Source organism: Pogoniulus pusillus, chromosome 15 (assembly GCF_015220805.1).
Source record: "Pogoniulus pusillus isolate bPogPus1 chromosome 15, bPogPus1.pri, whole genome shotgun sequence".
NCBI lineage: Eukaryota > Metazoa > Chordata > Aves > Piciformes > Lybiidae > Pogoniulus > Pogoniulus pusillus.
In genome coordinates this window covers 22597045-22666602 of record NC_087278.1, presented here as the reverse complement: position 1 = coordinate 22666602, position 69558 = coordinate 22597045, and the positions used below count along the sequence as shown (strand labels likewise).

At 51.8% G+C, this 69558-nt stretch overlaps 2 protein-coding genes across 3 annotated transcripts in view; both read left to right on the top strand.

Annotated features, from left to right (window-relative positions):
- The first annotated feature begins 17629 nt into the window (after positions 1-17629).
- Positions 17630-58160, top strand: ADA2 (adenosine deaminase 2). Of its 2 annotated transcripts, none has more exons than XM_064155714.1 (10): positions 17630-17769; positions 34323-34648; positions 39096-39321; positions 45384-45594; positions 49372-49499; positions 50741-50831; positions 51585-51693; positions 53725-53882; positions 56024-56226; positions 57761-58160. In XM_064155714.1, exons 2-10 carry the CDS (start codon positions 34336-34338, stop codon positions 57867-57869), a joined length of 1548 nt encoding a protein of 515 aa, XP_064011784.1. In that variant the 5' UTR covers positions 17630-17769; positions 34323-34335; the 3' UTR covers positions 57870-58160. The 2 variants fall into 2 exon arrangements, with proteins under 2 accessions (XP_064011784.1, XP_064011783.1); XM_064155713.1 differs by lacking the exon at positions 17630-17769 and adding an exon at positions 32679-32823.
- Positions 58161-68765: 10605 nt separating this feature from the next.
- HDHD5 (haloacid dehalogenase like hydrolase domain containing 5) overlaps positions 68766-69558 on the top strand; it is an 8392-nt gene continuing 7599 nt past the window's right edge. The window contains exons 1-3 of the mRNA XM_064155716.1: positions 68766-68861; positions 69015-69215; positions 69484-69558. The exon at positions 69484-69558 is cut by the window's right edge and continues 38 nt beyond it. Coding sequence (XP_064011786.1) covers positions 68766-68861; positions 69015-69215; positions 69484-69558 — 372 coding nt within the window. The remainder of the gene's footprint in view (positions 68862-69014; positions 69216-69483) is intronic.

Below are 69558 nucleotides of genomic sequence, written 5' to 3'. Positions count from 1 at the left end.
ATACCCACCTGAACATGAGCCAGCAGTGTGCCCAGGTGGCCAAGAGAGCCAGTGGCATCCTGGCCTGCATCAGGAATGGTGTGGCCAGCAGGAGCAGGGAGGTCATTCTGCCCCTGTACTCTGCACTGGTTAGACCACACCTTGAGTGCTGTGTTCAGTTCTGGGCCCCCCAGTTTAGGAGGGACATTGAGATGCTTGAGCGTGTCCAGAGAAGGGCAACGAGGCTGGGGAGAGGCCTTGAGCACAGCCCTACGAGGAGAGGCTGAGGGAGCTGGGATTGGTTAGCCTGGAGAAGAGGAGGCTCAGGGGAGACCTTATTGCTGTCTACAACTACCTGAGGGGTGGTTGTGGCCAGGAGGAGGTTGCTCTCTTCTCTCAGGTGGCCAGCACCAGAATGAGAGGACATAGCCTCAGGCTGCACCAGGGGAGATTTAGGCTGGAGGTGAGGAGAAAGTTCTTCACTGAGAGAGTCATTGGACACTGGAATGGGCTGCCCGGGGAGGTGGTGGAGTCGCCGTCCCTGGAGCTGTTCAAGGCAGGATTGGATGTGGCACTTGGTGCCATGGTCTGGCCTTGAGCTGTGTGGTAAAGGGTTGGACTTGATGATCTGTGAGGTCTCTTCCAACCTTGGTGATACTGTGATACTGTGATACTGTGATACTGTGATACCTGGAAGAGCACAGAAAGCATGGCCAGAGTAGCAGTCCTCCCTTCACATCACCTCTGAACCAAGTGCAGCACATTGCTGGGAGCCAAGTGTGCATTTGGGAAGGGAAAGGGATTGGAGTTTCCAGAGATTCTATCTCTTAAGATGTAATGTTCTATATATGTCCTAGCCAGTCCTGGGGGTTAAAAATCCCCTGGCACATTGCAACCTAAGCAATTGCATTTTGCTGGTCTTAAAGCAATTCCAGACAGCTTCAGCTAAGGGTAAAATTAATCTTCCTCTTCCCTGGTGAAATGTGCCCTGCTGTGCATGGTCTGAGCTAGAGGCAGCTGGACTGCTGGGAGGAGGAGAAAGGACTTGTTGGTACACACTGTGGAGATGCTCCTGAACAGAACATGCTTTGTACCTTTGGTCAGCAGAGTGAACTGGGGAGTCTCTGGCAATGAGTCCTGCAAACCCCCGTGCAGAGAAGTGGCATTGATGTCCTCAGACGTGTAGATGGAGCAGATCACCTTGTCCTGGCCAACCTGGCTTCCAGCACCTGCTCTTCCCTGAAACACAGAGCTGCCAGGCTTGGAAGGGAACCCCAAGGACTATCCAGTTCTAACCCCCATGCCATGGGCAGGGACACCTCACACTAGATCAGGTTGCCCAGAGCCACATCCAGCCTGGCCTTAAAACCTTCCAGGGATGAGGCTTCCATCACCTCCCTGGGCAACCTCTTCCAGTGTCTCACCACCCTCATGCTGAAGAACTTCTTCCTAATATCCAATCTAAATCTGCCCTCCTCTACCTTGGTTCCATTCCCCCAGTCCTGTCACTAACTGACACCCTAACAAATCCCTCCCCAGCTTTCCTGTAGCCCCTTCAGATGCTGCAAGGCCACAATAAGGTCTCCTCAGAGCCTTCTCTTCTCCATACTGAACAACCCCAACTCTCTCAGCCTGTGCTCACAGCAGAGCAGCTCCAAACTTCTGCTCATCCTCGTGGCCCTCCTCTGGACACCTTCCAGCACCTCCAGATCTTTCCTGTACCAGGGGCACCAGAACTGGGCACAGTGCTCCAGGTGGGGTCTCAGCAGAGTGCAGCAGAGGGGCAGAACCCCCTCCCTCACCCTGCTGCCCACACTTCTCTTGCTGCAGCCCAGGCTCTGGATGCTCTCTGATCTGCAAGTGCACACTGCTGGGCTCATGTTGAGCTTCTCATCCACCAGCACCCCCAAGTCCTTTTCTTCAGGGCTGCTTTCAAGCCAGTACCTGCCTAGCCTATATTGGTGCTTGGGATTGCCCTCACCCAGGTGACCTTGCACTTGGTCTTGTTGAACCTCATGAAGTTGGCTTGGGCCCAGCTCTGCAGCCTGTCAAGGTAGAATATCTTAGTGCAAAGCAGATATGACAGAGAAGAGCTCTCTCTCTGCCTGTAGGTAGGTGGGCAGGATATTTATGGCACACAGTTCACACATCACAAGATCATGCCTGCCTTGCTGCTCCTGTGAGCAAGACTCTACAAAGAGCAAGGCAGCAGAAGCTACCCTTCTCTTTGCAGCGTAGCATCCACCGAGAAGCACATCCTTGCTGCCAGGCATACTTCATGTTTAAATCCACTGCTCTTTGATCTGAGGGTTACAAACAGGCAGGAGCCGGGCAGGAATTTTCTGGGTGCGTGTATGGAGCCATCCCTGGCCCAGGCAGCTCAGGCACCTCCTGCCAAATGGCTGCATGTGTTCAGAGTGAAGTGGGCTGTGGAGCATGTCTCCAAGCCAGCACATGTAGAGCAGTGGGGAAGACACAGCAGCGTAGGCTTCAGCACCAACTGGACCAGCCCACTCGAGCATGAATTTGGTTTAGCAGTGACAAGTACTCTCACTCCTCTTACTACTTGGCTGCTGGCAGCTAGTGTGGGTGTGCCTGCCCTTGACAGAGTCACTCTCATTTGACTGTGTAGGCACATCTGATGTCAGCAGCCTCCAGCTTTTGCTGACCCAAGGGCAGGAGCTGCCAGGCACTGCAGGCACCGCTGGGCTTTGTTACCTTTGCTGGGAGGGGGAATGCACTGATCCTTGCAAACACCCGAAGAGAGGAGGTTTTGGTGGGGTCTGAGTTTTTTTGTTTGGATGACAATTGTGCTAGTTTGAGCCTAGCTGGGATAGTTTGGTGAGAAGACATAGATTACAGGCTGCAAAAAGGAAACAGTGGTGATGTCTACTTCACTTCGAGGCTTGCTGAGATGTATAAAAACAAGAACACATAGATAACAGAGTTGCTCTCTGGCTCTGGCTGCCTCCCTTCTCTCTCCATTATGCTGTCTGTGTAACTAATCCCTCTGCTTCCTAACCCCCCCAGCCCACTCTCCAAACTCACCTTGCATGTGAGGCAAAGTCTGGGATAAGGTAGAGGGGCAGAAAGAAGGTGGAAGGGTGGTTGGGAACCCCTCATGGGGACTGGTTTCTGGGAGGGCTGTTGTGTTTCTGCATGACCTTTTAACTTGTATATTTCTGTCTATAGCTGTAGATATATTGTAACTATCTGCTTGTATCTTGTGCTAAGCTGTGAATATAAAGCTTCATTCTGATTTCTAGTTTAGCTGAGTCTAGTCTGGGTGACTTTCTTAAGCGTTTATGGGGGCAGGTAACACCCAAACCATTACAACAGTACACAGTCTTTTGGGTGTTGTCTAAGCTCCTAAGCAGCCACTGTATCTTGCAGGAATGAATCCTCTTCCCAGCTGATCTCCCCTGCCAACCCCAGGTCCATCAGCTGGTCCACTGCCATGGAACATTCTGCTTTAGGTTATCCTCTCCTGCCCACCCAGTGGCCACAAGTAGAGGGGTGCCCATGTGCTCTAGGCTGAGGTAACCACCTGAATGATTTCTGGTTAGAATCATAGAATCAACCAGGTTGGAAGAGACCTCCAAGATCTTCCAGTCCAACCTAGCACCCAGCCCTAACCAATCAACCAGACCATGGCACTAAGTGCCTCATCCAGGCTTTGCTTCAACACCTCCAGGGATGGTGCCTCCACCACCTCCCTGGGCAGCCCATTCCAATGCCAATCACTCTCTCTGACAACAACTTCCTAACAACATCCAGCCTAGACCTCCCCTGGCACAACTTGAGACTCTGTCCCCTTGTTCTGTTGCTGCTTGCCTGGCAGAAGAGACCAACCCCACCTGGCTACAGCCTCCCTTCAGGGAGTTGTAGCCAGCAATGAGGTCTGCCCTGAGCCTCCTCTTCTGCAGGCTGCACACCCCCAGCTCCCTCAGCCTCTCCTCATAGGATTTGTGTTCCAGGCCCCTCACCAGCTTTGTTGCCCTTCTCTGGACACCTTCCAGCACCTCAACATTTATCTTGAATTGAGGAGCCCAGAACTGGACACAGCACTCAAGGTGTGGCCTGAGCAGTGCTGAGCACAGGGGCAGAATAACCTCCCTTGTCCTGCTGCCCACACTGCTCCTGATGCAGGCCAGGATGCCATTGGCTCTCTTGGCCACCTGGGCACACTGCTGCCTCATCTTTAGCCCACTATCTGTCAGTACCCCCAGGTCCCTTTCCTCCTGGCTGCTTGGTTCTATGTGCCCAGCTGTTTAAAGCCTCAGAAAGAGGGTCCACATAAGCCCACTCTTTCCTGGGGAGTCTCTGTGATTAGAGGCAAAACTTTGCTACTTCTACTTTTCTTTCCCACCCTTCTCCTTCTCTAAATACCCATCACAACTCTACCCTCATCTATCCAAACAAAGTGCTTCTGTCACCTGATTTTTCTTTCCTGTGAGAGAGGAAGATACCATTGCTCTGAAGCAGCATCAGGAGAGTCAAGTTGAAAGCAAAACCTAGCAAAAACCATGAGTTTAGCAAAACATTTGGCTACCATTACAGCAGTGGCACTAAATATAAACCAAACTGACAGTCACAGTTCCCCTGCAGTCTTCCCAACTCCAGCTTTGACAAGAGCATTCTGGGGAAGAGTAGCAAATAGAAAGAAAAGTGAGGATTACTTGAAATAAAAAAGAAACCAGGCAAGCTGCTTCCTTTGGTCCAGCTGAGAGAATCAAGCAAACAGCCCCAACCAACCAGGCAAAAAAGAAGCTAGGAGATGAAGAACTAGAACAGACACTGCCGTTTGGGCTTGGTTTGGGATTCTTTTCTCTTTACCTTCTCTTTTCTCTTTTCTATTTCTCTTTTCTTTCCTCTTCTTTTCTTTCTTCTTCTTCTTCTCTTCTCTTCTCTTCTCTTCTCTTCTCTTCTCTTCTCTTCTCTTCTCTTCTCTTCTCTTCTCTTCTCTTCTCTTCTCTTCTTTTATTTTCTTTTTTCTTTTCTTTCCTCTTCTTTTCTTTCTTCCCTTTCCTCCTCTTCTTCTCTTCTCTTTCATTTTCTTTTTTCTTTTCTTTCCTCTTCTTTTCTTTCTTCTCTTTCCTCTTCTTCTTCTCTTCTCTTCTCTTCTCTTCTCTTCTCTTCTCTTCTCTTCTCTTCTCTTTCTTTTATTTTTTCTTTTCTTTCCTCTTCTTTTCTTTCTTCTCTTTCCTCTTCTTTTCTCCTCTCTCTTTCTTCTATTTTCTTTTTTCTTTTCCTCTTCTTTTCTTTCTTCTCTTTCCTCCTCTTCTCTCTTCTTCTTTCTTCTATTTCCTTTTTTCTTTTCCTCTTCTTTTCTTTCTTCTCTTTCCTCCTCTTCTCTCTTCTTCTTTCTTCTATTTCCTTTTTTCTTTTCTTCTTTCTTCTCTTTCTTCTTCTTTTTCTCTTCTCTTTTCTTTTTGTAATTTCTTTTTTATTCCCTTTTCTTTTCCTTTCTTCTCTTTCCTTCTTTTCTTTTCTTTTCTTTTCTTTTCTTTTCTTTTCTTTTCTTTTCTTTTCTTTTCTTTTCTTTTCTTTTCTTTTCTTTTCTTTTCTTTTCTTTTCTTTTCTTTTCTTTTCTTTTCTTTTCTTTTCTTTTCTCTTTTCTTTCTTCTTTTCCTTTCTTTTATTTTCTTTTTTATTTTCTTCTTTCTTCTCTTTCTTTTCTTTTCTTTTATTTTCTTTTCACTTATTTTCCTCTCTTTCTTCTCTCCTTCTTTTCTTTTATTTTTTTCTCTTTCCTTCTTTTCTTTTCATCTTTTTTCTATTTTTTATTTTCTTTTTCTTTTATTCTTTCTTCTCTTTCTTTTCTTTCTGTTTCTTTTTGTTTCTTTTCTTCTCTTTCTTCTCTTTCCTTCTCTTTCCCCCCTTTCTTTTCCTCTTCTCTTTCCTTTCTTTTATTTTCTTCTTTCTTCTATTTTCCCTTTTTTCTTCTCTCTTCTCTTCTCTTCTCTTCTCTTCTCTTCTCTTCTCTTCTCTTCTCTTCTCTTCTCTTCTCTTCTCTTCTCTTCTCTTCTCTTCTCTTCTCTTCTCTTCTCTTCTCTTCTCTTCTCTTCTCTTCTCTTCTCTTCTCTTCTCTTCTCTTCTCTTCTCTTCTCTTCTCTTCTCTTCTCTTCTCTTCCCTCTTCTTTTTCCCTTTCCTTCCCTTCCCTTTTCCTTCACTTTTCTTTTCACCACCGATTTCAGTATTCCAAACTGCTGTTAGTATCAGTGATCATTACACCTGAAGACAGTTGTCTGTGAAATTCAGGTGTTAACAGTTGTAGCTCTGTGCACTTTTATTAACAGACCTTTGTTAAGTGCACTCAGCTTCTCCAGATGGGAGGCTACAGAGGGAGCCAGCAGGTGCTGTAGTGAACTGCCTGAGATGTTACTGCTCACTACAAGATCTGCTCACAGACTCCACATTGCTTACAGCCATGCTTGGGCTGTATTCATAGTCTTTGTGGCTGGAACAGGCAAAAAATTCCTACAGTGTTCATCTCTGGGTTCCTCACTGCAGGAAGGATATGGGGGTCTGGAGTGTCTCCAGAGAAGGGCAAGGATGCAGGAGGAGAGCCTGGAGCACCTGGGCTATGAGGAGGGGCTGAGGGAGCTGGGGATGTTCAGGATGGAGAAGAGGAGGCTGGGGTCAGAGCTCATTGCTCTCTACAGCTCCCTGAAGGGAGGTTGGAGCAAGGAGGGAGCAGCTTCTGCTGCTTAGTGGCAAGGCATAGGGGCAGAGGAAATGATTGCAAGCGGCAGCAGGGCAGGTTCAGGCTGGATGGTAGGAAATATTTCTTCCCAGAGAGGACTGGACGTGGCACTTGGTGCCATGATCTAGCCTTGAGCTCTGTGGTAACAGGTTGGGTTTGAAGATCTATGAGGTCTCTTCCAACCTTGGTGATACTGTGATTCTCAGCCCTCAGATTGATCTGCCCAGGGCAGTGCTGGAGTCCCCATCCCCGGAGGTGTTAAAGCAGTGTGTGGAGCTGGCACTTAGTGTTTAGTGTTGATCCTTCAGTGCTGGGTTGCACTGGGTGAGCTTGGAGGTCTCTCCCAGCCAGATAGAGTCTGTGACTTGGTAATGTGAGGATGCCTGATTGTACATGAGCACATACCTCTGTGTGTGCACATGTGGCTTGTATAGACTATCCCTTTTCAAGCTTTTTGCTCAGGAAAATGCATGCAAACCTCAAAGCTGCTGGACAAGAAGCTACCCAGCAGCTCAGGCCAACTGTTTGGACCTTCATCTGAAGCAACCTGGTAGAGGACAGGGTTTAGGGAGGAATGTTTCATGTGTTGGTTAGACCCAGAGGGCTGTGAGGTAGCTTGAGCCGATGGCTATGAGCCCATTACATCTATCCCTGATATCTTCATGTCAGTCATCAATGCCTGGTGAGAAATGGGTCTCAGAAAAAGAAAAGGCTGAGCAGTAGCTGGAGGGTGACTTGAAGTCACCAGGCTGATATAGTGGCTTATTGCTCAACTATCATTTGTGTAGCCTAGCCTAGGAAAGGGGGATGCCAGGGGAGTCTCCCTAACTGTTCTGCCCTGACTGCAAAGGATGAATGAGAGGCAGGATAGCATATTTTTTGATGCACTCATATCATTCCCAATCCTGGAAGGGGTGTCTTTCATGCCAGGTTTCACCACTGCCTTTTTCCCTCCCCAGTATCCTTCTGCCTGTGTCGTGGGGGACATAGAAAAAGGCAGAACTTATCTGCAGGCCTCAGATTCAGAGTCATGAAGTATTTTAAGCACTCTCCACTCTTTCCCTGCTGATGGCTGCTGCAGCTGCTCTGCCCCATGCTGTTTCTTTGTACCAGGAGAGGAGGACAGAGGCAGATTTTCTTTTCAGCACTTACTGCTGCTCAGTGCTCTTCACCATCTCCTGTCTGCATGCAGAACAGTTGCTCCTGTTCTTCCCTTGTCTTTTCCCAGGCTTTTGGTTTAGCCCAAATCTCCTAAAACTACTAATGATCTTGACTGAAGAAGAAACCACACACTTCTTTCTGGTCTCTGACTTACTCTGCCTGCCCATTTGGGCACTGCATCCAGTGTCCAAGTGCCTTTATTTCAAGGCTACAGACAGCCTGAGGCAGGGATTGATTTGTCCCACATGTCTGGGCTATACCTGTCACCCTGGGCTCTGGACTAGGATCTGAGGCACTACTGCAACTGAAAGAAGTGCCCAGAACAAACTCTGATCTAGGAGAAGCCTTGACACAGGACAAACACTTGTATTTCACACTTGCCCCTTCTGCTCTGTAACAAAACACACATCTAAGAGTTTTACTATTGTTAAGCTATCAGCTGAGCTTGCTTAGCTCTACAAAGTTATGGCTATGAAACATCAGATCAGTGCCAAACTCAACTGTGGCTGTACCCATCATGCCACAGCCTCCTTCTAGTCCAACACAGACTCCAGGAGACGCTACCAAAGCATTTAACAGCACAAGAGCAGGTAAAACTGCAGCAACAAACCTCTCCCTCTCCCAAAGTTCCCCTCAGAATCTGCAGCTGGTAGTTCTTCAGAGAGAACTCAGACTCTAAGGAGGAACAGGAGAAGGACTGCTCAGTCTTTTCTTTTTCTGAGACCCATTTCTCACCAGGCATTGATGACTGACATGAAGATATCAGGGATAGATGTAATGGGTTCATAGCCATCGGCTCAAGCTACCTCACAGCCCTCTGGGTCTAACCAACACATGAAACATTCCTCCCTAAACCCTGTCCTCTACCAGGTTGCTTCAGATGAAGGTCCAAACAGTTGGCCTGAGCTGCTGGGTAGCTTCTTGTCCAGCAGCCTTGAGGTTTCCATGCATTTTCCTGAGCAAAAAGCTTGAAAAGGGATAGTCTATACAAGCCACATGTGCACACACAGAGGTATGTGCTCATGTACAAACAGGCATCCTCACGTTACAGTCACAGACTCTATCTGGCTGGGAGAGACCTCCAAGCTCACCCAGTGCAGCCCTCAACCCAGCACTTGCCCTTCACAAAGGACTCAGACTCTATGGAGGAGCAGGAGTAGCACTGCCAGCATGCCCAGCCTGCTCTCACTGACATCCATTCCTGAATTCATGGAATCAGCCAGGTTGGAAGAGACCTCCAAGATCATCCAGTCCCACCTAGCACCCAGCCCTGTCCACTCAACCAGACCATGGCACTAAGTGCCTCATCCAGGCTTTGCTTCAACACCTCCAGGGATGACAACTCCACCACCTCCCTGGGCAGCCCATTCCAATGCCAATCACTCTCTCTGGCAACAACTTCCTCCTCACATCCAGCCTAGACCTCCCCTGCCACAACCTGAGACTCTGTCCCCTTCTTCTGTTGCTGGGTGCCTGGGAGAAGAGACCAACCCCCACCTGGCTACAGCCTCCCTTCAAGTGGTTGTAGACAGCAATGAGGTCTGCCCTGAGCCTCCTCTTCTGCAGGCTGCACACCCCCAGCTCCCTCAGCCTCTCCTCACAGGGTTTGTGCTCCAGGCCCCTCACCAGCTTTGTTGCCCTTCTCTGGACACCTTCCAGCACCTCAACATCTCTCTTGAATTGAGGAGCCCAGAACTGGGCACAGCACTCAAGGTGTGGTCTGACCAGTGCTGAGCACAGAGGCAGAATTACCTCCCTTGTCCTGCTGGCCACACTGCTCCTGATGCAGGCCAGGATGCCATTGGCTCTCTTGGCCACCTGGGCATACTGCTGCCTTATCTTCATCCCACTGTCTCCCAGTACCCCCAGGTTGTCCCTTTCTTCCTGGCTGCTCTCTGGCATGGCACCACAGGTCTAGGCTGCCTGGGGCCCTGCTGTTGGGACAGGCAGCCACAGAAAATGAATCTGCTTCTCACCTCTTTATTCTGGAGCCATGTGAGGGTTAATGTTCCTCTTTCCCAGTTGCAGAGTGACCCAGGTGGGGCTAATGAGTGCTTCTCTTGCTTAGCTAATTAGAGGTCTGTGAGCAGCAGACTGCAATTCTAGGCTGGGGCACTTGCAAAGGGAATGTTTGGGGGGGGGGGGGGGGCTGGTTATTTCCAGCCTTTTTTTTGTTGTTGTTGTTGTTGTTTTGGTGTGTGTGAAATAAAAACCTCTGGCAGGAGTAGCACAGCACAGATGGGAGGAAGCAATGAGATGAGGCTCCATAGCTCCCTTCCTCTTCTAATCTGCATTTCTGTGGGGTTTGAGGAGGAGGCAGGAGCAAATGATTAGGAAAGCTGGGCCATTTGTTCTCCTTCAAAGACGAGAGTTTCTGATCCAAAGCAGCACCACAAGCCTTTGGAGTCCAGCATAAGTCTCTTCTCTTACACCACCCACCATCACCTCTGCATGGTCTAGCAGAGTGTGTCCTGGTGGCACCTGCATTCTGCCACCCTTGCTGAAGTCCCCACCCAGAGGTATGCAAAGCTCACACTTTGCACAGGACACTTATGGACCCCAAAGTGCTCTGCAGGGCAGTCACCCTCCAGCTCCCCCTGCCATGCAGCTTCCCCACAAGCAGGGCTGCTCGGGGAGAGCTTTCCCTCTCAGAAATAGTGGGACAAGCCTTGGTAAGGCTTCTGGGCTCAGCAGCCCTCTCCCATCTGCAGATCCCAGAGATCTTGCCGCAGAAGTGCAACACCCTGGAAAGACAGACAGACAGACAGACAGACTGTGCACTGACAGCCAGGGCAGGGGGAAAGCTGTGGGCAGGAGGTCTGTGGCACAAATGGCCTCTCTGCTTGAGCCAAAAATCTCATGGCTGAGAGGGTTTCAGTGTGAAGGAGCTTAATTAAAGGGACTGTGCTTGCCCTGCGTGGTTTGGCTTTACTCAGGGAGGAGGCCACGGGTGGAGTGGCTAACGCTGCTCCTGGCCATCCCACCTGTGGCAGCAGGCTGGCCAGCACAGGACAGCTTGGAGGGATCTGGCTTTTATTCCAACATCACCTCTACCATAACACACCCAAAAGAAGATCCTCGGCTGCCGCTGAGCCTGCCCCTCGCTCACAGCCTTGATGTCACAAAGTTGTAGTCTGAGCTATCTTTTTCCTCGCCCACCCAACCCTTTCCATTCCAATTCCTTCAGCTGCAGCTGAAGGGTGCTCATTTTCCCTCTCCCTCCTGCAAGCTGCATTTCCCTTGCCTCTTTCTAGATGTTCTTCAGTTCCCTTCATGTTGTTTCCCCCTGGCTTTCCCTTTGTTTCTTTCCTAGGGCAGCAGCACATCATTAGGGCTGGTCTTTCTCCGGAGCTCTCCCAGCCGAGGTCATTACTTAGCCTGCGAGATCCAGCCAGGTTGCTGTTTGTAAGGCTGGGAGACCTATGGAAAAGCAGCTAATCAATTCAGAAAATCATCTGGGTGGTAACCCCACTGGCAGCTTATTTTCTTCCCTTCCACTTAGACATCAAACTGGCTGAAGAGGGCTCTGGGGAATGAGGCAGGCACTGAGATCTGCTCCTCTGCAGACACATCTGTGTCTTTCATCAGCAGGGCTCAGGGAATACCACTAAGCGGAGAGGGGGAAATCTCTTTGGAGCTGAGAGGCTTGCGGGTCTCCATCCCTCTCTCTCTCTCTGAAGAGAGCCTACCCAGCGGGGAAGCGATGGTTTGAAAAGTGGCTGATGCACTAACATTGTTTGGCAGGAACTGTCACATCGCAGGCGGAGCTGGGGGAGACCGAAGACAAAACACGCAGCAAGGAGGGTGGCGTTAGGACAGCCGCACATCAGCGAGCGCAGCCCGGTGGCCAAAAGAGCCTACAATGGCTAAGTGCGAGCGGCAGTTGGCGAAAGCACTCGCAAATGGTCTGCTGGCGATGAAGTGACTAAGCGCTGCGCTTTGCTTTCACCCTCTCTGTCTCTAGATTGCGCCTTGGGGGGCTGCACCCGAACAAGTGCAAGGTCAAAGCCTTCACCACCAGCAGCTTTGGTAATTAGAAGTATAGGTTCATCGAGTCAGTCATCAGCAAATTTGCAGATGACACCAAGCTGGGGGCAGATATGGCTGGGTTGGAGGGCAGAAGGGCTCTGCAGTGGGACCTTGACCGCCTGGACAGATGGGCAGAGTCCAATGGGATGGCATTCAATAGCTCCAAGTGCTGGGTGCTGCACTTTGGCCACAACAACCCCATGCAGAGATACAGGCTGGGGTCGGAGTGGCTGGAGAGCAGCCAGACAGAGAGGGATCTGGGGGTGCTGATTGATACCTGCCTGAACATGAGCCAGCAGTGTGCCCAGGTGGCCAAGACAGCCAGTGGCATCCTGGCCTGCATCGGGAATGGTGTGGCCAGCAGGAGCAGGGAGGTCATTCTGCCCCTGTACTCTGCACTGCTTAGACCACACCTTGAGTGCTGTGTTCAGTTCTGGGCCCCCCAGTTTAGGAGGGACATTGAGATGCTTGAGCATGTCCAGAGAAGGGCAACGAGGCTGGGGAGAGGCCTTGAGCACAGCCCTACGAGGAGAGGCTGAGGGAGCTGGGATTGGTTAGCCTGGAGAAGAGGAGGTTCAGGGGAGACCTTATTGCTGTCTACAACTACCTGAGGGGTGGTTGTGGCCAGGAGGAGGTTGCTCTCTTCTCTCAGGTGGCCAGCACCAGAACGAGAGGACACAGCCTCAGGCTGTGCCAGGGGAGATTTAGGCTGGAGGTGAGGAGAAAGTTCTTCCCTGAGAGAGTCATTGGACACTGGAATGGGCTGCCCGGGGAGGTGGTGGAGTCGCCGTCCCTGGAGCTGTTCAAGGCAAGATTGGACGTGGCACTTGGTGCCATGGTCTGGCCTTGAGCTCTGTGGTAAAGGGTTGGACTTGATGATCTGTGAGGTCTCTTCCAACCTTGGTGATACTGTGGTACTGTGATACTGTGATCTTGACATGGTTGAGCCAAAGTCTTTTTAACCCTTCATTTGTGGTTGCAGCTTGGCAAAACTCCATAAAACGGTGAGCATCTCAAAAAGAGGCACCCAATTCCCTATTTCATCTCAAAAAAGATTCACTCAGCTCCCCCCTTCATTGTGTGAAATGCAGAGATATTCAACTACCACAGAAATCAAGGCAGGACAATTAAATGCAATGCCCCTCAGCTCCCTGTTTCACTGTCTGAAATGTAGAGATACTCAACTACCTCAGAAATCAAGGCAGGACAATTAAAGGCAATGCCTTTTCTCACCACTGACATCTTCCTTGTGGAATTTACTTTGCCCATGTGCAGCAGAACCCAGGGGGCTTAGCAGGACTCAGAAGAGTTCAGCAGGTCTCCTCAAACATTTATACAGGCAATATTAAAAGCTATAATGGAAGCAACAGAAGTTTCTAGTGATGGAAGCCCTGCTTACCAAAGCCAAATTCAAGCCTCTCAGTGTGGAGTTTGGGAAGTGTTTCATTGGTAGGGAACTTGCCCTGCTCCTGCCTACTGACAAGTTTTGTGTCTCTGCCTGTGGTGCTGAGCCAAGGTGAAAACAGAGGGCTAGAAGAGAGGAAGAGTTAGTGTAATGCAGCAGAATGACAGAATTAACCAGGTTGGAAAAAACCTCTAGGATCATCAAGTCCAATCTATCACCTAACCTTTTAATTAACTAACCCATGGCAGTAAGGGTCTCATCCAGTCTCCTCTTAAACATCTCTTGGGATGGTGACTCCACCACCTCCCTGGGCAGCCCATTCCAATGCCAATCACTCTCTCTGTGAAGAATATAATCTTTGTTCCTTTCCCACCCCACATTTCCCCATTTTTCCCCCAAACCTACAGCACCTGGGTGATGTTGCAGTCTCCTCCCAGCCCAGGTGTGACCACTTTGCCCTCCCTGCTCACTCCCCTTTATAATCGGCTGCAGAATAGGCAATAGTTCTAAGCTTGCCAGATGGGGAAGAGGATCCTCATCCCATCACCACTGGTGAGTCTCCCACCCTGGTGAGCACACACTGGGTGAGTGGTGGAGGGGTTCAAAGGGCAGGGGACTTGGTGGCACAAACCAGGTGCTCTCTTTCTGCTTAGCCTGCTGAACCCTGAATATACTACATGGCTACAACAACCCCATGCAGAGATGCAGGCTGGGGTCAGAGTGGCTGGAGAGCAGCCAGACAGAGAGGGATCTGGAGGTGCTGATTGATACCTGCCTGAACATGAGCCAGCAGTGTGCCCAGGTGGCCAAGAGAGCCAGTGGCATCCTGGCCTGCATCAGCAATGGTGTGGTCAGCAGGAGCAGGGAGGTCATTCTGCCCCTGTACTCTGCACTGGTTAGACCTCACCTTGAGTGCTGTGTTCAGTTCTGGGTCCCCCAGTTTAGGAGGGACATTTTGATGCTTGAGCGTGTCCAGAGAAGGGCAACGAGGCTGGGGAGAGGCCTTGAGCACAGCCCTACGAGGAGAGGCTGAGGGAGCTGGGATTGGTTAGCCTGGAGAAGAGGAGGCTCAGGGGTGACCTTATTGCTGTCTGCAACTACCTGAGGGGAGGTTGTGGCCAGGAGGAGGTTGCTCTCTTCTCTCAGGTGGCCAGCACCAGAACAAGAGGACACAGCCTCAAGCTGCGCCAGGGGAGATTTAGGCTGGAGGTGAGGAGAAAGTTCTTCCCTGAGAGAGTCATTGGGCACTGGAATGGGCTGCCCGGGGAGGTGGTGGAGTCGCCGTCCCTGGAGCTGTTCAAGGCAGGACTGGACGTGGCACTTGGTGCCATGGTCTGGCCTTGAGCTCTGTGGTAAAGGGTTGGACTTGATGATCTGTGAGGTCTCTTCCAACCCTGATGATACTGTGATACTCACTACAATCCTGACCAGTAGTGAGGGTGAGGGGGGGTTAGAGGAAAGCCTCAAGTGTCCTTACACAAGTAAGGGCTTGTGCCAGGGCCTGGTGGAAAGGTGCACACCCCCCTCTGCCTTAAGCAAACATCCTGAGGCAGTGAGTTCCACAGCTTAACTACCTGCTCAGGTGGGAAGCAAACAAAGTTTCTTTTTATCAGCTTTATTTCTTCCAGAAGCTCCTGGCCCTGCAGCAGCACTGACTTGCCTAAAGGGAAAGTTCCCAAGAGTTTTCTCTCTCTAGAAGTGGTTGTTTTTGCCCATTTTAAGGATCCCTGAAGGGTGTCTGCATCATGCCAGCACTCTGTGTGTGTGCCAGCTGCAGCTGCTGAATGGCTGCTGGCAGCCAGAGTGTGACTCCCAGAATCACTCTAGTTGGAAAAGACCTTCAAGGTCATCAAGTCCAACCATTACCTGACTCTACCAGGGCCACTACTACTTGCCCACCATATCTAGCCTGATCTGAACACATCCAGAGATGGCAGTTCAACCACTTCCCTGGGTAGCCTGTTCCAGTCTTGGATAACCCTTTTGTAATATGACTTCTTAATCACTGGCTGCTGCAAGCTGTAACAGAGAGCTTACCAGGACCCAAAAAGGGACTATCCTGGTGTCTACTTGATTGTGTGAGAAAACTGGAGTTAAACTATGGATCCAATCCACACAGTTAGTGCTGTTCACACATGGGATGGCCTGGGGCAAGCCAGTGGCTGATGAAGTACAGCAGATAAGCCATGAGAGTGAAGAGCAGCACTCTAGCCATGGCAGGACCTCATGGGGAAGACTCAGGGTCACAGCCTAAGCAAACCTGACAGCATGAGTGAGCATGCACTTAAGGGAAGGCCTTAGCAGAAGTCACAGCAACTGCTCATCACACACAGACAGTAACTAACCATGAGCACCCCCAACAGTGGGTTGAAGGCTGAGGCGTCGTGTTTGCCCCTGTGCCTTTCTCCTGCCCATTGCTGCCTGCCTTGCCCACCCTGCCTCAGCCAGGCTTATTCAGAGTTTCCTCCTAAGGGGCCTGGGTTTCCTGGCTGCTGCACACTGCTTCATCTCCCACGGCTGCCATGGGGGCACAGAGCCCTGCAGGAGGAGGGTGCAGCCAAAGGGGCACAGCACTAGGCATCCCTGGGGTGACTGCGCATGGGATTTGGAGGGGGAGCTTGGAGGTGGGGAGCAGGTGGCACAGTGCTGAGCTGCTCAGCTGTTGTGTGGCTGGAGAGAGACGGACGCAGCTGGGTGAGGGATGGAAAGAACTCAAGGTCTGGCAGTCTTCCTGCTGTACAGGTCTGTAGCCAGCACAAAAGAAGAAGAGAGCAATCCAGCTGGGATGAAGTGCCCTGGGTGCTTATGAGTCCACACGGGGCTGCGTCGTGTCGTGAAGCACCCTTGCAAGGGTGCGACGTGAACACACCGGGTCTGCGACAGCCTCACCTCCAGCCTTGTGCTGCTTTGTGTCTGGGTGACTACCCTAGCAGCAGCCCCCTGCTGCATGCCAGCAGGGGCCTTGGCAGCACTCTCTGGGGCATACATTTATATCTGCTCATGCAAATAACCTGGAGGTGTCCCCTGGAGTGGGACAGCTGGTCCCCGGCAGCGCTTTTGGGAGCATTCTTTATGTGCCCATGTAAGTACCCTGGCAATCCCTTTTGGAGCTTGCCAGCAGGGGCCCTGGCAGAGGCCAAGAGGCAGCGTCTCGGTGGCTGAAGCCATGCCAACTGAAGCTTTCTGACAGCAAAGCTTTCTTCTGGCCTGAACAAAGAGCCAATGTGGCTGGCGGTATTGATCTGCTTCGTGCCTCTCTTTGCTTTTAACACGGCAGGGAAAGACCGAGAGGAGTCTGAATGCAGCCCAGTGGCGTCAGACACAGTGAATACAACTCACTGATAGATGCCACTTTTTATTAGCACTTAATTACAATGTCATTTCAACAGGCTGGGCATGCCCTGCCTCCTCCTTGTAGCCACCGGGGGTTTGTTTCAGGTGGGCTTCCTTGAGCTTCAGTGATTCATTTCCAGGGCAGAATGAGGAGCTGACAGGCTCTCATGCTGGCTGCCTCAGCAAGTGGCCCTCGGTCTCAGCCTCCATGCTGCCAGTTAGAGCTTTATGCCAGTGCTGCAACCGACAGTGCAGGCTGGGCTGGGCCAGTGGCAGGAGGAGGCGAGCTGGCGGTGTCAGAGACATTAAGACATCCACATGCTCAATGCAGTTGTTGGATTTTCTTCCTTCATGCTAAGGGAGATGGCCTTTCCCAGCAAGCTGCAGCCTGCCTGCCTCTCCTTCTATGCTTTATTGAGCTTGGTTTTGTTTCATATTGCATTAGGGCCTCACTGAGGCAGAAGGTGGGTGCAGAGTTTACAAAGGACCTTTGAACCTGCCATACTGCTGTTCCTCCTACATCCCTACCTTGCTACATCTTCATCTTGGTTCTAGAAAAGAGTCCAGAAAGGGTGCTGGTGGCTGCTCTGCTCTTCTTCTCGAGGCTGGAGCTCCTCTCCAATGAGCACAGGCTGAGAGAGTTGGGGTTGTTCAGTCTGGAGAAGAGAAAGTTCTGTGGAGACCTTATTCTGGCCTTCCAGCACCTGAAGGGGCTACAGGAAAGCTGGGAAGGGACTTTTTAGGGTGTCAGTTAGTGACAGGATCAAGCTAGAGGAGGGCAGATTTAGATTGGATGTTAGGAAGAAGTTCTTCAGCATGAGGGTGGTGAGACACTGGAAGAGGTTGCCCAGGGAGGTGATGGAAGCCTCATCCCTGGAAGGTTTTAAGGCCAGGCTGGATGTGGCTCTGGGCAACCTGATCTAGTGTGAGGTGTCCCTGCCCATGGCATGGGCGTTAGAACTGGATGGTCCTTGGGGTTCCCTTCCAAGCCTGGCAGCTCTGTGTTTCAGGGAAGAGCAGGTGCTGGAAGCCAGGTTGGCCAGGACAAGGTGATCTGCTCCATCTACATGTCTGAGCACATCGATGCCACTTCTCTGCACGGGGGTTTGCAGGACTCATTGCCAGAGACTCCCCAGTTCACTCTGCTGACCAAAGGTACAAAGCATGTTCTGTTCAGGAGCATCTCCACAGTGTGTACCAACAAGTCTCCTCCTCCCAGCAGTCCAGCTGCCTCTAGCTCAGACCATGCACAGCAGGGCACATTTCACCAGGGAAGAGGAAGATTAATTTTACCCTTAGCTGAAGCTGTCTGGAATTGCTTTAAGACCAGCAAAATGCAATTGCTTAGGTTGCAATGTGCCAGGGGCATGGGGGTTGGAACTGGATGGTCCTTGGGGTCCCTTCCAACCCTGACAACCCTGTGATTCCATGACTGGTGAGGATAGTATGAATGGCAAATGTTCCATCTTTCCTGTTGTCCCTTGGAGGTAGGTTTTGAACACCTGAGAGAGTTGCAAGGTCTGATCAGGTCCAACTCACAATAGGGTGAATAAAGAGAAACTCCCAGAATCACTGGAGTCAGGAGTTCAGCTTGGCTTAGAGCTCTCCATCTCCAGTGGAAATGGTGAGTACTCTTTTAGCATAAGAAGGTGTGTGCATGCTTGTATTTCCCCTGAGACAGTTTCTCCCATGCATTGCACTGCTTCAAAAGCTTTGATGAAACAGGTCTCTTCATGTGGTTGGCAATTCCTATGCTTGTTCCCCATTTTCCTGTGTGTCCCAGTGAGTTCTTCGGGACCAGGGAACGGTTTCACACATGGGTACCCTCCTCTGGGTATGGTGTCAGTACTTCATTATAGCTTAAACACTAAAACCATCACGAGGAAGATATACACACAATACTTATGGCTCACCTGCTACAGCCATAGGGAGCAACTCCAGTGCTGAATAAGACATGACAAACAATCCCCAGTAGTTCTCTTGATCAAAGGGCAGACTATGCTCACCCTATCCCACTGGCCAGCAGAGCTCCTGGGATGTGTGGATAACAGAGCTGGTCAGCTGCCATCTCAGAAGGAAGGCATCCTCACTGAGAGCTGTGCCATCACTGTGTCCAGGTCTGGGCTCCTCAATTCAAGAGAGATGTTGAGGTGCTGGAAGGTGTCCAGAGAAGGGCAACAAGGCTGGTGAGGGGCCTGGAACACAAACCCTATGAGGAGAGGCTGAGAGAGCTGGGGGTGTTTAGTCTGTAGAAGAGAAGGCTCAGGGCTGATCTCATTGCTGTCTACAACTACCTCAAGGGAGGCTGTAGCCAGGTGGGGGTTGGTCTCTTCTCCCAGGCAACCGGCAATAGAGCAAGGGGACACAGTGTGAAGTTGTGGCAGGGGAGGTCTAGGCTGGATGTGAGGAGGAAGTTGTTGGCAGAGAGAGTGATTGGCATTGGAATGGGCTGCCCAGGGAGGTGGTGGAGTCATCATCCCTGGAGGTGTTGAAGGAAAGCCTGGATGAGGCACTTAGTGCCATGCTCTGGTTGACTGGCTAGGGCTGGGTGCTAGGTTGGCCTGGATGATCTTGGAGGTCTCTTCCAACCTGGTTGATTCTATGATCATGGCAGTGAAACTGGTGCCACTCCTACCCATGCTCTGGGTTTAGAAATGCTCAGAATTCTGGGATGCCCTGGGCACACATCACAGACCTCAGACCTGATGTGTGTCCAGTGCATCCCAGAATTCTGAACCAAGGAGAACCAAACTCCTCCTCTATTGTGGAACCTGTTACCTACCATCTGCTCATGTGCATACCTGCAAGCCCTGCTTCCCACGAGTCTTATCTTTAGTAACCTAGTGATTATTGGCTTGTTGCAACTTCTGATCACACACAAACCAACTCTTCCCTTTTGCACTACATCATCTTTCTACATCCTTTCCCCTGAGAGCAAGATCTTGTCCTGGTAGGGCATAAATCCTGCCAGGCAGGTTTAGCCCTGGCTCTCCTCCTCCTGTCATGCAGGGGTCTAGGAGAGAGTAGATGAGCAAACAATAAGGGATCGTAGGATGTTAGGGGTTGGAAGGGACCCAAAGAGATCATTGAGTCCAACCCCCCTGCTGGAGCAGGGGTATTGTGGATGGATTTCTTGCTAACAGAAGGACATGAATTGATAAATAACAAGCAACCTTGTGCTGCAGAGTGTCCTTGAGTCCATCCCGGAGGCAGGAACTAAGACAGTGAATTACAGCCCCCCCCCACATGCAGCTGCAGGAGGCAGGTTCTGCTGGCCACAGGAGGCTGACCCTACAAGTTGTTTATATAAGTTAACCTATCTGTACCTCACACATAACCTTAAGCCAATCTGTACCTTCCACATGTACCAATCTTAACTAAGCTAGCTATGCATGCCTCTTCCAAGTTAGCATATAAGTCACTCTAACAGGGAAAGAAACAGAGAACTGTTATCTAACCACATTGGTGTTCACAATGGTGGTGCAAGGCTGGCAGGGTTTCACCCCAGAAAAGCCTTGAGGGCTAGGAGGCTTAGCCCCTTGTGTCAGGTCTCTTGTGCTGCCCTCAACGTGCCTGTGTAGGCACAAAGCTTTAAATTCATTGGCCAGAAGAATGGTGCCAGTACCCATTGGCCAGTTTGATTTCAAAGTCAAGCCACAACAACCCCATGCAGAGATACAGGCTGGGGTCAGAGTGGCTGGAGAGCAGCCAAACAGAGAGGGATCTGGGGGTGCTGATTGATACCCGCCTGAACATGAGCCAGCAGTGTGCCCAGGTGGCCAAGAGAGCCAGTGGCATCCTGGCCTGCATCAGGAATGGTGTGGCCAGCAGGAGCAGGGAGGTCATTCTGCCCCTGTACTCTGCACTGGTTAGACCACACCTTGAGTACTGTGTTCAGTTCTGGGCCCCCCAGTTTAGGAGGGACATTGAGATGCTTGAGCGTGTCCAGAGAAGGGCAACGAGGCTGGGGAGAGGCCTTGAGCACAGCCCTACGAGGAGAGGCTGAGGGAGCTGGGATTGGTTAGCCTGGAGAAGAGGAGGCTCAGGGGAGACCTTATTGCTGTCTACAACTACCTGAGGGGTGGTTGTGGCCAGGAGGAGGTTGCTCTCTTCTCTCAGGTGGCCAGCACCAGAACGAGAGGACACAGCCTCAAGCTATGCCAGGGGAGATTTAGGCTGGAGGTGAGGAGAAAGTTCTTCCCTGAGAGAGTCATTGGACACTGGAATGGGCTGCCTGGGGAGGTGGTGGAGTCGCCGTCCCTGGAGCTGTTCAAGGCAGGATTGGACGTGGCACTTGCTGCCATGGTCTGGCCTTGAGCTCTGTGGTAAAGGGTTGGACTTGATGATCGGTGAGGTCTCTTCCAGCCCTGATGATACTGTGATAATTAGGCAAGGACAACCCAATCCTCTGCATAAACTCTGCTTTGCTTTCCTCATTAATAGGATGTCCACTACCTGTCCTTTCTGAGATGAGGTGGCCAGCAGCTGGTGGCAACCAAGGTCAGCATATATTTAGAAGCATTATATATATATATATTCAGAATTAACCAGTTTGGAAAAGACCTCTGAGACCATTGAGTCCAACCTATCATCTAACACCTCCTAATTAACTAAACCATGGCACTAAGTGCCTTATTCTGTCTCCTTTTAAACACCTTCACCATCTCTGCAGGCAGCTCATTCCAATGGCAAATCACTCTTGCTGTGAGGGATGTCTTCCTAACATCCAGCCTAAACCTGCCCTGGTGCAGTCTGAGACTGTGTCCTGTTGTTCTGTCACTGGGTGCCTGGGAGAAGAGACCAACCCCCACCTGCCTACAACCTCCTTTCAGGTAGTTGTAGGCAGCATCCACCTGTTATTATCCTTCTTCACTTTGCACTTCCACAATACCAGCAACGGAACAAGGGGACACAGTCTCAAGTTGTGCCAGGGGAGGTCTAGGCTGGATGTTAGGAGGAAGTTGTTGGCAGAGAGAGTGATTGGCATTGGAATGGGCTGCCCAGGGAGGTGGTGGAGTCACCGTCCCTGGAGGTGTTGAAGCAAAGCCTGGATGAGGCACTTAGTGCCATGGTCTGGTTGACTGGGTAGGGCTGGGTGCTAGGTTGGACTGGATGAGCTTGGAGGTCTCTTCCAACCTGGCTGATTCTATGATTCTAATAGTCATAATTCATACTTTCTGATACAGATCTTTTACAAAAGCAGGGAACCTCAACTGCTGCACAAGGCACAGGGGTGCCTGAACCACTGCTTGGTTGTGATGCTACAAACCATCCCTCCCTTCACTGCCTGTACCTTTCCACAAAGTCATGGAAGTCACAAAGGGCACCTGTCACAGAGGGGTAGGGATCTAGAGATGAAAGCTGTAGACAACTCACAGCAAGGGAAAAGAAATGGCACCCAGCTTTAAGTGGCATTTGCTGTCGGATCAGTAGCAAGAGGGTAAGAGTCAGAGGCCAGACCTGGTGAAAGCACAGTGCACAGCTACTGCTGCATGATTTGCCTCAAGGCAGGGCTTGGAGGTGTTTAAGGAAGCAGAAGTGAGGATTAAAGAGCTCTGCCAACACCAGTCCTGCCACAGACTTGTTCCAACAAGGCAGAGAGCTCGGGGTATGGGCTAGCAGTGCCTGAGAAAGGTCTTTCCCTTTTAAATGCCTGCTGTGGTTACCATGGGCATGTCCAGTGGTGTGGTGCTGAGTCTAGAGATTGGCAGCAGATTATATGAACCCCTGGCAAACTCTACCTGCCTCAAGAAGGTTTACACAATGTGGTAGCTACCTTCAGGACCGTGAGCATATCCTCTGGAGGTTTGCCTTCCTGGGATGACTTAGATAATCATGCAGGTGTCCAGTGTTGAAGACAGCTCTTTAAGGAAAGCTCTGCTAAAAGCCTTAGTGAGGTCCTGTTCTGCTCTTCACTTGTAAACTCAGGATCTTGCAGCTGTTGCCCAACTGGGCCAGCTCACAACTGCGTTGCAGCCATGCCTCTTTATGTGGACCTTAGCTGTGGACTTCAGTCACTGCCTTGACTTCAGTCACTGCCTTGACCTCAGAGCTGTCTCATCATCATGGACTGGCCCAGCAATCACAGGACTCTTTCTGAGTTGAACCTGGTTGCCTGCCACCAAACCTGGCTCTACTTTTCTTGCTTGGCTATTGTGAGACTGTGTCTTTGCCCATGTGGCCACTGCCCTCTTCCTGCCTCTCTGTTGCCCTCAGCTCCAGGCTCACCTTCCTGAGTGGAGCTGCCATCCCTTGCTGCTTCCTCACAGCTGACATACTGATGGATGCCTCCATCCCTGATGTTCCTTGTGATTTTTGCCTTGGCTGTCAGCAGTGGAGTGAGACCACAGTGGGAAATAGAGCTGTCCATCTGCAGAAGATATATCGATCAGGCAGAACATAAAGGCAGCAGCTCTCACATATTCTCATGCAAAGCAGCGATGGGCAGCATTCCTGCACGTATGGCTGCATACCAAATCTGAAGCTGTGCTACAGCCAGGAGGGCTGTCTCTCAAACTGAAGAGGGCCATGGGAACAGGGAAATTTAGGCAGATGGTGATAATGGCTCCCCGGGGCTCCTAACACATCAGTGGTGGGGGCTAAGTTAGATGTGGAGTGAGATCACAGGGTAAGCCAGAGAGGTTGATCCCTGCAGCCATGCTTGCTCCCCTAGCTGATGGTCCAGATTGCACAGCAGACCTCGATGTGTATTTACTCATAAAGGAGCTGTTTTCAGAGCTGATAGTGAAGTACAAGAACCAAGGCTTGTTCAAAAGTGACTGAAAGAAGGTAAGCTTGAGCCCTCTGCTTGAGCAGAAGGTAAACTTGAGCTACCTCCCATGGCAGGGGGTTGGAACTAGATGATCCTTGTGGTCTCTTCCAATCCTGACTGATTCTGTCTTTTCCCAGGGAGGTCTGAGAATGCCATGCCTACCATAAGTCATGGGCTGTTTGGCTTGAAGACCCTATAATGCATATCTTTGAAGCCTCTGCCTGTCTCACTTGGTGAGGTCAGTGATCATATTGCAGCTTGTTGCTGAAGTGACCCTGTGTTTCATGCCCTCCTTGGCACCCAAGCAGGGGTAGGTGGACTGAAGACATCTCTGCTTGCTGCAGGTAGAGCTGCAGCAGTGCAAGAGCATCTCTTGAGGCAATGCAGAGACTTAGGGGAAGTTAAGTTTGCACCTGCCACTACCTGCAGGAAAGGGTGGGGAGGGGCCAGGGGACAAGAGGCAAGGTGTATGGGCTGGGCTGGAATGCCTCTGAAGAACAGGATCAACAAGTCTAGGCATGCCAGAAATGCCCTGAGCTTTCTTCTGTAATGAGCTCAAAGGCTCAGCCTCTGCTGTTGAGTATGTAGCCTGGGCAGGTGGCTGTTGTCACCTTTACTTTGCTTTGAGGTCTGTTGCTCAGGTGCTGCTACAGTGGATAGCAAGGTAATAGTGTGCCCAGAGCAGGGCCAGGAGGATGCTCAGAGGGCTGCAGCAGCTCTGCTGTGAGCACAGACTGGAAGAGTTGGGGCTGTGCAGTCTGGAGAAGAGGAGGCTCCCAGGTGACCTTCTTGTGGCCTTCCAGCATCTGAAGGGGGCCTACAGAAAAGCTGGGGAGGGACTTTTTAGGCTGTCAGGGAGTGCCAGGACTGGGGGGAATGGAGCAAAGCTGGAGGTGGGGAGAGTCAGAGTGGAGGTGAGGAGGGAGTTGTTGAGCAGGAGAGTGGTGAGAGGCTGGAATGGGTTGCCCAGGGAGGAGGCTGAGGCCCTATGGCTGGAGGTGTTTAAGGCCAGGCTGGATGAGGCTGTGGGCAGCCTGCTCTAGGGTAGGGTGTCCCTGCCCATGGCAGGGGGGTTGGAACTGGCTGCTCCTTGTGGTCCCTTCCAACCCTGACTGATTCTATGATTCTATAAGCACCAGAGAGCACAGCCCTGTCTAAGAAGCTGGGCAATCCATGGGGAGAATGATGCTTTGCTGGCAGTGCTGATAGTGCTCACTGGCTTCAGGCCAGCGTCTGGATTTGTAGTGATGGTATATGGAGGGACCTGTAAGGAGAACAAGGCAGAAACCCTGTTTGGACATCTCAAGTCTTTGAACTTAGGAGTTTTGCCTGGCTGCAAGATGCTTCTGGGCAGTCAGGTTTTAATTCAAATGCTCTTCACTACCATTAATTTTGTAGTGTAAACCCACTCCAAATATCAACTTGCCTCATGCACATGAGGTAAAGAAACTCTACACAGTAGAGTTACTTCATTGCAGCTGAAGGTTGGGTGTAGCTGCTTCCTAGCCTTTGTTACCCACTCCCCCAAAGCACTTCAGGAGCTGTGCTGTATGTGACAGCCGTAGTTTTGGGATGCAGTGTAGGATATGGGTTAGGAACTGGCTGCAGGGCCGGACCCAGAGAGTGGTGGTGAATGGTGCCACATCCAGCTGGCAGCTGTCACTAGTGGTGTCCCTCAGGGATCAGTGCTGGGCCCCATCCTCTTTAACATCTTCATAGATGATCTGGATGAGGGTATGGAGTCAGTCATCAGCAAGTTTGCAGATGACACCAAGCTGGGGGCAGATGTGACTGGGTTGGAAGGCAGAAGGGCTCTGCAGCGGGACCTTGACCGCCTGGACAGATGGGCAGAGTCCAATGGGATGGGGTTCAATAGCTCCAAGTGCAGGGTGCTGCACTTTGGCCACAACAACCCCATGCAGAGATACAGGCTGGGGTCGGAGTGGCTGGAGAGCAGCCAGACAGAGAGGGATCTGGGGGTGCTGATTGATACCCACCTGAACATGAGCCAGCAGTGTGCCCAGGTGGCCAAGAGAGCCAGTGGCATCCTGGCCTGCATCAGGAATGGTGTGGCCAGCAGGAGCAGGGAGGTCATTCTGCCCCTGTACTCTGCACTGGTTAGACCACACCTTGAGGACTGTGTTCAGTTCTGGGCCCCCCAGTTTAGGAGGGACACTGAGATGCTTGAGCGTGTCCAGAGAAGGGCGACAAGGCTGGGGAGAGGCCTTGAGCACAGCCCTACGAGGAGAGGCTGAGGGAGCTGGGATTGGTTAGCCTGGAGAGGAGGAGGCTCAGGGGAGACCTTATTGCTGTCTACAACTACCTGAGGGGTGGTTGTGGCCAGGAGGAGGTTGCTCTCTTCTCTCAGGTGGCCAGCGCCAGAACGAGAGGACACAGCCTCAAGCTACACCAGGGGAGATTTAGGCTGGAGGTGAGGAGAAAGTTCTTCCCTGAGAGAGTCATTGGACACTGGAATGGGCTGCCCGGGGAGGTGGTGGAGTCGCCGTCCCTGGAGCTGTTCAAGGCAGGACTGGACGTGGCACTTGGTGCCATGGTCTGGCCTTGAGCTCTGTGGTAAAGGGTTGGACTTGATGATCTGTGAGGTCTCTTCCAACCTTAGTGATACTGTGATATGTGTCTTCTGGTGAGACTTCTGTGAGAGCCCAGGGTGAGAGAGAGAGAAACCATGGTGCTCTGCTGTTGGGAGGCCCTTGTGCTCCCTACTAACAGGGCTTGAGGCCCATGGAGCAGCCTGGGTAATGCAGACACAGAGAAATGGAGAGCCAGTGAGATGTGGCCAGCAGGACAAGGGAGGTTATTCTTCCCCTGTACTCAGCACTGGTCAGGCCACACCTTGAGTGCTGTGTCCAGTTCTGGGCCCTTCAATTCAAGGAAGATGTTGAGGTGCTGGAACATGTCCAGAGAAGGGCAACAAAGCTGGTGAGGGGCCTGGAGCACAAATCCTATGAGGAGAGGCTGAGGGAGCTGGGGTTGTTTAGCCTGGAGAAGAGGAGGCTCAGAGGTGATCTTATTACTGTCTACAACTACCTGAAGGGACATTGTAGCCAGGTGGGGGTTGGCCTCTTCTCCCAGGTAACCAGCAATAGAACAAGGGGACACAGTCTCAAGCTGTGCCAGGGTAGGTATAGGCTGGATGTTAGGAAGAAGTTCTTCACAGAGAGAGTGATTGGCATTGGAATGGGCTGCCCAGGGAGGTGGTGGAGGCACCGTCCCTGGGGGTCTTCAAGAAAAGCCTGGATGAGGCACTTAGTGCCATGGTCTGGTTGACTGGCTAGGGCTGGGTGCTAGGTTGGACTGGATGCTCTTGGAGGTCTCTTCCAACCTGTTTGATTCTATGATTCTATGATTCTATGAGGAGACACAGCATATCCTGGCAGGGGTCATAGCTGCAATGCAACCAGGATGAACTCAGACCCTCTGTATCAAGGTGTGATGGGCTCCTGGGGCAGAGGTGAAGAGACCAGGACAGAGATGTGATTTGCTTCAGGTTCTAGCTGGGGAAGTCAGGTGGGTGGAATAGGAGGTTGGGAGTAGGAGGGTGTTTAGATGGAATATAGCAGTTAGGAAGAGGAATTTCACTCTGCTTGTTGTCGTGGGGCGAATTTTCTCAAGCCCACGCTGATCTGTGGGAGTCACCACAGTCTGGTGACAGAGAAACACCGCAGGTCAGGCAGGAAACTCGATATGACTAATGCACTTCCCACAGTGGCACTGAGCTGCTTCCCTCCCTAGAGCCATTCCCTAGAGAGAGTGAGTGCAGCACTCTGGCTAATTCAGGCTGCTTCAGCCGCCTCGCTTCGTGTTCACCTCTGGTAGGTAGCAGAGGGAGAGGAGAGAATACAGTACAAACAATTCACCTGAGGATCTGCTGCTATTCTCTGGAAGCCTTTGCATAGGAACCTCAGAGACAAGTTGGAACCTGCCCTAGATGATGCTGAGCCTTTCCCCCAAGTAGCCAGGGCTCTCAGCTGCTGCCCAGCAAGCCCTGGGCAGCCTGCTCCTTGCTGCCAAAGCTACAGGGCACTGACACACACTGGCTTGCTTTGGTTTTTCCTTCTCCTTCCCAGCCTTCCACTGCAGGGTGACAGCAGCGGGGAGCGAGCCTGGCAGGGGAGGATTTTGAAGGAAATGGTTTAGTTTGACTTATTTATGTGCAAGCTCAGCTGCACAGCAGTGCAGCAGCAGCCTTGATGCGTGTGCAGGATGCTGACAGTGAGCGCTGCTGGCTCTGCTTGCTAGAGAGCGAGTGCCAGCGAAGCTGCTGGGGCTCACGGAGCTATGAACCCTGTTGTCCTGAGCAAAATGGATTTGAAGTGTTGCAGGTGTGCTGGGAATAGTCCAAAGCACCTCATTGCAGTCACTGTCAGGAATTCACAAGCTATTTGGGAGCCAGACAACGATTGCAAATCAATCACTCCACTCCCTGTGTGATTCATCCTTAGCCTGGGAGTTTAGCTCTTTCCCTGGCTCTTGTGGCATCTGGAGTGTCTTATTCATTTTAAAACATCAGATAGCCAGAGATGTAGCTGAGGAGGAGTGGAAGGGCAGATGTTGGATTAAAAACGGGCTGGACAGCCAGGCCCAAAGAGCTAAATCCAGCTGGCAGCTGGTCACAAGTGGTGCCCCCCAGGGCTTGGTATTGAGGCTGGTTCTGCTTGGGCTGGATGCTGTAAAGCACTGTGTGAGATACTGAGCTGAAAGATGAAGTGAAAACGCCCAGTGCTGTTGCTGCCTCTGTGCTCCTTCCCCCTTCCTGCACCCCACTGCTGGGGAGTGTGTCCATGCTCCCCTTTGCACCCCTGCTGCTGGGAGGACTGAAGAGTGGGAGCAGACATCCAGCTCTGACAGCAGCCGTGAAGATGCAGGAGCAAGAGGTGTGGAAATGTGCTGGGAGAGATGGCAGCCATCATCTCCCAGAAGCTCAAAAGGTTTGAAAAAAAAAAAACCCAGCAAACCAAACTGGTTTGCATATGGAACTGAAACTGAACCAAAGGGTTCAGTTCACTGAAAGCACTAAGTGGTAGCCACCAGCTATTTAAAGTTTCACATGCCATCTGATGTGCATCTGGGCACAGGGAAGGAGCAGCTTTAAAACAGGGCTTTTGAACACTGCTAGCTACAGCTGCAACAGCCAAGAGGCTCAGCATGGGCTAGAAACTGCTCAAGAAAGCAGGGGATAGGAAGGGCATTTGAGGAAGGAGCTGGGCATGGCTGGTGCCTCTATCAGCTCTGGCCAAACAACAAGAGGAACTGGAGCCAAGCAGTTTCAAAGATGCTTTCAGGAGCCAGCCAAGAGTGAGCAGGAACTGCAGTCATGGTCTTGTGGACTGACACACAGCTATTACACAACCTCTAGACAGGCTACCCACTTCTCAGTACGAGTGCAAACTGGCTGAGCGATCTGCTGCCATGGAAATGAGCCCTCTGACATTCCTTGTCAGTCCTGCATACAGAGGAAGGCTTCCTGTGCCTTACCTTGGCTCCCAGGAAGGCCTGCAACCAGAGCTGTGAGTGCCTGCAGGCACTACAGGAACCCAGGTCCTCCCACAAAGGGGGTTCCTGGCTGATGGCAACTGTACCATGGCTTGAGTTGTCTTGTTCTTCCTGCTTCCACCTCCAGACTGATCCTGGCTAAGAGCATCTGTGGTCTTATTTTACCAGTGCTGGCCCACTATGATTTTTGCTTTCAGAGCATGGATCACTATTTAATAGAGAGCAAAGCATCTCAAACACCTCATTTCCTAGCACAACCCTGGCAACTTCTGTACAGCACTCTCCTGCCCATGGCAGGAGCAGTCCCATTAAGGAAGTGCTCCAGCACTAGACTTTGGTTTTGGTTTTCAGACTCTATTTGACAGGATGAAGCAGTGCTGCATATCTCAGGGGCATTCTGGCAGGCATTTCCAAACTCTCTGCCTGGCTCTGAACTGCTATTTGAAGTCCTTTGCACAGCATCTGAACTCGTCTCAATTCCCCTCCTTGGGAACCTGAGCACTACATTGCTCACCCAAGAGAGGTTTCCTAACTGCCTAGCCTATATTTGGTTTTATGGTCCTAACATCAGGTTTTACTACTTGGAGATAATTACAACAATTCTCTTCTCTTGCTTATATTGTTCCCTTGAAGGTACCTGGAGGTGGAATGCTTGTCCCTATTGAACCCTATTGCATCGTTCCTTTTCCACTCCAAATGCTACCCTCTGTGATCCCTCCTCATACTTCCCATACCTGGGTTGCTTTTGTCAGCTGCTAGTTGCTGCAAAGCACAGATAGGTCTTCTTTTGCCTCCTCTGATCTGACTTTGGGAGTAGAATCATCTTGAGACTCCAGAAAAATCCATCCTGCCAGCAGCCATCCACTGGCTACTGGCCAGTGGTGTTCCCCAGGGATCAGTACTGGGTCCAGTTTTGTTCAATATCTTTATCAACAACCTGCATGAGGGCACTGAGTGCACCCTCAGCAAGTTCCCTGGTGATACAAAGCAACACATCCCTCAGGCTGTGCTGCCATCCAACCAAATCTGGACAGGCTGAGCACTGGATGAAGGCAAATCTCATGAAGGTCAATTAGGACAAGTGCAGGGTGCTGCAGCTGGGGAGGAATAACAACAGGCACTGGAAAGCAGCTCTGTGGAGAGAGATCTTGGAGTGCTGGTGGGCAGCAAGTTCTGCATGGGCCAGCAATGTGCCCTTGTGGCCAAGAGAGCCACAGGCATCCTGAGGTGTATCAGGAAAAGTGTGGGCAGAAGGGCCAGGGAGGTTCTTCTCCCCCTTTGCTCTGCCCTAATGAGACCATACCTGAAATACTGTGTCCAGTTTTGGGCTCCCCAGTTCAGGAGAGACAGGGACCTGCTGGAGAGAGTCCAGCAGAGAGCCACAAGGCTGACTGGGGGAGTTGAGCAGCTGCCCTGTGGAGAGAGCCCGAGAGTCCTGGGGCTGTTTAGCCTGGAGAAGGCTCACAGGGGATCTGATCAATGCCTATAAATATTTGAGGGGTGGGTGTCAAGTGGAGGGGGCCAAGCTCTTTTTGGTGGTGCACAGTAATAAGACAAGGAGCAGTGGATGCAAACTGGAACAGAGAAGGTTTCACCTCCACATGAGGAGAAACTTCTTTCCAGTGAGGGTGACAGACCCCTGGAGCAAGCTGCTCAGAGAGGTTGTGGAGTCTCCTTCTCTGGAGGATTTTGAAACCCACCTGGATGCATTCCTGCAAGTCCCTTCCAATGTTCTGTGATTCTGTGTCACACTGCTCTGTTTGGAGCTTGGAGAGCACTGGGGAACCCTGGCTAATACCTGTATAGATGCTGGCACTTGGTGACAGCGAAGGGGCCAGGAGAGGAGGAAAAGCTGGCAAGTGTCTAGCTGGGATGTTCAGAGTAGCCTGTCCACCCTGCTTCCAGTCTGTTGCAGTGGTGCCAGATAACAAACATTAACATATTATTGACTAGCTTCTGCCTTCTCTGTCTCAAAAACAACCTTTGTGACTGGATGAGGCACTCAGTGCCATGGTCTAGTTGGCTGGCTAGGGCTGGGTGCTAGGTTGGACTGGATGAGCTTGGAGGTCTTTTCCAACCTGGTTGATTCTATGATTCAGTGGTCCTTGGCTCATGAGATTCACTTTAAAAATGAAAAAAAAACCCAAACAATTGAAGTTGTGATTTAAATTGTTATTTAATTGAGCCAAATGGACTTTGTTCTCCACTGGAAGCTGTTTATGTAACACCTGTTTTATGTGAATGTAAACTTCATTCCATTCAACTATGGGAAACAAACCAGCAAAGTTGCAATATTTGTTATGATTTGGGATTTTCTCCTTTCTTTTTTGTCTTTCCCAAAAGCCCCCTCCACCTGATTTATTCCCAGAGATAAGCTTAGCCCTGCTGGCCCAACGCAGCCCTGATGCAGCAGGTCAGGCTCACAGGGTGAGCTCATCATCAGGAAGTTTGCAGATGACACCAAGCTAGGAGCAGGTGTGGAGCTGTTGGAGGCCTGAAGAGGGACCTTGCCAGGCTGGATGGGTGGGCAGAGGCCAATGGGATGAGATTGAACAATGTCAAGTGCAGGGTTCTACACTTTGGCCACAACAACCCCAAGCAGCACTACAGGCTGGGGACAGAGTGGCTGAGAGCAGCCAGGAAGAAAGGGACCTGGGGGTACTGGTAGGTAGTAGCTGAAGATGAGGCAGCAGTGCCCAGGTGGCCAAGAGAGCCAATGGCATCCTGCCCTGCATCAGGAACTGTGTGGCCAGCAGGACAAGGGAGGTTATTCTGCCACTGTACTCAGAACTGCTCAGGCCACACCTTGAGTGCTGTGTCCAGTTCTGGGCTCCTCAATTCAAGAGAGATGTTGAGGTGCTGGAAGGTGTCCAGAGAAGGGCAGCAAGGTTGGTGAGGGGCCTGGAGCAGAGCCCTGTGAGGAGAGGCTGAGGGAGCTGGGGGTGTGCAGCCTGCAGAAGAGGAGGCTCAGGGCAGAGCTGTCTACAACTACCTGAAGGGAGGCTGTAGCCAGGTGGGGTTGGTCTCTTCTGCCAGGCAACCAGCAACAGAACAAGGGGACACAGTCTCAGGTTGTGACAGGGGAGGTCTAGGCTGGATGTTAGGAGGAAGTTGTTGGCAGAGAGAGTGATTGGCATTGGAATGGGCTGCCCAGGGAGGTGGTGGAGTCTCCATCCCTTGAGGTGTTCAAGAACAGCCTGGATGAGGCACTTAGTGCCATGGTCTGGTTGACTGGCTAGGGCTGGGTGCTAGGTTGGCCTGGATGATGTTGGAGGTCTCTTCCAACCTGGTTGATTCTATCTGCCTGGTTTGCACAGCTGGCAGAGTCTGGGCTAAATCATTTAGAACAGTCTTTACATGGAATTTTCTCGAACCAAAAAAAAACCCCAAGCCTCTAAGCAGAGCTTGCACCGTTGATGCATCAAATGCACAGTACTCTAAATCAGATTCCTCACCCTGGGAATGCTTCTGGGACATTGAAAAGCCACATATGCATATCAGAGCACACGGGAGGACTGCAGAGATAAGCTCCTGGTCACCTCCCTGGCAGTCCCATAGCAGTTAAAGAGTTCAACTCCATTGTGTGCAGAGGTTCCCCCAGGGTCCCCCCAATGCTTTGACTCCTCACTTCCCAGCCCAGTCCCCTTCAGCCGTGCTGCCTGTGGCTTGCTTTTTCATAACCTCCCCTGCCCCCTCCTCCTCCTTATATATTCATGAAGCAGCAGGGCCGGGGATAAATAAAAGCTGAGCAAAGCAGGAGGGCAGCACAGGAAGAGGAACCGGCTGCGGGGGCCGGAGCCGCTCTGCGGAGCTGCCGCTTTATCTCTGCCGGGACAGGGGCAGCCTGCGAGGGAGATAACCACTCCCTGCCCTCCGCCTGGCAGCTGCATCAGCTCTGCATGCGAGGAGGAGCAAAGTTAACAGTAAGTGAGGCTGTCTCACCAGGGGCAGGATGGCACTTGCTTTCTCTGAGTTAGAGCCAGGCCTGCTGGAGGCTGAGTCTCCCCCCACCTCTGTGCCAAGCAGGTCGCTCCCCTGCCCCCTTCCTCTCCTGGGGCTGAGTCTTCCCCCACCTCTGTGCCAAGCAGGTCGCTCCCCTGCCCCCTTCCCCTCCTGGGGCTGAGTCTCCCCCCACCTCTGTGCCAAGCAGGTCGCTCCCCTGCCCCCTTCCCCTCCTGGGACTGAGTCTCCCCCCACCTCTGTGCCAAGCAGATTGCTCTCCTGCCCCCTTCTTCTCCTGGGGCTGTCTCCCCCCACCTCTGTTCCAAGCGGATTGCTCCCCTGCCCCCTTCCTCTCCTGAGACCCACTGCTGGGTCTGAGGGTGTGCTGGTGCTGGTGGAGACCCGGGTGGAGTTGGGACTGGAGGCAGAAGACTCATGTGCAAGCAGGACCTTAACTATAATTGCCAGGGGACCGTTCTAACAACGCTGAGCCGTGGTGTGGAGGGCCACCGGAGCCTGCTGCTGAAGGATTACGTTGCAGCTGTGCTTTTTTTGGGAAGGGCAGAGTTCTCAGAGTTCACATGTGCCTGTCTTCTGTGATCCCTTTCTACTCCCATGGCCTCATTTCCGTCCTCTTTCTTCTAGGATTGCAGGGAAGGCACACACCTCTGTCACTGCAGAGGGAGCCGGGGGGGGGTTCTGCCTGTAAATTAACTCCTCTGATAGCTGGAATGTACTATAAGGGTGCAAAATAGATCCTCTCTTAACTCCGGGGAATCGGCATGCAATTAGCTCAAGTGAAAAACAAAAGCAGCTCAAATGCTGTGGCCTCCTGCTTCTCTCCCTGGGACACCAGCAGCACGGTCAGCATACTGTCACCAGCACCCCTTGTTCTGAAGGGGCTCCATCCCAGCTTGCAAGTCAGAGTCCACCACACCAGGGCTAGACCTTTGTGATATTCCAAGCAGGTCGCTCCCCCTGCCCCCTTCCTTTCCTGGAACTGAGGAAAGGGGTAGGTCTAGGCTGGATGTTAGGAGGAAGTTGTTGGCAGAGAGTGATTGGCATTGGAATGGGCTACCCAGGGAGGTGGTGGAGGCACCATCCCTGGAGGTGTTCAAGAAAAGCCTGGATGAGGCACTTAGTGCCATGGTCTGGTTGACTGGGTAGGGCTGGGTGCTAGGTTGGCCTGGATGATGTTGGAGGTCTCTTCCAACTTGGTTGATTCTATGATTCTGTGATTGCAGTTCTGCCTGATAAGGTGCCAGCCTCATCCAGGGAGCAATATCTCTTCTCCATCCCACTCAGTGTTGCTGTGAGTGGGATGCTAATGTACAGCCCTAAGTACAGGGAACTAGATTCCCCCCCTTAGTACTGGGGACACAGTTAACCTGCTGCAGGGTGAGCCAGTAGGGTAATATCCCACTGCTAAGATTGCACTTTCTGGCTTGTGCTAATGCTCTGATCTTCTCCCCCTGCCTAGGTGCAGCAATAAGATGAAGCCTCCATCTGGGAAAGGCATGAGGCTGGCACACCTGCTCCTGAGTCTGGCTTCCTTCTGCCTTGCCACTCCCCTCTGGAAGGACCGGGATGCTCTCATGCAGGAGGAGAAAAGCCATCAGACAGGCGGCAATTTGGTGCTGAGCAGACAGGAACAGCAGCTCAGCACAAAGCTGGTGAACCTCAAGAAGGAGGAGGTGGCAGCAGCTGTAACTCGAGGAGCATTTCCTCCAAGCATGCACTTCTTTCGGGCAAGAAGCCTCATTGATCAGAGCTCAGTGTTCAGCATCTTAAAGCGCATGCCCAAAGGTAGGCTTGGCTTAGGCTTTGCTTGTCCTGTTTGTTCTCCTCTCACCTTTTGCTGCCTATGACAAAGGCAGGACAAAGTGCTGTATGTGGCAGCCCAGCTTATGAGACCTGTAAATTGGGCTTGCCGGGCTCCAGGAAAAGCCCTGCCTCTGAGCTTGGGAACAGGGCAGGAGGAGAAAGGAAGAGGGGGATGGACTGGATGAATACACACTTCCATCAATTGTGGCATTTGGGCTAACTTACAACGTGGCTCCTTCAGCTTTTCAAGTGTGGAGAAAGGGCAGAAGCAGCAAAGACAAGATGTCATAGGCACCCATGTTTGCTCAGCATGTTCTGGCCACAGCCTTTCCTTGTTCTACATGCACATACCACAGACATGCTACCTGCCTTGTCTTAGCCCACGTTTTAGCCAGAAATGCTATATCCCCCAATAAGTGTTTTTGCAGGTGGTTCTATAGCTGACTTGGAAGTGCTTTGGCAAGTTTGGAGTGCTAGAGGAGGAAGATGCTACCTCCAACACTGCAAGTGTCTTTACTTGTTGAAAACAAGTCAAAGCTTTTGTTGATGTGACCTATAGAATGCAGTGTAAAACCTGTCCTCTCAGGTGGGTTTTCTTAATCAGGTTCTAGGCTGTGCACTTACAGGGATATCTGCTTATCAAAGGCAGGTGCTTCTCCTTTTGTCTTCAGAAATGTCTTTTCTCCCGTTCTAATGGACTGCCACACCCCACACTAAGAGGGTTTCTGCACTCTGCAGCCCACACATAGTTTTGAAGGCATTTGGACCATTTCAGGTTAGACAGTGAAATGAGATTGCCCAATACCTTCACCACATTTGAATGGGCTGCCCAGGGAGGTGGTGGAGTCACCATCCCTGGGGGTGTTCAAGAGAAGACTGGATGAGGCACTTAGTGCCATGGTCTGGTTGACTGGCTAGGGCTGGGTGCTAGGTTGGACTGGATGATCTTGGAGGTCTCTTCCAACCTGCTTGATTCTATGATTCACACCATCCTGTGCATCCTCTGAGGAGCAGCTGGGACACAACAGCGTTTGAAAGCTCAGAGCTCCAGGTTGCAGTGGAAGAGGGAGAGGATATTTCTATTCAAAGTGAAAGCCAAACCACCTAAGCTGAGTAGCAGGAAGCCTAATGACTCCTTTGTCAAGGTCTGGGCCCCTCAATTCAAGAGAGATGTTGAGACACTGGAACTTGTCCAGAGAGGGGCAATGGAGCTGTTGAGGGGCCTGCAGCACAGCCCTGTGAGGAGAGGCTGAGGGAGCTGGGGGTGTGCAGCCTGCAGAAGAGGAGGCTCAGGGCAGACCTCATTGCTGGCTACAACTCCCTGAAGGGAGGCTGTAGCCAGGTGGGGTTGGGCTCTTCTGCCAGGCAACCAGCAACAGAACAAGGGGACACAGTGTGAAGTTGTGCCAGGGGAGGTCTAGGCTGGATGTTAGGAGGAAGTTGTTGGTAGAGAGAGTGATTGGCATTGGAATAGGCTGCCCAGGGAGGTGGTGGAGTGGCCGTGGCTGGAGGTGTTGAAGCAAAGCCTGGATGAGGCACTTAGTGCCATGGTCTGGTTGATTGGACAGGGCTGGGTGCTAGGTTGCACTGGATGATGTTGGAGGTCTCTTCCAAGCCGGCTGATTCTATGTCGCCCCTTCCAGGTGATGCCTTTTTAGATTCAAAGTCCTGTGGCCTGGCCCACATGGCTGCCTGGAAACAGGCTGGAGACTTGCTTTGGAACATTTGAGAGGCAGCTTCTCCACAGGAGCATTTTTCACTTGTGAGGGTGTGACACTGGCATGTGAATAAGAGCCAACTTCCACACCTCCCACCTCTTCCTTCCCAGCCTCTGGTGTGGGATGAGGATCCCTGGGTTGCAGCATCCTAATGAAGGACTGGTATTGTCAGAACTGTCATTATCCTTTAATTGCTGAATTGAACAGTAAGGCATTTAAAAGTAACCCCCTCTTCACCTCTAGTGGGATGTCTTTGACACCAAAAAGGAGTCAAGAGGAGAGGCTGAGGGAGCTGGGGTTGTTTAGCCTGGAGAAGAGGAGGCTCAGGGGTGACCTTATTGCTGTCTACAACTACCTGAAGGGAGATTGTAGCCAGGTGGGGTTGGTCTCTTCTGCCAGGCAACCAGCAACAGAACAAGGGGACACAGTCTCAAGCTGTGGCAGGGGAGGCCTAGGCTGGATGTTAGGAGGAAGTTGTTGGCAGAGAGAGTGATTGGCATTGGAATGGGCTGCCCAGGGAGGTGGTGGAGTCACCATCCCTGGAGGTGTTCAAGCAAAGCCTGGCTGAGGCACTTAGTGCCATGGTCTGGTTGACTGGGTAGGGCTGGCTGCTAGGTTGGACTGGATGATCTCAGAGGTCTCTTCCAACCTGGTTGATTCTATGATTCTAAGACAGAAAACACTTTTCAATCCAGCTCAGAACTTTTGCCATGATCACATCCTTATATCTGCTTGAGTAGGACCTAGTCTTAGAGGCCTCAGTCTTGATGAGAGCCCCTGGGAGTTGCTGTTGTTGCAAGCACAGCTGTAATTTCTGCTCCTGCTCACAAAGAAGGTGGCATTGCCAGTGAGAGAAGGGTCAGATCTAGACAGCTGTGGCATGCCTGGTCTGTCACACAAGCTCTGTTGAGAGCAACAACACTTGATGATCTGTGAGGTCTCTTCCAATCCTGATAATACTGTGATACTGTGTGATGCTTCAGCAGCATCTGAACAGTTATACTCTCTCTAGTTGGAGGTTACAGACATTATAGCCTACATTAGATTACTCCACTAATAACTGTGGTCTTGAAGCTTATCTAATACCACACACACAGCAGTTTCTTGTCTTGCTTTTGCTACTCATGTTCTCCCTTTACCTTGAAGGGCATCAAATCTATTTTGACTGTGAGGTCTCCCTTAGACTCATGAAACGTGTAAGTTATTTGCCTCACAGTATCTTCCCCTTATGAAGGTGAAGTTTAGTTCAAGCACCAATAACATAAGAAATCTCTTCAAAAGGAGAGCAAAAAGCAAGCATGGGCTGAGGAAGGTGAGCATGCAGAGGATCACAGTATCACCAAGGTTGGAAGAGACCTCACAGATCATCGAGTCCAACCCTTTACCACAGAGCTCAAGGCCAGACCATGGCACCAAGTGCCACGTCCAATCCTGCCTTGAACTGCCCCAGGGACGGCGACTCCACCACCTCCCCGGGCAGCCCATTCCAGTGTCCAATGACTCTCTCAGTGAAGAACTTTCTCCTCACCTCAAGCCTAAATTTCCCCTGGCACAGCTTGAGGCTGTGTCCTCTTGTTCTGGTGCTGGCCACCTGAGAGAAGAGAGCAACCTCCTCCTGGCCACAACCACCCCTCGGGTAGCTGTAGACAGCAATAAGGTCACCCCTGAGCCTCCTCTTCTCCAGGCTAACCAGTCCCAGCTCCCTCAGCCTCTCCTCGTAGGGCTGTGCTCAAGGCCTCTCCCCAGCCTCGTCGCCCTTCTCTGGACACGCTCAAGCATCTCAATGTCCCTCCTAAACTGGGGGGCCCAGAACTGAACACAGTCCTCAAGGTGTGGTCTAACCAGTGCAGAGTACAGGGGCAGAATGACCTCCCTGCTCCTGCTGACCACACCATTCCTGATGCAGGCCAGGATGCCACTAACTCTCTTGGCCACCTGGGCACACTGCTGGCTCATGTTCAGGTGGGTATTGATCAGTACCCCCAGATCCCTCTCTGTCTGGCTGCTCTCCAGCCACTTGACCCCAGGATGCTTCTTCTGCCAGAAAAACTTGCAGTTGTCAACACAGTGCACAGTAACAGAGTGTCCCTGAGGCCCTTCGTGCTGGCCAGCAGCAGATGTACGATGTGAGCATGCTTTTGATAAGGCATAGAAGGAGATGCTGCTTCTGCACCTGCAGGTCCTTCCCTGCTGTGTCATGGGTCTGGCATTTTGGTATACACCAGAGTTTCAAAGAGATGAAAGAGACACAAACTAGATGCTGAAAATGGAGACTGGGATTCAAACAGCTTAGACACAGAGGCTTGCTTCAGGTCTGCCAGCCAGCATACCTTGTAAGCCGTTGCCTACTGTGAGAGTTCCTCTTTAAATCAGTGGAGCCTGAGCCAGCTCCGAGCTAAGTCTGTCTGAAAAGACCTTTAATAACTCGGAGCATTTTCCATCCCGGCAGAGAAATGGAGCTCCCTATTGATTTCCCCCTCCCTCCACTCCCAGGTTGCTGTCACGCTCTGCCTGCCCTGCGTTTGATGTGGAGGGAGCCACTTCCCTCTGCATGGGGGCTGCAGAGCAGCCGCGCCGGCTCTGCTGGCAGAGGTCACTCACAGCTCTCTAGAAGCTGTTCCAGATGCCCCTGGATAGGCAGACTCAACTCTTACCGCATTGAACCTGGGTTCCTCCTTGTCTCATTCGGTGATAACGTTTTCTCCCGCCAGGTGCTGTCTTACACCTCCACGACTACGCCATGCTAAGCGTGGACTGGCTGGTGTACAATGCCACCTACCTCCCCGACTGCTACATCTGCTTCACCGACACGGGCACGGTCCGATTTCGTTTTGCCAAGCCTCACCCTCCTCGCCCAGTGCCAGCCCAGTGCTCCCAGTGGGTTTTGCTAGAGACCTACCGCAGGCAGCTGCACAACGTGACCGATTTTGATAGCAGGTGAGTGAAGGGCTGCGAGCCTGCTGGAACGTCCCCACAGGGTTATGCAGCAAGCAGCATCACCCTGGTCCGACTGCCCCATTTGCTTCCTGCTCTAGAAGCGTCATTCAGTTCTCTTGCAGGCAGCTCCTTCACTTCTGGCAGCTTTTTATCAAGACTAGAGGTTAGTTGATTGCACTGTAGCCACCTACCCACAGTATCACAGTATTATCAGGGTTGGAAGAGACCTCACAGATCATCAAGTCCAACCTTTTACCACAGAGCTCAAGGCTAGACCATGGCATCAAGTGCCACAAACCCATTTAATTCAGTACAGGTGGGTGGCAATAGCCTGGCTTCCCGTCCAGCTGGTGGCAGCAGGAAGAGGGAGTCCTCTCTGCCCATCCAGGGGCCATCGATCCTAAGACAAAGCATTGCTGCAAAGGCCAGGAGGAGGCATGTACTTGTGGCGTGGTGTGCAGGGGGCTGGAGAGCATGCTAAATAATGCATGAAGACAGGCACTGAGTGATGAGGACAAAGGAAAATATTGAGTAGTGATCCATTCAGAGGGCACTGCCATCCAACATGCTCTGGGGGGCTGGGGTCCACAGCAAAAAGTAGTGTGGGATGTCATGTATTTGAAGACAGTGTCACCGTGCTGATGCACAAGGAAGAGGTTGGATTAGGGTGAGAGTGACTTCAATGACAGTATTTCCTAAGTGAAACTTGATGGGATTTGCTGTAGTGCTCTTCAGTGAAGGTGTGTGCTCTTAAATAGAGACCTTTTAACTCTGAAGGAGCTGCTATCCCATCCATGTGGAAGCTAATCAGGAAGGAGGTCAGAGAGGAAGCTGAGGGAGCTGCCATACCTTTGGCACGGTATTGCCTTCCCCCTCCAACAACAGTGAGGTACAGGGCAGAGCGAGCTGATGCTCCAGGCACCTACCTCCTAGAGAGATCTGGAAGGGAAGGAGAAAGCAGTGCCAGACCCAGGGCTCTTGACCTTTTATATCATGAGGCTCAGCTGCCCCAATGTGATAGAAGAAATAAGATCCAGTGAGAAGTCACTTATCTGCATCTTCCAAAGAGCTTCCTTCCATTTCTGAGACTAATGAGGAGGGAAGGACCACAGCACCAGTACTATTCAACTCCACCAGGAGATCCATAAATGATACACAAGAGACTGGATGATGAAACAGCATCAGTTCCTTAAAGCCCAAGCAACTGCACTGCTTGCTTCAGAACAATCTCAGCAGCAACTTTTTGCTGCATTTGGTTCTGGCTGTGCTTCTGCAGCACAGCATCCCTTTCTGGCTGAGGTTAGAGGCCATGGCATCATGTACATGTAGAACTGAGCTGGGCATTGGTTGGTTCCCATGGTTTGGTCCTGCTTGGGAACATGACTTCTTTTCAGAAGCAGTGTTATGATACTGCTTTTCTTTTGTGTTAGTTGTCTGACAATATCTAGTAGCCACGAGTCAAAGCATGACTTAAGTGTCAGACACTTCATGGGGACACAGGACACACCCCACTACAAGGTCCTCCCCAGGGGTAGAGGCAGAGACCAATGAAGTGATTTTCCTCAGCAAATGTATGCCAGGGCCAAAAAACAAACTCTGATTTCTTGCATCCTAGGTGCTCAGTTACTCATCTGAGTATGCTGTCCTTCATTTCTTGCCCTTCTTTGCTCATCAGCATAAAATCACAGAGGAGTCATCACACATAATGTGCAAACACATGAACAACAGCCACACTGAGGCACTTCCCCTCCTCTTTTCATCTAATCCCCGGGTACTAGTCTAGGGGTTAGGAATGTTTTTTGGCCGTCTGGAAATAGGTCTCTAGCCAGGAATAGGCCCCAATCTGTTCTGCTTCTCGGTTTCTGGAAGCTCTCCCGGTCTCTTGAACATGTGCATCCCAGGCTACCTCTTTCCTGCTCTCCTCTTTGCCCTTGAGCACTGACAAGCTGAAAGAAAGCAGATGTCAGGGGAAGGAATGGATGGATAGTTGGGTGGTTTCGAGGCAGCACCAAGGGAATATGGCAGCAGGGAAGGACTCTCATGCAAGACAGGGTGGATCAGCAAAAACGAAGGGAACAATGGAAGTGTTTCCAAGAGGCTGCACCTCTTTCACCTTCCAGCATTCCTGACCAGGAAGGGGTGAGAGAGAGGTGCTTGCATCACATTTGTGCTGTTTGCATTTTAAGTACACAGGCATACACATAACACGTGTGTGTGTGTGTGTGTTTTGGGAGGAAGCCTTTTTGTTTATTCCCCTCAAAAGAAGGTTTAATCACAGGGCCAAGACCCTGGAGTATTCTGTTACTGGTAAGCTTCCAAAAGGATGCTGTTATGAGAGTTAGGAGACGCAGAGAAAAGAAGGGATTTTTTTTTTCTCTTTGAGTCTTGGAAAAAAAAACCAACCAATCCTGACTTATTTAATCAATTATGATACAGGAAAATGCCTTTCCCACCCCCCCCCCACCCCCAAAATGTAACACAGTGGCCACTGTCTTTACAGCAAGAGTGTGCCCCTAGATATTTAGAGAAACAAGTTGACATTCCAGATATTAGTGAAATACCACTGCACACATCACCCCCCACCAGCAGCCCCAGGATGGAGGCCGTGCCCAGCAGCACAGCTCTGGTGACCCAACGGAGCTCTCTATCACCAGGATGAAGTCATCTGTGAGGGAGCTGACACCATGGCTGAGGCTGCAGGGCCAGCTCCCCTGGGCAATAATGGCTGCCCAGACTGCCATCACCTTCTCCTCCTTGTCCTCTGACTGCCTTAGCTCAGAGAAAAATAGGGCAGTGTGTGTGCATTGTAAGGGAAGAAAAAAACAAAGGATCAAAATCCACTACAGAAACAAAGCACCAAAGCACTCTGCTCCCTCTACAAGACTACCCTTGGGGAGAAGAAGAGGGGATGAGAGAGAGAAAGTGAATGAACCACATGTGACAGATGTTAGTCACACAATTTAATGCACCACTGGAAGACAGTCAGATACTACGGTGAGGAGAGTGGCATAATTACCTACCAAGAACAGAAAAAGAAGCAGGAGAAAAACCCTTCTGGAAACAAGGCAACAAAACCCTTTTGGTTCTGCATTATATACCTCAAGGAAGCAAAAGAGTTAGGGGAAAGGGAAAAAAAAAACATAAAGCAAAAGGAGGAGAGAAAGCAAAACCACAGTTGAAAATAAACAATCCTTAGCTGGTCCTTTGAGCTGTGCCCCTTTGGGCATATGCATTGCAGTAGCATTGCTCAATGCATACACAACATGACACGGAAGGCTGCTTGGAGTCTGCACCTGATCACTGCTGAGGGCCCATTGAAGAAGAAGAAGAAGGGAAAGATGTCCTCGGGAAGCTTCGCTTCATCTGCATCAGCTACTGATGGCAAAAGCCCCTGAATCTTTAGGAGATTATCCAGTTATCAAGGATGGATCACTGTTACACAATAAACCTTCAACAGTTGTAGGGATCAATAATCAGTCTCAAAGGGAAGGGGATTGTAAAAAACCCCCGGGTTTGATTTATGTGCCTGGAGGAGCAGGGTGGTGGTGGTGGCGATGGGGATTTATTGCTGTTTCCAGCCCAGGAGCACAGGCTAAGTAAACAACCACAAGTTTGTACAGCTAGATTTAAAGGCAGGGAGGGGAGCCTGGTGTGTGATGCCTGCTGGAGAATCAGAGTTCTCCCAGGGCCGGGGGAGAAGGCAGAGGGCGTCCGTCCCGTCCCGCTCTGCGGCCAAGCTGCGGGCGGCGAGATTGGGCTTGCGGAGCCTGAGCCGCGGGGGAGCTCTGCCAACAGCCCTGCTCAGCCAGCGAGCGGGGCAGGGAGCTGCGCTTCGGCCAGGATCGGAGCAAAAAAGCCTCTTTGCCCTAGCTCTTCCCACCCTAAATCCTCTCCCCACCGAACTGCGGAACACCTTTTCTGCTGGCAGTTGGCCTCCACCGCAGCGCCGGCAGCTGGAGCAGCGCCTTCGAGACGCCCCTGGCTTCTGCATTCCTGGTTTCTAGGGTGATGCTGTGGAGTCTCCTGCTGCTGTATGCTCCCCACTGCCGGCTGGAGATGCCTCCCACCCCTGCCACGGTCTATCTCAGTCCTCTTTGGTTGCGTGGATTACTGAAGGGTAGCTGGAGTTGCCTGGTGTCCTGTGATAATGACACCAAAGTCCCTATTGTAATGCACAGGAGGGCAGAGCCAAAGTTGCTGTGGAAACCTTAACTGAATTTTCCTAACTGTTGAGTATTTAAAACCTCATCTCTAACATGGCACAAGCATCTCTGTATGTCCATTTTTTGCTTCTAAAATTGTTCCCAGCAAAGAAATTAACAGAGTGAAAAAGAAATTAAGCTGCAGCCATTGGAAGGAGGTCCTTAGAAAGTGAAACAGCAGGCAAATGCTGGGGGAACGAGCTCTGGTTTATGAGCAGGACAGAGGGACTCAAAAGGGATATCCCTACCCAGGAGGTCTTAGGTAATGAGTTTAGACCAGATCACATCACTAGGAGGGGGGATTTTCACTCTGTCCCCAGAAGATAATAGGAGCACAAATCAAATCCACTACCTAACTGAGCAGAGCACTGTGTGAAGATGGAGGCCACAGACACATAAGGTTATTAAAGATCCATAACTGTTATCAAGGGGAAACAATATAACTGGATGAAGGATGAAGCCTGGATGAAGATATTTCTACCTGAACCTGCTCAGCACCTGATAAGCCTGGCAAGGCTGGGCAGCCCACCCACCTGCAAGCAGCTGACTCTGCAGCTTGCCACGATGCCTTCAGTTTGTCCACTCAAGATTGAAGTTAATCACCAAGTGCTGCAATTCAGACCTTGCCCACACATCTGAGAAATTTATTACAAGCTCCTCTTTAGGTGGCCACCAGTGGAGGGAGAAAAGCTGTTGCCAGGGGCAAGGCTTTGGGCAGGATAAAGGCTATCAGCTTGTCAGAGACCAGTGTTGTGGCACAGATGCTCAGCCTGTCCTAAATGCAAGCTGTCACCCACAACTAAGATAATCTTGCAATTACTGGCTCCCTTAAAACTCTGCTTGATAAAAGTCCCTGGCTTTTTGAAAGAGGCTTACAGGCCAGCTGAGTCTCTGAAGGAAATAAACAGGTTTCCATCCCACTAAGGGAAAAGCAGGACCTGTGCCTCTTAGCAGCTGTTTCCCAGTAGACAAATCTGAAGAAGTTATCAGCCTGGCAGGCAGGATATCAGGTTTGTACCACTGGGGAGGGAAATAATTTCTGCTTCTCAATCATTTCCCCCCGACCTGTCTATATTAGATGACATATTTTGACAATATGAGGGCACCAGGGCAAGTTACAGGCTTAGTAAGCAGGTTGGTGGGGGCCTAATACATGACATTTTCTGGAGTCTGAGTCTGCTTTTAGATGCTGAATGGAGGCTCAGGTGCCAGGCATGGAGGTGTCTGGAAGAACATATTGTTTATAGGAGTAATGTACCAGCCTGCTTTTGGATTAAGGATACCTCTGGGTAGCAGAGTGCAATTTTTCTGGCATAAAACCATCAGACCTGCTTCTGTAACTCTATTAGTCCTCAAGACTGTGCCCCTCAAAAAAGGAAGAGGCAGGGTTTGAACACAGCCTTACCCTGCCTGTAGCACAACCTGCCAGGAATGATTTTTGACCTGTCGGCTATTAGCTGTATGAGCCTTTAGAAAGTGTAAGTATAGGTGGCAGAAAAATGAGCTGAGTGCTTTCTAGTTGCACCAATTGTTGTCACACCTGCTGTACAGGCTCAGAGTTAGAACTTGGGCTCCTGTTGTGGCAGGAACAGCTCTGCACCTTTCCTTGGTCCTGCCCAAAGAAGTCATGCCTCCTTCAGCACATCCACTGCCCTGCTGCGCCCTGGGGTACGCGGGCAGGAGAGTGTGGCAGCCTCAAAGCTTGGTCTCTGCCAATAAAACTCACACCTGTCTTGGAGGAAACCTATTTCCTTCTGCACTGAACATCCAGCTTGCCAGCTGGTGGCCTTTTCCACGCTGAGAGCCAGTTGTCTTGTTTGTTCTTCTCATTCCTTCTCTCCCATCTACCCTTTTCTACAGCCTGCTGAGAAACTTGACCCTGGTGACGGAGTTCCCTGAGCTTGCCTACCCCTCTCAGGCTTTCATTTGGAAAAGATTTGAAGAAGTCTTTCTCGTTGCCTCTGGACTTATCTGCTATGCACCTGTGTTCAAGGCCTATTTCTACCAGGGCTTGCTGGAGTTCTATGAAGATAATGTACAGTATGTTGAGATAAGAGCTCTTCTGCCTCCGGTATGTGCTTTTTGGCTTCTCTGGCATTCTTTGAGATCCTTGTTTCTCCACAACTTTTCCCAAGCCCTATCTTGATTAGAGTTTTTGGATGTTTGCATACCTGCCCTTCTAAGGATGCTGGAAAACCTTGATGCTATTCAAAGGTCTTTGTTGGGGATTTGCATAGGCAAGTGCTAGAGAGGGAGAAGTGCCTTGTTCTAATGGCTGAGGAAGATACCTACTGTGCCAACAGCACAAGACTCTGACTGGGAGCTGTGTTGTGACCTGGCTCACTGGGAAGATGTATCTCAGCTTTGTCTGTGCCCAAATCATCAGTTTGTCACTGACTGAGAAGGCCAATGGGATCCTGGGGTGTATTAGGAAGAGTGTGTCCAGCAGATCAAGGGAGGTTCTCTTCCCCTCTGCTCTGTCCTGATGAGACTCCATCTCGAATACTGTGTTCAGTTTGGGCTCCCCAGTTGCAGAGGGACAGGGATCTGCTGGAAGGCTATGAGGATGATTAGGGAACTGGAGGGCATGGCTTATGAGGAGAGGCTGAGAGACCTGGGACTTTTTAGTCTGGAAAAGAGAAGACTGAGAGGGGATTTGATAAATGTTTATAAGTATCTGAGGGCTGCCAGGAGGGGGGGGACAGGCTCTGCTCACTGCTCCCTGGGATAGGACAAGGAGCAATGGGTGTAAGTTGCAGCACAGGAGGTTCCACCTCAACCTAAGGGGGATCAACACTGTGAACCTTAGCTCACAGAGCACTGGCACAGGCTTCCCAGAGAGGTTGTGGAGTCTCCTTCTCTGGACCCTTTCAGGGCCTGTCTGGACGTGTTCCTCTGTGATCTGTGTTAGATAGGATTGTCCTGCTCTGGCAGGGGGGTTGGACTCGATCATCTCCTTGGGTCCCCTCCAGCCCCTAACATCCTGTGAGCCTGTGGCTGGCAAAGCACAACCGTCCACAGGTTGTAGATGATGTCAAATTTTAGCATGAACTGCTCTGTTCATTGCCACTAACATTTAAAGCAGTTGGTAATAAGATAGGCCTTTCTCCCTCTGCCTCAGCTGGAGCTGATCTGATTGTCCTACAACCCCATGTTGTTGCAACACCTTTCCAAGCATCAGCAGACCCCCAGCACTGTTCTTCAGGTAGAACAGTCCCTGCTTTGCCAGTGACTATTTTCACACTGCAGGCACATCTTTTCCCATACAGTTTCTCCAGTCCAGCTCCAACTGGGGCAGCATAGGGGTCAGAGAAGCAGATACCCTTCTAAAACAGATGAACAAGAGGACACAGCCTTAAGCTGTGCCAGGGCAGGTTCAGGCTGGATGTCAGGAAGAAGTTTGTCATGGAAAGAGAGATTGGCATTGGAATGGGCTGTCTGGAGAGGTGGTGGAGTCCCCATCCCTGGAGGTGTTTAAGAGGAGGCTGCATGAGGCACTTAGTGCCATGGGTTAGTTTAGAAGGTGTTAGGTGCTAGGTTGGATTCGATGATCTTGGAGGTCTTTTCCAACCTGTTTGATTCTATGATCCTGTGAACTGGGGCTGCTGTTCCTCACTATGCCACCTACCTCCACATTCTTAACAGTCCAGTGCAACAGGAGTGACATTGCTGTGCAAGGTCCACAGGGCAGCACCTGAAGAACCAAGAGGTGGTGGTGGGTTGTGCATGGGAGTGCAGGCAGCAGCTTGCTGCTGACCCCACGGGGTCCAGCAGCTGGAGCAGCTGTACTGAGGGTGTGTTGGTGGTCTGACTCCTGCTGCTCCTGCCAGCAACTTTCTTAAATCATTGCTCTGGCATGCAATGGCAGGTGGGCTCCAGCAAGTTGCAGATGAATGCCTGCAGCCCAGCAAGCAGTGCTGCTGCCGGGCAGGCCTGTGCAGCCACCCTGTCAGCAGGCAGGCAGGCAGGCAGGTGCTGTGACAAAGCCGCAGGCTGATCTGGCTTTGCACTACCTCCTCCCCAACAGCTGGGGAGTGGGGCTGCTCACCCTGCCCTGCTGCAGCCCAGGCTGGCCCCATAGCAGAGCAGGGCTCAACGTCAGGGCTGCAGGCTGGCACTCCAGCATGCCTGAGGTGAGAAGGGTGTTTTGAAAGGGGGAAAAAAAGCCACAGGGAGGGGAAGATGACCACAAAGCTTCTGTGTTCTTCGCTTTGCTGGGGGTTGGTCACAAGCCAGTTGCTCTGAACTCAGTCACCATCTGTCTTTGGGGTACCTGGAAAGAGAAAATAGCAGCAATGTCAAAATTCCTGTGCTGTGAGACAGTGTGAGTTGCTGGCATCCCCCCAGGTCACACAGGCTTCTGGGCCAAGAGTATCTGTGATGATACAAGTGCGTGGGCCTGACTGGAAAATACCCTGCATTTACCAGCAGCCCTTAGAGATGGTTGTAATGTCATTTGAAGAGAGGCTTGGCAGGGAAGATTTGCTTCTCATCCAGCCCCTAATGCTTGCTTCAGGCGTGGGAGCCTCCAGAGCTCCCAGGCTTGCTGACACCTGGCAGCTCGGTGTGTTGTGAGGTGCAGGCAGGCAGGCAGGCTGCCTGCAGCCTGAACGGTGCTGCAAGGGCTGTGAGACAGGCAGTAAAGGCAGGGAAGTGCCAGCTAGGCTGGAGCAGGGATGAGAGGGAAGGACAACACTTTGCTGTGAAAGTTGAAGTGATCAGAGTGTGTTGGGAAGAGTAAGATGCTTGTGTACCTGCAGAGTCTCTGTGAGGCTTGGACAACAGCACTAACACTCTGCCAAACTCACCATGCAGCAAAGCCTGCCAGAAGCAGCCCCTGAAGGAGAGTAAATGAAAGTTGGGATTTAGTGTGAAACAGCAAACATTGTGGAAACCACCCCCCAAACCCAGCTGTGTTTGCATATTCAGCTGTGTAAAGTCTCACATTCTCCTGGGCTGAGGCAGGGGAAAATTCCCTCTGAGTGTCTGGGGCTGCCCTGTGGCTGCTGCTGTCTTCAAGGGGGATGGCATGACATGATGAGGGCTTAAGGAGGGGCATCACTGTGAGGAGCAGCACCAGAAGATGGAGTGGACCAGCTGAAAAGTGGAGAGGGGTGAAAGAGAAATTCAAAGGTGAGAAGAGAAGTATAAGAAGAGAGCAGCTGCTGTTCTGAGTGTTTCTGAGTTGCTGAGTGACTCCAGGCAGGGCCTTTGTAGTTAGCATCAACTGAGGCATGCAGGGTCTATGTCCCTGCTGAATTCAGGGCAAAAGCCTTGCACATAGCCCTGGCAGTGAGGAACTCACAAAGTAAGCTGATGAGACAGAGCATGCCAAAAGGATGATTTTCCCCAGCTTGCAGCCAGAGAAGTGGGAGAACATGGCAAGACTCAACGACTGACTCAAGGTCGTAGAGCAAACCTCTGGCAGAGGGGAGCAGAAGCCCAGCAGAGCTGGTAGCTTCTGGAGCTCAGCCCTCTTGTGCCTTGGGGCTGACAGACTGCCACTGCAAGGCACAGAGTCACCAGACAGATGGACAAAACACTCCAGCTCTTGATAGAGACATGAGGAAGAGGTCATGGTCTCCTCTGGGTACTCAGTGGCACTTGCTTGCCATGTCTGAACACAGAGAAACTTGGGCTTTGTATCACAGAGGAGGGAGGAAAACCACTCCTTGGCTCATACCAGGCTGGTAAAAGCTTCAACAACAAAATATTGTGCTTGTTTCCTGCCCTGTTGCCAGGATCACAGTGCATTGCTTCTCCCAAGGTCTTCTGCAATTCTTTTCTCCTATCTCCCAATGAAACATCCTTTCCAACTCCTGCTTGCCATGTGCTTTCCATCCTGCAGGTATATGAACTGGATGGCACCCGGCACAACAAATCATGGTCCATGGCAGCCTATCAGGAAGTGACCAGGCAGTTTATGAAGGAGCACCCTGATTTTCTTGGAGCCAAGATTATATTTGCAGCACACAGGTAGAGGCTGAAGGGGGCTAAGAGCAGCTGTGCACAGCTGGCTGTGCTATGGCAGAGGTGGGACGTGGGAGAGAGGGGTCCAGGTCAGGAGAAGCGATGCTAAGGGCTGGCCTGAAGTGCCTGGGTGCATCATCAGACCCAGAGTGTTGACTCTTGAAGCATTCCCTGGCACATGTAAAAGGCTGAGGATGAGAAATCATCTATATAAGTCTTGAGTACGTGTGAAGTGCCCAGGGTTAGCTCATGGCGTGTGCTGGAGAGACAAGCATCTGTGAGCCCTGGGTGTTGGAATGAGCAAGGGGAGGGCTGCTTGTACACATGCGTGCCCGAGCTGCTTCCTACACCTGGGCATGTTCCACCTCTTTGCAGAAGCTGAAGCTGCAGCAGCAGTGCCCCACTATGGGCACTGGCAGGACCCTGCAGAGGCTGTTCTCCAGCAGCCTTTGTATGGTATGTTCCTGCTGCTGCCTGCAGCCGGGCACAAGGCTGTGCTCCAAGTCATGAGATGGATCAGGAGCACACGTAACAGACCTCTCAGCAGCACTTAGTGGGTCTGGCTCAGCATGGTGCTCTGTCCAGTTGAGAGCTAGTTCAGAGCCATTTCAGAGGTATGTTCCTGCTGCTGCCTGCAGCCGGGCACAAGGCTGTGCTCCAAGTCATGAGGTGGATCCGGAGCACATGTAACAGACCTCTCAGCAGCACTTAGTGGCTCTGGCTCAGCATGGTGCTCTGTCCAGTTGAGAGCTGGCTTGCCCCTGGCCATCCTGAATATGGACAGAGTCTCTCTGCAAAATGCACTCTGATGTTAAGTCAGAGGGGGCTGGAAGAAATCTGAAGAAGTTAAAAACAAAACAAAAAGAAAAAGCAAACTGAAACAAAGCCAAACCAACAAGAACAACCCCAAACCTCCACAAAAAAAAAAAGCAACCCAACCCAACCCAAAAAGTGAAACGTTTTCCTTCCATGCTGTTGTGTTCCCTGCTTGGTAGCTGGGAAGGGCAGTGTGTCAGACAAGCATGGCTCAAGTCAAGTGACAGCAGGGTCTAGCCAGGCACTTCCTGGCCGTTCAGGGATTTCCTTCCATAAGAAGACTTTTCTATTCCTGTTACTCTGGAGACCTGAAGTTGGTTGTCACATTCAGGACATCCCCCTGGGGGGCCCATTTCACAAGGCAAACCCAAAGAAAGGCAGGCCTGTGGGAGTGAGTCTCTGCATTGCTTTCTCTCTCTCTTGCTCTTTAGGATGATGAATGTTTCACAGATTAAAGAAGCCATCGTCACTGCCATGGCACTCAGAGCCCAGTTCCCAGACACCCTGGCAGGCTTCGATCTGGTAACTGTATTTCTTCTGTGGCTTGATGTTAACCCCTCCAAGGTGCAATATGAGTATGTATAATAAGGCATATGTTTTATACCAGAGCCAGATCCTCTGCTGCTGTACTGAAATTTCCCGTTGGAATGGGCTGCCCAGGGAGGTGGTGGAGGCACTGTCCCTTGAGGTCTTCAAGAAAAGACTGAATGAGGCACTTGGTGCCATGGTCTGGTTGATTGGATAGGGCTGGGTGCTAGGTTGGACTGGATGATGTTGGAGGTCTCTTCCAACCTGGTTGATTCTATGATTCTATGAAATCACAGTATCACAGTATCACAGTATCATCAGAGTAGGAAGAGACCTCACAGATCATCCAGTCCAACCCTTTACCACAGAGCTCAAGGCTAGACCATGGCACCAAGTGCCACGTCCAACCTTGCCTTGAGCTGCCCCAGGGACGGCGACTCCACCGACTCCACCACCTCCCCGGGCAGCCCATTCCAGTGTCCAATGACTCTCTCAGTGAAGAACTTTCTCCTCACCTCCAGCCTAAATTTCCCCTGGCACAACCTGAGGATGAGTCACAAATCCTCCAGGGCAGTTGACAGAATCTTCCTTGCCCCACAGCATTGTACAGCTGGCACCTTGGTGATCTATAGCTGTAAGGTGCTAGGTTGGACTGGATGATCTTGGAGGTCTCTTCCAACCTGCTTGATTCTGTGAATGAATGAATCATTCTTCCATGTTAAAAAATACCTTCCCTCCTTTCCCCAGGTTGGTGATGAGGATGAAGGTCACTCTTTATGGGACCTGAAGGATGCCCTGACCATCCCGTATTCCCTGGGAGTCAACTTCCCATACTTCTTCCATGCTGGGGAGACTGGTAAGCATGAGGACCCAGGGACTGGTATTGCTTGAAGAGGCAAGAGGTGAAGCCTTGCAGAGCATGGAAGCAGCAAGCCAGTTTGTGTCAAGGTGGGGGGGGTGTGTGTGCACACACATGCAGCTAAGCACTTCTCTCTATGCTTGTCCCCATTCCAGCTTGTTGCTCCAGCATTCCCACATGGCACCACCCCTGCCTGTTCCCTGCTCTTGACTGTAGGCATCATGGAATCATAGAATCAACCAGGTTGGAAGAGACCTCCAAGATCATCCAGTCCAACCTAGAACCCAGCCCTGTCCAATCAACCAGACCATGGCACTAAGTGCCTCATCCAGGCTTTTCTTGAACACCTCCAGGGATGGTGCCTCCACCACCTCTCTGGGCAGCCCATTCCAATGCCAATCACTCTCTCTGCCAACAACTTCCTCCTAACATCCAGCCTATACTTCCCCCAGCACAACTTGAGACTGTGTTCCCTTGTTCTGCTGCTGTGTCTTTGCCCTGTGTGTGACACGGAGTCATGCTGCAAGAACTGTTGCTGGCAGCCATTCCCTCCTCACAGCAGCTCACCTCCCATCCACAGCAACAGCAGAATTGGTTCATGTTTGAAGGGGAAGGAACAGCTGAGACAGCCTCAAGTCTTAACTGAACATACTCATCAAAGTAACTGATTGTTACCCTTAATTCCTGGGGCAATGTGTAATTACTGGCAATGTATTATGCAGTCTGTAGGGGGTGAGATTTATCCTAACCTATCCTAACTTGTGTATTATGATTCTTGCATGTTGACATCTGCAGAGATGTTTACATCTGAACCAGTTACCCTTGGCTCCCTTTATAGCCACAGATAGTAATGAGTATGTTTAAGGTGCAATCCATCACATCCTGATGCACAGCCTGTTCCCCAGAAATGACTGCATCTCTCCATTGGCTGTGAAAGGAGACCAGCATGATCAGCTTAGCTGTGAAAGCAGTGCTGTCAGCATCTAAAGCCAGATGACAGAAGTGGGTTTCTCTATGCTGGGCAATGTTGGAGATTAAGAGAGCCCTGCAGAGGGACTTTGCCAGGCTGGATGGGTGGGCAGAGGCCAATGGGATGAGACTGAACAAGGCCAAGTGCAGGGTTCAACACTTTGGCCACAACAACCCCAAGCAACACTACAGGCTGGGGACAGAGTGGCTGAGAGCAGCCAGGCAGAGAGGGACCTGAGGGTACTGGTGGATAGTAGCTGAAGATGAGCCAGCAGTGTGCCCAGGTGGCTAAGAGAGCCAATGGCATCCTGGCCTGCATCAGGAGCAGTGTGGCCAGCAGGACAAGGGAGGTTATTCTGCCCCTGTACTCAGCACTGGTCAGGCCACAGCTTGAGTGCTGTGTCCAGGTCTGGGCTCATCAATTCAAGAGAGATGTTGAGACACTGGAAGGTGTCCAGAGAAGGGCAGCAAGGTTGGTGAGGGGCCTGGAGCAGAGCCCTGTGGGGAGAGGCTGAAGGAGCTGGGGGTGTGCAGCCTGCAGAAGAGGAGGCTCAGGGCAGAGCTCATTGCTGTCTGCAACTACCTGAAGGGAGGCTGTAGCCAGGTGGGGTTGAGCTCTTCTCCCAGGGAGCCAGCAACAGAACAAGGGGACAGAGTCCCAGGTGGTGCCAGGAGAGGTCTAGGCTGGATGTTAGAAGGAAGTTGTTGTCAGAGAGAGTGATTGGCATTGGAATGGGCTGCCCAGGGAGATGGTGGAGTCACCATCCCTGGAGGTGTTGAAGCCAAGCCTGGCTGGGGCACTTAGTGCCATGGTCTGGTTGACTGGCTAGGGCTGGGTGCCAGGTTGGACTGGATGACCTTGGAGGTCTTTTCCAACCTGGTCTATTCTGTGATTCCATGATTTGCATCCCTGTTCCACTGAAAGTGCAAAGTGAGAATTCAGACAATGAGCAACCCTCTCACCTTGCAGGTGGGACATTGACTAACAAAGTAATCTGTGAGGTGGAGAAGATTCATTTCCACAGAGCACTGCAGTGATCCTTGCCTCTCTCCTCTCAGACTGGCAGGGCACCTCTGTAGACAATAACGTGCTGGATGCACTGCTGCTCAATACCAGCCGCATTGGCCACGGGCTTGCCCTCGTTAAGCACCCAGCAGCCAAAAGTCTGTCTCTGAAGATGGATATCCCTGTAGAAGTCTGTCCCATCTCCAACCAGGTATGTTGGGAAAAGCTTAGGTCTTGGGGCTGGGATACTGGAATGGGATTTCCCGTGATGGGTAGGAGTGGCTGGAGAGCAGCCAGACAGAGAGGGATCTGGGGGTGCTGATTGATACCCACCTGAACATGAGCCAGCAGTGTGCCCAGGTGGCCAAGAGAGCCAGTGGCATCCTGGCCTGCATCAGCAATGGTGTGGCCAGCAGGAGCAGGGAGATCATTCTGCCCCTGTACTCTGCACTGGTTAGACCACACCTTGAGTGCTGTGTTCAGTTCTGGGCCTCCCAGTTTAGGAGGGACATTGAGATGCTTGAGCATGTCCAGAGAAGGGCGACGAGGCTGGGGAGAGGCCTTGAGCACAGCCCTACGAGGAGAGGCTGAGGGAGCTGGGATTGGTTAGCCTGGAGAAGAGGAGGCTCAGGGGAGACCTTATTGCTGTCTGCAACTACCTGAGGGGTGGTTGTGGCCAGGAGGAGGTTGCTCTCTTCTCTCAGGTGGCCAGCACCAGAACAAGAGGACACAGCCTCAGGCTGCACCAGGGGAGATTTAGGCTGGAGGTGAGGAGAAAGTTCTTCACTGAGAGAGTCATTGGACACTGGAATGGGCTGCCCGGGGAGGTGGTGGAGTCGCCGTCCCTGGAGCTGTTCAAGGCAGGACTGGACGTGGCACTTGGTGCCATGGTCTGGCCTTGAGCTCTGTGGTAAAGGGTTGGACTTGATGATCTGTGAGGTCTCTTCCAACCTTGGTGATACTGTGATACTGTGAGCAGCAGGGAGCTGGGGGGGTGGGGGGCAGCTAGGTGTTTTGTGGCACCCAGGCTGGCTGAGCTTCCTTGGCAGCACATTACACTGCAGTCTGCTACACAGACACATGCTGTGTGAAAAAAAAAAAGATGCTTGTAATGCCAGTCAGCCCAAGATCATTTACATTCCTATCCAGAGGAACCTGGGAAGGTAGTTTTCTCTAAGGGAGGTGAGACCTGGAGTCAGGGAGGTGCCTAAGGTGACATAATGGAAAACACTTCAAAGCCAGTAGGGCCAGAGGCTGAGAAGCTGGGATTGTAACTGCAAGCCTCCTGGTTTGTAGAATGTATAACCAAGGGGCACTCTTTTGCAACACAGTAGAGTGGTGTCTGTTGTCCCCTGGGTGCAGCAGAAAGGATGCTCTGGGGTAGCAGTGTGAGCCTTGAGGGAAGAACCTCAGAAGTGTGGCCAGCAGGTCAAGGGAGGTGATTCTCCCCCTCTGCTCTGCTCTGGTCAGACCCCACCTGGAGTACTGCATCCAGTTCTGGAGCCCCTATTACAGGAAGGATGTGGAGATGCTGGAGTGTGTCCAGAGAAGGGCCACGAGGATGCTCAGAGGGCTGCAGCAGCTCTGCTGTGAGCACAGACTGAAAGAGTTGGGGCTGTGCAGTCTGCAGAAGAGGAGGCTCCCAGGTGACCTTCTTGTGGCCTTCCAGGATCTGAAGGAGGCCTACAAAAAAAGCTGGGGAGGGACTTTTTAGGCTGTCAGGGAGTGCCAGGACTGGGGGGAATGGAGCAAAGCTGGAGGTGGGGAGAGTCAGAGTGGATGTGAGGAGGAAGTTGTTGAGCATGAGAGTGGTGAGAGGCTGGAATGGGTTGCCCAGGGAGGTGGTTGAGGCCCCATGGCTGGAGGTGTTTAAGGCCAGGCTGGCTGAGGCTGTGGCCAGGCTGCTCTAGGGTAGGGTGTCCCTGCCCATGGCAGGGGGGTTGGAACTGGCTGATCCTTGTGGTGCCTTCCAACCCTGACTGTTTCTGTGATTCTAACCCTGACAACAGCTTTGGATGCCCTGGGCTAAGGATTGCAGCCAATACATAACCAAAAGACTGTCCCTGAAACACGCACACTCAGTTACAAGTAAGCAGAAGTTATTCACCTCACTGGCCTTGACTTAGGTGACTAATTTAAGAAACCAACCCCCTTGTACAGTCAGTGGAGGTAAATAAACTCCTGCAGCAGCTCACAGCAGAGCACCCAACACCTTCTGAAGAGCTCTCAGGAGGCTTTTCCTCCCTAATGCCACGGACAGCTACAGCAAACATGCAGTGTGATGGTGCTGTCAGCAAACACAGCTGTAGCAAGACCCCCAGGTGATGCTGCCTCCCATTCTTCCCTGTCAAGGTCCTGCTGTTGGTAGCTGACTTGCGGCGTCACCCCGCAGCTGACCTCCTGGCTGAAGGGCACCCTGTTGTGATCAGCCCCGATGATCCCCCCATCTTTGGTGCTAAGGGAGTGTCCTACGACTTCTATGAGGTGTTCATGGCCATTGGAGGGATGAATGCTGACCTGAGGACCTTGAAACAACTTGCACTAAACTCTATAAAGTAAGTTCCTCACTTTTCTCATCAAGCCATAGTAACGCTAAGGGAACTCTCTGCTTGCTTCCTGGGAACCAAATGTGTTTGGGTTTTGGCCTCAGTCTCCTTTGCCAGATGAACTGTGCTGCCATTAATCCAAAGACTCCTCTGTGTGTCTCCTCCAAGGGCAGGAAACAGGGACTCCAGAGGCTTCTGTGTCTGTGCCCTTGACTGCCTTACTCTCACTCAGTGTCCCAGTTTATTCACACACACAGGCTCACAGGATGTTAGGGGCTGGAAGGGACCCAAGGAGATCATCCAGTCCAACCCCCCTGCCAGAGCAGGACAATCCTATCTAACACAGATCACAGAGGAACACATCCAGACAGGCCTTGGAAGGCTCCAGAGAAGGAGACTCCACAACCTCTCTGGGCAGCCTGTGCCAGTGCTCTGTGAGCCTCACAGTAAAGAAGTTGCCCCTCGTGTTGAGCTGGAACCTCCTGTGCTGCAACTTACACCCACTGCTCCTTGTCCTATCCTAGGGAGCAGTGAGCAGAGCCTGTACCCCACTCCTCATCCCCAGCCCTCAGATACTTATAAACATTTATCAAATCCCCTCTCAGTCTTCTATTCTCCAGACTAAACAGCCCCAAGTCCCTCATCCCCTCCTCATCAGCCATGCCCTCCTGTCCCCTCATCATCCTCATAGCCCTCTGCTGGACCCTCTCCAGCAGATCCCTGTCCCTCTTCAACTGGGGAGCCCAAAACTGAACACAGCATTCAAGAAGAGGTCTCACCAGGAGAGGCCTCTTTGTTTGCAATTTTCTCTCTAGCACCTGGTTCTGGAAATGGCTTAAAAAAGAAGTCTTTGTATTACTTATTTCTGCCAAAGTTTGACTCACTCTGGAGTTTGCCATGGCCCACTGGGGAAACACTGGGTGGGGGAGGAAAAAAAACCTCTCCCAGCATGTAGTTGGGAGTGTGTTTAACCACTTTTTATCTGGACAGTTCTGAATGTGCCCAAATCTTTTGGGTATGGTGCCCAGGGTTTTTTTCTGCACAGTCCCAGACTCTTGTCCATTGGCCAAATGCTGTGCCAATCCTCATGTCAATCCCAAGTCCCTGCATGGACAGGGAAACAACAACCAGTGTGAATTGAGCCCAAGACACATCTGAAAGCAACAGAAGTGTTTTCTGTGCCAGTCACTGGGTGCCACTCAGAGAGTCTCCACTCTGCCACTCACTCTCGTTTAGACTGAGCTGTTTGTCTTCATGGTGCAGAACCCAGTAGCTGTTGATAACACCATGATACTTCTTACTGAGCTGTTTGTCTTCATGGTGCAGAACCCAGTAGCTGTTGATAACACCATGATACTTCTTGACCCAAGGTGAGCCCAGCCCTAAGGAGCTCAAGGGTCTTCATGCTGTCACTCTGCATGGTGTAGGCACATCCCACAAGGGTTAATCTGTTGCTGCTTCTTGTCTTTTCCTTTTAGTCACTCATCTTGAAATAACTGCCCCCTTGTCTCCTGTCTGATAGTGAGTTTTCTCCTCCTCACAGATACAGTGCCATGTTACCAGATGAGAAAGCCAAAGCCAAAGATGTCTGGCAGAAAAAATGGGACCGGTTTGTTGCTGACCTCTCTGATAGCTTCTTGGGAGAGCTTTAGAGCGGAGGAAACTCAGAGTGCATCTGGCAAGCCAGAACAAGCCAGGCTTATTGTTAAGAGAGAGACTGCTTCTTCCTTATCACCTGAGCAGGTGAGTGAAGCTCAAAGCCTCACCCAGCAGTTCTGGGAAGCAAGCCTTAATGGGCTTACTGCTAAGAATGAGCTGCACCATCCTGTGAAAGTCATGGACTGGAGGTAAAAGGGAGCAGTGAGCCTTGAGCCTTCCTAGCAACAACAAAAGAACACCCAGCTTGGAATAGTCAAAACAATTAAAACTTGCCAGTGGCCAAATCCTGACATCCTTACTGGGGAGAAGCAGGCCTGCTAATTGGGGTTAGTGGGAGACTGCCAGCACCAGGATCTCTGAATTTTGCCTTATCATTACACAACCCAGACCTTGCCCGGAGACAGCTAAGACAAACACCCAACCAGTTGGGCCACTGACCTTCAGGAGAGCAAGGACTCAGAGTGGCTCTTGTTATGTTTAACCCTGGGCCTGCTGCCAAAATAGCACTGCTAGGTTGAAGAACCAGTCATAGGTCTGATGCCTGCTATTTCAGGAGCTATCATGGCTGGAAACAAGCCGATGGGACTTGCTCCCAGAACATTTAAGCCCTGGTTGCGCAGAGACCATAAAACCAAAAAGAGTTGCCCCACTTGACAGTATCTTTTTTCACTGCAAAACCTTTCCCTGTCCTCTGGTCACAAAGAAGCCAACTTTCCAGATGGGGGAAAAAAAAGCAACAACTAACCCTGGCCTTCCAGATCCAGCTTAATTAAAACTGTCCCTCTGCACTGGGCCACGTTAATATGGGAAGCACTTTTTGATTTCAAGAGGTTCACAGGATCACAGGCTCACAGGATGTGAGGGGTTGGAAGGGACCCAAGGAGATCATCGAGTCCAAGCCCCCTGCCAGAGCAGGGCAATCCTATCTAACACAGATCACAGAGGAACACTGATGACCTTTCAGTTATCTCTAGTCCTCCCTCCTTGTTACCCTCATTACAGGATGTTAGGGGTGAGAAGGCACCTCTGGAGATCTTCCAGTCCAACCCCCCTGCTAGAGCAGGACCAGAGAAACTAGCACAGGTTGCACAGGAACACATCCAGACAGGCCAGAAAGGCTCCACAGAAGGAGACTCCACAACCTCTCTGGGCATCCTGTGCCAGTGCTCTGTGACCCTTACAGTAAAGAAGTTCCCCCTTGTGTTGAGGTGGAACCTCCTGTGCTGCAACTTGCACCCATTGCTCCTTGTCCTATCCCAGGGAGCAGTGAGCAGAGCCTGTCCCCCCTCTCCTGGCAGCCCTCAGATACTTATAAACATTTATCAAATCCCCTCTCAGTCTTCTCTTTTCCAGACTAAAAATTCCCAAGTCTCTCAGCCTCTCCTCATAAGCCATGCCCTCCTGTCCCCTAATCATCCTCATAGCTCAGAGTGCAAATGTGGCCTTCTATAAACTGTCAGAGCTTTTCACCTTGGTGGAGAACTGTTCTCATGCTGTGGATATCCACAGTGTTGGTGCAGACATTCATACACGTGGCAAAAAAGGTAAGGAGACAACTACACAATAGTGTCTGGACAAGCAGATTCCTTTCCTTAGCATCATCACAAATATCAGGAAGAAGAAATAGTTGCAGGAAAGTTAACAAAAAAAATCCCCTCTAAGTCTTCTCTTTTCCAGACTAAAAAGTCTCAAGTCTCTCAGCCTCTCCTCATAAGCCATGCCCTCCTGTCCCCTAATCATCCTCATAGCTCAGAGTGCAAATGTGGCCTTCTATAACCTGTCAGAGCTTTTCACCTTGGTGGAGAACTGTTCTCACGCTGTGGACATCCACAGTGTTGGTGTAGACCTTGATACATCTGCTTGGCAAAAAAAGGTAAGGAGGCAACTACACAATAGTGTCTGGACAAGCAGATTCCTTTCCTTAGCATCATCACAAATATCAGGAAGATGAAATAGTTGGCAGCAAAGTTAACAGAAAATGGGAACTCATTAATGAGGATCTGAACAAATGCAACAGAATCCCTTGGCACACAGATCCCAAGCATGCATCCAGAACCAACCAGCACCTCGACCTGACTTCAGTACAATGCTGCTGGTTTGCATCAGCCAAGGGAGACTTTACAAAAGCTCCTGCTGAAAGGCCTCTCCCTCCTCTGAGTTGCAGATTTGTGAGGACTGCTGTTTGCTGATCTGACCAGCTTGGGCAAATTGGCTCTCTTGATGTTTTCTGCTAATTGCCTCAAGCTGCCTGGCCATAGTGTTTATTTCCACTGACCTTGGTTAAAACACCTTAGCAGGAGGCAGAAGTGGATCAAGCTGTGCAGTCCGTGTGTCCCACATCTCACAGGCTGCAAGTTCATCCTTAGTTACCCCAGGGTGGTGTCTTGGGTTCAAATGCAAGTTCCCAGAGACTCTTATAAATTTGGTAGACCCAATGACAATTTATAGAGTTTATAGAGTGCCCTCCCCTCCTCCCCCTCCTTTCCCCAAAAGACAGGGAGAGAGATAAGAGGTAGGGACACCCCCAATAAATCAATCTCACTCGATTTGGAAGTTAAAAAGGAAAAGTTTAACAATAACTTAGAAAAAAGGGATTGGAGGTAGGGGAGTTTACAAAGGATAAGGAAGGGAAAACAGCAAAATACAAAACAGGGATGGATACAACCCGAGTGTGTGATGGTGTCTCTGCCTCGTGGCTGGTATGCAGTATCAGTGTGTGTGTGATCATGAACGCAGGTAGAGGAGGAACGAGCAAGAGAGCGAGGAGCAGGAAGTGCTCCTCTTTTATACCGCAGGAAGTGGGGGGAGTGGGCTAACCATCACCTGGAGTGTGGCCCACCCCTGGGGAGGGGCCGAGACCCCTAGGGTCAGGTTCAGGGTCACTCCCCCAGGAGTGTTAACCCTATACAGGTGGAAAAAGAACCCAACTCACACTACAACCCCTGTGACAAAACTCACAGTACCACAGTATCATCAGGGTTGGAAGAGACCTCACAGATCATCAAGTCCAACCCTTTTCCACAGAGCTCAAGGCCAGACCATGGCACCAAGTGCCACGTCCAATCCTGCCTTGAACAGCTCCAGGGACGGCGACTCCACCACCTCCCCGGGCAGCCCATTCCAGTGTCCAATGACTCTCTCAGGGAAGAACTTTCTCCTCACCTCCAGCCTAAATCTCCCCTGGCGCAGCCTGAGGCTGTGTCCTCTTGTTCTGGTGCTGGCCACCTGAGAGAAGAGAGCAACCTCCTCCTGGCCACAACCACCCCTCAGGTAGTTGTAGACAGCTCTTCTCAAGCTTGAAACCATTTCTCCATGTCCTGGCACTGAAGGCCTTTGTAAACAGCTGCTCTCTATCCTGAGGACCCCTTCAAGTACTGGCAGGCTACTATTAGGTCCCTCAGGAGTCTCTTCCTCTCCAGGCTGAACACCACCAGCTCCCTCAGACTGTCCTCATAGCAGAGCTGCTCCAACCCTCTGACCATTTTGTGGTCCTCCTCTGTACCTGCTCCATCAGGTCCACGTCCCTCCTATAATGAAGGCTCCAGAACTGGACGCAGTACTGCAGGTGAGGTCTCACCAGAGCAGAGCAAAGTGGCAGAATCCCCTCTCTGGCTCTGCTGGCCATGCTTTTTTTAATGCAGCCCAGGACATGCTTTGCCTTCTGTGCTGCAAGGGTTGCACTGTCTGCTCATGTCCAGCTTCTCGTCCACCAGCACCCCCAAGTCCCTTTCCAGGGGGCTGCTCTCTAACACCCCATCCCCCAGCCTGTGCTGATAGTGAGGTCCTCCATCCCTCCTCCCCTCTCCAAACCACAGAGTGGCTGCATGAGCACAGGGCTGTGTTTTCACTGTTTTCACACAAAGACCACCCAACAGACACAATTTGCTTGTGCTGCCTCTTCTCCTAGAATCATAGAATCATAGAATCAACCAGGTTGGAAGAGACCTCCAAGATCATCCAGTCCAACCTATCACCCAGCCCTATCCAATCAACTAGACCATGGCACTGAGTGCCTCATCCAGGCTTTTCTTGAAGACCCCCAGGGACGGTGCCTCCACCACCTCCCTGGGCAGCCCATTCCAATGGGAAATCACTCTCTCTGTGAAGAACTTCTTCCTAACATCCAGCCTATACCTACCCTGGCACAACTGTCACAGTTTTCTACTATCTCTGTGGTGCTTACAGCCTGGGAAAGTAAAAGGTTAACTACCAGAAGTCATTTTACCTGTTGGGTTTTTCTGTCTGTTTGGGTGGTTTGGGTTTTTGTTGTCATTTCTTGGTTTGTGTTTTTTTTTTGGTTCTGGTTTTAGGTGGTGGTGGTTTTTGCATGATTTTAAAAGTGGGAAACAAGAGTCAATGCTGCATGGCCAGCCCATTCTTCTGAGACCTGGCAAATGCCTCGTGGAGAGCACCAGCTAACTCCAGGGTACAACTGCCAGGCTCTTTTCCTGAAGCACTCATGGTGACCATGGGAAGAAAGGGCCAGCTACAGAACTTGAACAGCTGAGTGAAGGAGCTATTTGAAATACAAACAGGGCTGAAGGCAGTCACAGGGGTGGTGGGAGGCTGAGTAAGGCAGACCAAAAGGAGCAGAAAAGAATCAGCCCCTCAGGATCACTAAGTCCAACCCAGAACCCTACTCTGCAAGGTGCGCCCTAAACCATATCCCCAAGCATCACATCCAAACCACCTTTAAACACATCCATCGTTGGTGACTCCACCACTTCCCTGGGTAGCTCATTCCCATGCCTGACCACCCTTTCTGGAAAAAAAAATCTTCCTAATGTCCAACCTAAACCTCCCCAGTCGCAGCTTGAGGCCATTCCCTCTTCTTCTATCACTAATTACTTGTGAGAAGAGACCAGCACCAACCTCTGCACAACCTCCTTTCAGGTAGCTGTAGACAGCTGTGAGGTCTCACCCCAGCCTCTTCTTTTTCAAACTGAACAGCCCCAGCTCCTTCAGTCACTCTTCATAGGATTTATTCTCCAAAGAGCCCCTCTTGAGATACTGGAAGGTGTCCAGAGAAGGGCAACAAAGCTGGTGAGAGGCCTGGAGCACAGCCCTGTGAGGAGAGGCTGAGGGAGCTGGGGGTGTGCAGCCTGGAGAAGAGGAGGCTCAGGGGTGACCTCATTGCTGTCTACAACTCCCTGAAGGGAGGCTGTAGCCAGGTGGGGTTGGTCTCTTCTCCCAGGCAAGCAGCAACAGAACGAGGGGACACAGCCTCAAGTTGTGGCAGGGGAGGTCTAGACTGGATGTTAGGAGGGAGTGATTGGCATTGGAATGGGCTGCCCAGGGAGGTGGTGGAGTCACTGTGCCTGGAGGTGTTGAAGCAAAGCCTGGATGAGGCACTTAGTGCCATGGTCTGGTTGATTGGATAGGGCTGGGTGCTAGGTTGGGCTGGATGATCTTGGAGGTCTCTTCCAACCTGGCTGATTTTATGATTCTCCAGTCTCCATCCAGACTCAGGAGCAAGGCTGAGGGGTAGAAAATCCACAGAAGTTTCTGTAATAGCTGCTCCAGCAGCTCCAGGAATACATCAAGCCTCATGGCCGTTATCTTCCCCATCTGCCTCTCCCTGTGGACTCTTCAGGTTCAGTTTGTTTACACGGGAGGTGGATGGAGCTTTGTTCCCCGTACACTGTCACAGGACTTGCTGGTTTCTTGTTTGCTAGCATTTAGCAAAGCATTTCGTTAGCTTAGGCTGCCTTTGGGGCACCTTTAGCAAATGAAATGTTTGCCTCTTGGTCACTGGCTGGCAGGAAATGGCTGAGCCAGCGTTAGTGGTTCTGTCAAAAATCACACCAATAAAAACAGAGGAGTAAAGTAGCAGGCTGAAAATAGAGACAGGTCCAATCAAGCAGCTGGGTCTATACATCATGTGAGCCTCCATCACCACACTGGGACTACACAGATGCCAGATGCTAAGCAAGGCCCTCTGGCTATAAAACACAGGGCTACAGATGTGTTTTCCACCAGCTCCTGATGCTCAGAAAAACCTTCTTCTCCCATACATACCTGAATCAGTCTCTTCACAGGTAGCAGAAAGACATTTCCTTAGCCACAAAACTTGTAGCTCTAATTGCCTTAGCACTTAATTCCTTTCTTTCCAGCTTTGCAGCAGTTGCAATCCTGGCAGGTCTATCAAGTGTTTTCTGTCCACTGAGGGACAGGCAGGTCTGGCTCTCAATCCTGCTGGCTTGTCATTTTTATCAGGCTGTGTCCTCCCCCTTGGTCGTTACAGGATAAGAAAGGCATCTTACTGTATTTTCTCAACCTTTAGCTTGTCCATCACTCCAGGGGCAGGCTGCAGCAGAGAAAGACAAGAGATAAAGCGGGGGAGGGCTGATTCATGCCATTAGAAGCGCTGCAGTAAGAAGAGAGAGATGGAAGGCATGGCTGCTTTCCAGGGGGGATGTTAGAAGGTCAGGAAGGGCATGGGTGATGACAGGGCTATAAGCCCAGGGAAAATGGAGCTGCAGAGTTTACACAGGAAGCCATGGGAGAAGGCTGTGGGCAACTGCCTCTTTTGCTTGTCTTTAAAGGCAGCTATGGAAAGGAGTGGGTGATACATCTAAGCACAGTGCATAGATAAGGGAAGAAGAGGGAGTCTCCTGTGGGCTGGTGTGAGGAGGGCAGATGGACCATCCCTGGGGATATTATGGGATATGGCTGCTGCCAGATGTGCCTGCAGACGGATAACAGGCAAAATGGGAAGCTCCTAGCAGAGTCACAGTCTCGTCTCTGGAAGGGAAAATGACAAGACTGGGTACTTAGCACAGAGTCGACTGGCTAAGTCTGCCTGCGGGTGCTGGGAGGGTGGGGGCTCAGCAGAGTGCGGTGCTTGGCAGCCATGCCACTGTCAGTCCCTGGTGCGTGTGCCAGGTTCAGCCTGTGCTTCATCTCTGGCAAACTCCCTCTGTGTTACTATAAAAACAAGCACTTGGCCCTGAGGGATGGTCTTCCTTGTAAAAATAAATACAGCAACTCTGCCAGCCTGCTGGGCACACCTGCTGGGGCACACACACGCTCTGGGGCCACCTCTTCAACAGTGGGTCCCCTGGCCGACAACACCGCTGCACCCTCCACCAGCTGTTGTGTGCCAGAGGCACACTGGGCACAAAATCACCTGCTGACCCCAGGACCTACCTCCCACATGCCTCACTTTGCAGTCCAGACCACAGCCATGCTTCTGCTACGGCTGATCCACAGAAGGAAAACTGGTGCAAAGCACACAAACAGTATTAGCAGGGCCAGCACCGCACTGGAAGGGGAAGGTTGGCAGCACCTGAGTGGGGGCAATGCAGGCTAAGAGATGATGAGAGATGAAGAGATTGAGAGCTGATGTGTGGAGAAGGACTTGGGGGCACTTGGTGAATGAAAAGCTCTATGTGAGGTGGCAGTGTGTGCTCACAGCCTAGAAAGCTAACCATGTCGTGGGCTGAGCCAAAAAAAAAGTGTGGCCAGCAGGTCAAAGTGATTCTGCCCCCTCATCTCTCCTCTGGTGAGCCCTCACCTGTGTCCAACTCTGGAGTCCTCAGCAAAGACATGGAGCTGTTGGAGCAGATTCAGAGAAGGGCCACAAAAATGATCAGAGGCCTGGAACATCTGCCCTGTGAAGACAGGCTGACAGCAGTGGGGTTGTTCAGCCTGGAGAAGAGCCCACAGAGACCTTACTGGGGCATTTCAGCACTTATAGAAGGTCTGTAAGAAAGATGGAGACAGCCTGTTCTAGCAGGGCTTGCTGCAACAGGGCCAGGGACAACGATTTCAAGTTAAAAGAGCATAGACTTAGACTAGCTATAAGGAGGAAAGCTTTTACAACGAGGGTGGTGGTAGATGCCCCAGCCCTGGAGACATACAAGGTCAGATTGGACTGCTCTAAGAAACCTGATCCAGTTAAAGATGTCCCTGCTCACCGCAGGGCGCCGGGACGGGGTTACCTTTAAAGGCCTTTGCCAACATAAAATATTCTATGCCTCTAAGGTTAGAATTCGCCATTCTAAAGTCCGCTTTTGAACAGAACCGCATTGCCTCCGCTCTTTCCCTCTCTCCCAGCGATCCCTCTCCCAGCAGCAAGAGCTGCGGCAGCGCCGCCGCCGTCGCCTCGCCTGGGGGGCGGGGCCTGGCGGAGATGGGCGGGGCCTGGCGGAGGGGGCGGGGCCCCGCAGGTGAGCCAAGCCGAGCGCCCAGGCCCCGCCGTGGAGCAGAGGCGCCCCCTGGCGGACCGGGCGGGAGGTGCCGCTCCCGAGCCACCCGCGGGCGCCTGAGCGGCGCGAACGGGAGGCGAGAACAGACCCACGGAAAACATCCGGTCGGAAGAATCCTCAAAGCGCAGCCAGTCCAATCCTTGACCCAGCACTGAAGGGTCATGTCCCTAAGCACTGAGTCCACACACTGTTTAAACAGCTCCAGGGATGGGGACGCCGAGACTGCCCTGGGCGGACCCTCTCTGGGAAGAAGTATTCCCTAGCATCCAGCCTGAACCTGCCCTGTTGCAGCTTGGATCCATTTCCTCTGCTACTGTCCCTTGCTACCAAGCAGCAGAGGCTGCCCCCACCTTGCTCCAACCTCCCTTCAGGCATTTGTAGAGAGCAATAAGCTCTGCCCTCAGGCTCCTCTTCTCCAGTCTGCAAGTTTCTGCTCTGTAAATAGGTGTGGGAGTAGTCAAGAAGGAATACTTCAGTGTAGCTGTAACTGGCTCCCATGTGCTCCTGGAAGAAGGTCTAAAGCCCACTTCTGCAGGGAACTAAATACTTTCAGTGATGTCTCCAGTGGCAGAATAAATTTTGCCAGTGCAGGAGAAGCTGCAAGCACTTTGGAAAATCTGAAGTGATCTTGCCAAGTTTGGGAAATAATACAGTACTGGGAAATAAACAGTAGGTAATTCAGTTAAGGCAGAGGCACTTAGGGAGGAATAACCATCTGCACAAAAGCAGAACACTGAGCTGCCTGTGCTGTACTAACTTAAGCAGAAAAGACTCTGGGTGTTAAAGTTGGTCAAAACCCAATGCTGGAGTGCACAGCAATGGAAGCATAAAACCAAACAAGCACACTGTTTGTGTCATTGCCTCAAGTCACAGAATCATGGAACCATAGAATCAACCAGGTTGGAAGAGACCTCCAAGATCATCCAGTCCAACCTAGCACCCAGCCCTATCCAATCAACCAGACCATGGCACTAAGTGCCTCATCCAGGCTTGGTTTGAACACCTCCAGGGACAGTGACTCCACCACCTCCCTGGGCAGCCCATTCCAATGCCAATCACTCTCTCTGCCAACAACTTCCTCCTAACATCCAGCCTAGACCTCCCCTGGCACAACTTGAGACTGTGTCCCCTTGTTCTGTTGCTGCTTGCCTGGCAGAAGAGACCAACCCCACCTGGCTACAGCCTCCCTTCAGGTAGTTGCAGACAGCAATGAGCTCTGCCCTGAGCCTCCTCTTCTGCAGGCTGCACCCCCCCAGCTCCCTCAGCCTCTCCTCATAGGGTTTGTGTTCCAGGCCCCGCACCAGCTTTCTCTGGACACCTGCTGTATCACAGGAATCTTAAGCTTAGCCAGAAACCAAACAAAAGTTTTGTCTCCATGAAGTGAACCTTTTGCTTTCCCCAGTCTAGCAGGGCCTCAGCTGAATGCAGTGTCAAGATTTCTGTCCCGTACAGTAGGAAAGGAGGAGTCCCAGGGGCACTGTCTGTTTGAAGAGCAAGAGAAATGACCACAGTTTTAGAAAACTTTATGACTTACAGGAAAAAGACCACAGGGCTTAGAATCAGAATCAGTCAGGGTTGGGAGGGACAACAATTTGAGTCACTATTAGCATTTGTGGGTTGTGCCTCATCAGGCAGCTCAGGGGTGTGAGCTCTGCTCTTAGCTAAGAATGTTCTTATTCACAGAGCAGGGTTGGTGCCTTCACACAGGCATTTGGCTTCAAAGCAGCTTGGGGTTTTGTAGTGGTGTTGCTACAGGAGGGTCATAGAATCATAGAATCAGCCAGGGTTGGGAGGGACCACAAGGGTCAGCCAGTTCCAACCCCCCTGCCATAGGCAGGGACACCCTACCCTAGAGCAGGCTGCACACAGCCTCAGCCAGCCTGGCCTTAAACACCTCCAGGGATGGGGCCTCACCCATTCCAGGCTCTCTCCACTCTCATGCTGAAGAACTTACTCCTCATGTTCTCCGTGATCTGTGCTAGATTGCGTGGTCCTGCTCTAGCGGGGGTTTGGACTTGCTGATCTCCTTGGGTCCGTTCCAACCCCTAACAGCCTGTGAGCCTGTGAGCCTGTGCAGCAAGAGCCTCCAGTCACTGGAGCGGTAAGGAGTTTGCGTGCCCTCTTCTCTGATTTTAGGAACGGGTTAGATAAATCCCTGCTAGGCTTGGGGTAATCGTGTGCAAGGGTCTACACCTCTCGCTTTCCTCCTGCCTGGTTTCACACACTTCTCCATTGCGTGCATTTTCGTACCCCTCTTTCTCCCCACACTCTTCCTCTGCCATGTGGCACCCTGCCAGCCTCGCTGCTGCTCCGGACACCTGCTCTTGCAACCACCCACCTTGTCTAAATGTCTCTCCCAGCTCGCCCCGAGCCTGCAGCCCTTCGCTTCGAAGCAGGCACGACATCACCCCCCTGCAGCCAACAGCATCCCTCCCCATTCACAGCGACTCGACCAGAACGCACCGCTCCCGCTCCGCCCACGACCAGGCGAAGGCAGGCAGCCCCGCCGTGCCCCCGCTCCGTCCGCCCCGGTCCCGCCCCGCCGGGCCCCCGCTCCGTCCGCCCCGGTCCCGCCCCGCCGAGCCCCGCGCCTTCCTGGGAGCTGTAGTCCGGGAACTACGAGCCCCGGCGTGCCCCGCCGCCGGCGCCGGGTCCAGGCAGGGCGGGAGCGGGCGCGGTATGGCGCTGCGCGGCTGCCTGCAAGCCGGTCGGGGGCTGTTGCGCGCCGCTGGGCCGCGGCGGCCGCCTGCCCGCGGGGGCTGCGCCGGGGTCCGGGTGAGCGGTGGCAGCGCCGGGGACGAGGGCCCGGGCCCGCCGCCCGCGTCCTTGCCGCTGGCCAGGAAGGGCACCGCGGGCCGGGTCCGGGCGCGGGAGGGAGAGGGCCGGGCTCGGGGCGGTGGGTGACCGTCCCCTCCGCTCGCCTTGCAGCCGCCAGCCTTCGGGTTCCTCTTCGACGTGGACGGGGTGCTGGTGCGGGGCAGCCAGCCGGTGCCCGCCGCCCGCCAGGCCTTCCGGAGGCTGGCGGACAGCAACGGGCGGCTCCGGGTGCCGGTCGTCTTCTTGACCAACGCCGGCAATTGCCTGAGGTCGGCCAAGGCTCGGGAGCTCTCCCAGGCGCTGGAGCTGCAGGTAAGGGCGGCGGCAGCACCGCGCCCCGCTGGCGGGCAGCCGGGCGAGGGGAGGGCAGCTCGGTCAGAGCCCCCTGCCGCTGGCTGTCCCTTCTCGTAGGGACCAGGGAAGCAGGGAGGAGGAAGGTGCTCCCGCAGCACCATTTTCTCGGGAGCGGTGAAGGGATCAGGGTGGCAGCAGCCGGGGTTAGGGATGCAACCCGACCGCAGGAAGAAAGGGGGGAAACATTCCCTGCGGCTCTCCTGTCAGCCTCTTCTCCTTCCCGCAGGTGTCTCCGGAGCAGGTGATCCTGTCTCACAGCCCCCTGCGGCTCTTCAGCCAGTTCCACCAGAAGTGCATGCTG

Bases quoted from the DNA above. Each gene is read 5' to 3' on its own strand.
- ADA2 (XM_064155714.1), top strand. From the start codon at position 34,336: ATGAAGCCTCCATCTGGGAAAGGCATGAGGCTGGCACACCTGCTCCTG. The intron at 50,832-51,584 runs GTAACTGTATTT...TCCTTTCCCCAG, and splicing joins CCCTGGCAGGCTTCGATCTG to GTTGGTGATGAGGATGAAGG. The intron at 56,227-57,760 runs GTAAGTTCCTCA...TCCTCCTCACAG, and splicing joins CTTGCACTAAACTCTATAAA to ATACAGTGCCATGTTACCAG.